We start from the raw sequence: 72089 nt of genomic DNA, 5'->3' as shown, positions 1-72089 counted from the left end.
AACTTGTGTATCCAAAAATGACAATCATGAAGCTCAATATAGAATTTGTCAAAGGATATGTTTAAATGGTTCCGTGCTTCCTTGTCTTCAACCACCTTTGTGTAGATACTTGGTGATGTAGAGATTGCTCAAGATATGAGTAGATTACAATCTCATGGAATTTGATTCAACCAAGTACCTACATGGGTTAGATAACATGCAAGATACAAATATATCCAAGACATAAGATTTTCACCATAAGAGAAATATCAAGGATTAGTCATAAGCTCATGTCTTGCATGTATCCAATGGAGTTTCTACTCCAAGTTTGAAGCATCAATGATGTTCAATTCTCCTCTCAACCTGCAAAACACTTTCTCATCAAGAGGTTTAGTGAATATATCCGCTAATTGTTTTCGGTGCGAACATGCTTAAGATCAATGTCACCCTTAGCAACATGATCTCGAATGAAATGATGATGAACTTCAATATGCTTAGTTCGAGAATGTTGCACGGGATTATGACCAAGCACTTTCATTGTCACAAAGCAATGGAACATGTTTCACATATATCCCATAATCTTTAAGAGTTTGAGTCATGCAAAGTAATTGAGCACAACATGAACCAGCGGCAATGTATTCCGCTTCGGCGGTGGATAAGGATATCGAGTTTTGTTTCTTGGAGGACCAAGACACAAGAGATCTACCAAGAAATTGACAAGTACCCGAAGTGGACTTTCTATCAACCTTGTCTCCAGCATAGTCCGAGTCGGAGTAGCCAACAAGGTCGAAAGAGGCCCTCTTAGGATACCAAATGCCAAAATTTGGTGTATGTATTAAGTATCACACTATCCTTTTCACAGCCTTAAGATGACATTCTTTAGGAGCAGCTTGATATCTTGCACACATGCACACACTTAGCATAATATCGGGACGTGAAGCACATAGATATAACAATGAACCAATCATAGAGCGATAAACCTTTTGATCAACCAGTTCACCATCTTTGGTCAAATCAAGATGTCCACTAGTAGGCATGGGTGTAGACATACCTTTGCATTCTTGCATATTGAACTTCTTGAATAAGTCCTTAGTGTACTTCATTTGAGAGACAAAAGTACCTTCCTTAGTTTGCTTCATTTGCAACCCAAGAAAGAATTTGAGTTCACTCATCATAGACATCTCAAACTTCTCCGACATTAGCTTCCCAAACTTTTCACTAAAATGAGGGTTAGTTGAACCAAATATAATATCATTAACATAGATTTGGCACACAAATAGTTCTCCATTAACCCTTTTAGTAAAGAGAGTAGAATCAATTTTCCCAATTTCAAAGCCTTTTTCAATAAGGAACTTGGTCAAGCATTTATACCAAGCTCTAGGAGCTTGTTTAAGACCATAAAGAGCTTTGTGAAGTTTGTAAACATGATTTGGTTTCTTAGGATTGACAAAGCCGGGAGGTTGTTTAACATAAACTTCCTCCTCTATTTCGCCATTTAGAAAAGCACTTTTAATGTCCATTTGGTACAACGTGATATCATGGTGATTAGCATAGGCAAGTAAGATGCGAATGGACTCAAGTCTAGCAACAGGGGCGTAAGTCTCACCATAGTCCATACCATCAACTTGTGTGTAGCCTTGGGCGACGAGACATGCTTTGTTGCGAACAACTTGTCTCTTCATCTTGCTTTTTACGAAACACCCATTTGGTACCGATGATGTTGTGGTTGTTGTCGGGCTTCTCAACCAATGTCCAAACTTGGTTCCTCACAAAGTTGTGTAGCTCTTCATGCATAGCGTTTATCCAATCCAGATCTTCCAATGCTTCTTCGACCTTCATAGGTTCAATGCTAGAGATGAAAGAATAGTTTTCACAAAAGTTAGCTAGACGAGTTTTAGAGCGAGTGATTCTCCCGGTTTGAATATCATTGTAGATTTGCTCGACGGGATGGTCTTTAGCAATTCTTGCTCGAACTCGTGAAAGCTTTTGCTTGGATCTTCGTTGAACATCTTCTTCATCTAGTTCTTCTTCTTGGCCTTCTTCGTTGTTGGCGTTGTCGTTCTCTTATCGTGGTGGAGAAGGAGGTCGTTGATGTTCATCTTGATGCACTTCCTCGTTTCCTTCATCTTGGTGTGTCCCACTTGTGGATGCTTTCGTATCAACTCTTGGTTCACCTTGTCGTGAAGTAGAAGCTTCCACTTGGACAGACGAGGTACTCTCCTTCACCTCCGTTGGACGGACCTTGCCAATAGACAAGTCTTAGCTTGCTTCCGAAGGATCTTTGTCTCCTACATCAATTGGCAATTGCTCTACTTGCGAGCCATTAGATTCATCAAACTTCACATCTACCGTCTCTTCAACCTTTCGGGTGAAATTGTTGTAGACACGGTATGTGTGAGAGTTTGAGCCATAACCTAGTAGGAAACCTTCATGAGACTTAGGAGCAAATTTAGAACGACTATGCTTATCAAGAATGTAGCACTTTGAACCGAACACTCGAAAGTATCCAACTTGGGGTTTGTTACCGGTGAGGAGCTCATATGTCGTCTTGCCGAGTAGCTTGTGAAGATACAAGCGATTTGTTGCATGACAAGCTGTCTCAACCGCTTCTGCCAAGAAGTGCTTCGGCGTCTTGTACTCATCAAACATTGTTCTCGCCATTTTGATGAGTGTCCGGTTCTTCGTCTCAACAACTCCATTTTGTTGAGGTGCTTACGTAGCCGAGAACTCGTGTGAAATCCCTTCTTCGTCAAGAAAGGTGTCCACATTTGTGTTCTTGAACTATGTTCCGTTGTCGCTGCGAACCTTCTTGATCTTCACTTCAAATTGATTTTGGGCCTTCCTAGCGAAGTTTTTGAAGATCTTCTGAACCTGCGATTTATCATCGAGAAAGAACACCCACGTAAATCTGGAAAAATCATCAACTATAACTAGACCAAAAGAATTTCCACCGAGACTCTTGTAAGAGTTGGGACCAAAGAGATCCATGTGAAGTAGCTCGAGTGGCCTCTTTGTGGTCATAATGTTCTTCACGGGATGCCTTCCTCCAACCTGTTTACCTGCTTGACAAGCACTGCAAAGTCTATCCTTATCAAATATGACATCATTAACTCCAAGGATATGATTTCCCTTAATAATCTTGTCAAAGTTTCGCATACCAACATGACCTAATCGTCTATGCCATAACCAACCTTTTGAGGATTTAGCAATGAAGCAGGTTTTAGGTTGAGCCTTTTTAGTGAAATCAACAATGTATAGATCACCTCTACGTATGCCAGTAAAGACCATTTTATGATTGTCTCGACGAAACACTTGGCAATCAATTGCAGTAAATAACACATTGAAACCAAAGTCAGCAAGTCTAGATACTAAAAGTAAGTTGTATCCAAGAGATTCAACGAGCATGACATTTTGTATGGAGCTATCATGTGAGATGGCCACCTTACCGAGGCCAACCACCTTACCCTTTGAGTTGTCACCGAAAGTGACATACTTTCGAGGACTATCATTATTAGTAAGCTCATGAAACATGTCTTTATCTCAGGTCATGTGATCGGTACATCCACTGTCAAGGACCCATTCCTTTCCTCCTGACATGTCTCCCCGAAGATTTGCCATAAGACCAAAATGTCTCATTACATCATCAAGATCGAAGTCACTATCATCATCCTCATCATAGTATCCATGTTCAACATCGTCATGTGGTGGATCAAATCTTAGAGAGGGTGATTCATTAGAGTGATTTTGACAATGATCTTGTCTATGAATTTTTATAGCTTCGGAAATAATATCACTAATAATACCAACATTTCCTTTGGCAGGCATAAGGTTTGTAAGCTCAAATAGACGATCACCAAACATAGAATTTCATCAATATTTTTCAAAGAATAATCAGGAAATCGTTCCGCAAGAAATTTCCATATGGTGTAGGCACACTCAAGAGTAGGCAGTTTTATAATCAAGTTTCTAGGCAAGCCTCTAGTGATAAGATTAACAGTTCTAACATTCCTAATCATGTCCATAGACTCATCAAGGGTAGGATGCATAGGATTAACACAAGGTGCACAAGGACTAGCGATGTACTTGTTCAAATGATATTGATTGAAAATTACAAGCATCTCATTTTTCCACACATGAAAGTACTCTCCATCAAGTATAGGCACTCTATGTCTAAGACTCCCCAAAGTAGACTCATCCATCTTCCTCCAATGGTGATTAAACCAAAGCAATGGAGACCAATGCTCTGATACCACTTGTAGGACCTTGAGAAGATGTGTCTAGAGGGGGGTGATTAGACACTAAGTACCAAAGTTGCAGTTTTTAAGCTTTTCTTAAAGTTTAAGTGGAGTTTAGGCACAAGTTTAACATTCACAACACATAGCGAGCAAGCATGCAGAGAGTATATGAGCAGTGGAAAGTAAAGCATGCAACTTGCAAGAATGTAAAGGGAAGGGTTTGGAGGATTCAAATGCAATTGGAGACACAGATGTTTTTGGTGTGGTTCCGATAGGTGGTGCTATCGTACATCCACGTTGATGGAGACTTCAACCCATGAAGGGTAACGGTTGCGCGAGTCCACGGAGGGCTCCACCCAAGAAGGGTCCACGAAGAAGCAACCTTGTCTATCCCACCATGGTCGTTGCCCACGAAGGACTTGCCTCACTAGCGGTAGATCTTCACGAAGTAGGCAATCTCCTTGCCCTTACAAACTCCTTGGTTCAACACTACAATCTTGTCGGAGGCTCCCAAGTGACACGTAGCCAATCTAGGAGACACCACTCTCCAAGAAGTAACAAATGGTGCGTTGATGATGAACTCCTTGCTCTTGTTCTTCAAATGATAGTCTCCCCAACACTCAACTCTCTCTCATAGGATTTGGATCTGGTGGAAAGAGAATTTGAGTGGAAAGCAACTTGGGGAAGGCTAGAGATCAAGATTCATATGGTAGGAATGGAATATCTTGGCCTCAACACATGAGTAGGTGGTTCTCTCTCAGAAATGGTAAGTTGGAAGTTTAGGTTTAGTCTGATGGCTCTCTCCACGAATGAAGAGGAGGTGGAGGGGTATATATAGCCTCCACACAAAATCTAACTGTTACATAGAATTTGCCAAACTCGGTGGGACCGAATTGAGAAACTCGGTCGGACTGATTTAGCAAATTTAGTGACCGTTAGGATTTTCGGTGGGACCGAAATGCAACTCGGTAGGACCGATTCGGTTAGGGTTAGGGCATAACGTAATCTCGGTGAGACCGATTACACAAACTCGGTAGGACCAATTTTGGTAATTAGCTAACCAGAGAGTTGGTCAGGCAAACTCAGTTGGACCAATTATCAAACTCGATGGGACCGATTTTGATAATAAGTCAACTAGAAAGTTTGCATTGTAATCTCGGTAGTACCGATTACTCAAACTCGGTGAGACCGATTTTGATAATGGACATACACAGAGAGATTACAATCCCGTCTCGGTGAGACCGATTTCCCTATCGGTAGGACCGATTTGCTTAGGGTTTGTGGCAGTGGCTAAGACATCAAAACTCGGTGGCGCCAGATAGAAAGAATCAGTGGGGCCGAGTTTGACTTTAGGTTTAGGACAAATGTGTGGAAGTGGGAAAGTAGTTGAGGGTATTTGGAGCATATCACTAAGACCTTGAAGCAAGAGGCTCATTAAGCAACACCTCATCCCTCCTTGATAGTATTGGCTTTTCCTATAGACTCAATGTGATCTTGGATCACTAAAATGTAAAATGAAGAGTCTTGAGCTTGAAGCTTGAGCCAATCCTTTGTCCTTAGCATCTTGAAGGTGTTCCCACATACTTTAGTCCATGCCACTCCATTGTTGTACTTATCTGAAATATACTGGATAAAAGTGTTAGTACAACAAGAGATATGTTGACATTAATTACCAAAACCACCTAGGGAGCACTTGTGCTTTTAGCCGGGCAAGCCATTTGTCTCGGATGTTGTGCCTGAAGGCTGCAAGGGCCTCGGCATCCGGACAGTCGACTATTTGATTTTTCTTGGTTAGGAACCGTGTCCAGAATTGTCTGGCTGATTCCTCTTGCTGCTGGATTATGTGGCTTAGGTCATCGGCGTCTGGTGGTCGCACATGAGTGCCCTGGAAGTTGTAAAGGAACGTGGATTCCATGTCCTCCCAGCAACTGATTGACTCTGCTGGCAGGCTATTAAGCCAATGCAGAGCTGGTCCTTTAAGCTTGAGTGGGAGGTATTTGATGGCGTGTAGATCATCACCACGGGCCATGTGGATATCAAGGAGATAACCCTCGATCCATACCGCGGGATTTGTTGTGCCATCGTATGATTCGATGTTTACGGGTTTAAAACCCTCGGCGATTTGATGATCCATTACTTCGTCTGTGAAGCATAGTGGGTGTGCGGCGCCCCTGTACTGGGCTATATCATGACGTAGCTCGGATGAGCTTTGTCTGTTGTGTTCGGCCTGGCCGTATTTATCATATCTGGCGTGACGGTTATCGTCACGTGATGTGGGGCGCCCATGCGATCCGTAGATCAATCTTGTTTGCCTTGCCTTATCCTCCAATATGTCTCGCAGATCTGTTGCGTTTCCCCGTGCTTTGGTATATTTGGAGCGGCGCCGGGGTGCGGCTTGAGTTGAGGGCCGAAAGGCCTCTTTGTCGCGGCCACGGGGTGGCCGATCGGATGCATCGTATGCTAGTGATGTAGGTTTAGTTGCTTCCTCCTCTAGTTTGGGTAGCAGCCTGCGCTTTGGGTAGCTCTTGGAGGGGCGTTCGAGTTTATACTCTTTGGCCGCCAAGACTTCAGTCCATCTGTCGCTAGCAAGTCTTGGTCAGCTCTAAGCTGTTGCTGTTTTTTCTTGAGGCTGCTTGTCGTGGCCATAATCCTGCATTTGAAACGCTCTTGTTCGACAGGATCATCTGGCACGATGAATTCGTCGTCGTCGAGGCTTGCCTCGTCTTCGGAGGGAGGCATATGATTGTCGTCCTCGACCTCCCTGTCTGCCTCTCTCTCATGATGGCTGGCTCCTCCGTCCTCCGGCGCTGAATCCTGCTGGAGGGGGTTGTCTTCGGCACTCTCCGGGGTATTGTTGTCTCCAGTGCCGGACTCGCCATTTTTGCTTTGGCGGGATTTAGAGCGGCGCCGCTGACGTCGGCTCTTGGGTTGCTTCTTGGAGGGGTCATCCTCCATTTTTTTCATCGCCATCCCCTGCTTTGGGGGTGTCCACCATGTATATGTCATATGATGAGGTGGCTTTCCAGTGCCCTATAGGTGCTGGTTCTTGGTCGTCTCCTTCATCGGCGTCCATACCGTCGATGTCTTCGGAGTCGAAGTCGAGCATGTCGGTTAGATCGTCGACAGTGGCTACAAAGTGGGTGGTGGGTGGGTTTCGAATTTCTTCGTCGTCCGCATCCCAACCATGCTGACAAAGAGAGAGACTTTAGTGAATTCAGGATATCGCCAAAGGGCGAGTGCTGAAAGACGTCCGCGGCGGTGAACTCCATGATCGGAGCCCAATCGGGTTCGATCGGAAGGGGTGCGGAAGATTAGGAGTCCGGAATGGAGTCTGGCACCTTGGAGTCACATGCCTCGCAAAGGACTAGGCTGGTATTCGGCTCTATCACCATAGAGATTGCGGCTCCTGGGGCGGTGTCCAACCGTCCGTCCCCGACTGGCGTAGTCGGCTCCGAGCTAATGGTTGGAGCGGACACCTGAGCGGTGCTCTAGGCACTGTCCGGCGGCAGAGCTAGATCATGCCCATCGTGACAGTGCGGCACGCTCGGGTGTGGCTTGAATCCGTCGAAGATCAAGTCCCCGTGGATGTCGGCCATGTAGTTTAAGCTTCCAAACCTGACCTGATGGCCAGGGGCGTAGCTTTCGATCTGCTCCAGATGGCCAAGCGAATTGGCCCGCAGTGCGAAGCCGCCGAATATGAAGATCTGTCCGGGGAGGAAAGTCTCACCCTGGACCGCATCATGGTTGATGATTGAAGAAGCCATCGGGCCTAAAGGTGACGACACAGAGGAACTCTCAATGAAAGCACCAATGTCGGTGTCAAAACCGGCGGATCTCGGGTAGGGGGTCCCGAACTGTGCGTCTAGGCGGATGGTAATAGGAGACAAGGGACACGATGTTTTTACCCAGGTTCGGGACCTCTCGATGGAGGTAAAACCCTACTCCTGCTTGATTAATATTGATGATATGGGTAGTACCAGAGTTGATCTACCACGAGATCAGAGAGGCTAAACCCTAGAAGCTAGCCTATGGTATGATTGTTGTTCGTCCTACGGACTAAAACTCTCCGGTTTATATAGACACCAGAGAGGGCTAGGGTTACACAGAGTCGGTTACAATGGGAGGAGATCTTCACATCATATCGCCAAGCTTGCCTTCCATGCCAAGGAAAGTCCTATCCGGACACGGGACAAAATCTTCAATCTTGTATCTTCATAGTCCGGGAGTCCGGCCAAAGGTCATAGTCCGGCCATCCGGACACCCCCTAATCCAGGACTCCCTCAATAGCCATCATGCATCTTTCAAAGGTAGCAGGTGCATTACATAAACCAAAAGGCATACGTCTATAAGCAAAAGTACCAAAAGGGCAAGTAAAGGTAGTTTTAGATTGATCCTTCGCTGACACAGCTATCTGAGAGAAACCATAATAACCATCTAGAAAACAGAAATGTGTGTGTTTGGATAGTGTTTCTAGCATTTGATCAATAAAAGGTAAAGGGTAATGATCTTCCTTAGTAGCTTTATTTAACTTACGGAAATCAATTACCATCCTATAACCTGTAATAATTCTTTGCGCGATCAATTCATCTTTATCATTAGGAACAACGGTAATACCTCCCTTTTAGGAACACAATGGACAGGGCTTACCCATTCACTATCATCAACTCGATAAATAATACCTGCCTCAAGGAGCTTTAATATCTCCTTTCTTACCACTTCCTTCATCTTGGGATTTAATCATCTTTGAGGATCTCTAACTGGTTTGGCATCATCCTCCAATGTAATTTTGTGTTGACATAACGTGGGACTAACGCCCTTAAGATCATCCAGAGTATATCCAATAGCTGCTCGGTGCTTCTTCGTAGTTTTCAGTAATCTTTCTTCTTCTTTCTCTGAAAGGTTAGCACTAATAATAATAGGATATATTTCCTTTTCATCAAGATAAGCATACTTAAGATTGTCAGGTAAAGGTTTGAGTTCAAACACGGGATCACCTTTGGGTGGAGGGCGATCCCAAAGAATTTCAATGGGAAGGTTATGTTTCAGCATAGGTTCCTGCTTGAGGAACACTTCATCTATTTCCTCTCTTTCCTTCATAAACATATCATTTTCATGGTCTGGCAAGTATTATTCTAACGGATCAGTTGGAGGAACAGCAATGGAAGCAAGACAAATAATTTCATCCTTACTAGGTGGTTCCCTTTCACGAGGTTGTCTACTAAACTTAGCAAAATTAAACTCATGAGACATACCATCTATGCCAACAGTGACAATATTGTTTTCACAGTTAATCTTAGCACCAGCTGTATTCAAGAAGGGTCTACCAAAAATAATGGGACAAAAATCATCTTATGGGGAACCAAGAACAAGAAAATCAGCAGGGTATTTAACCTTCCCACACAAAACTTCAACATCTCTAACAATCCCAACAGGTTTAATGGTATCCCTATTAGCAAGCTTAATAGTAACATCAATGTCTTCTAATTCAATGGGTGCAATGTCATGCATAATTTCTTTATATAAATCATAAGGTATAGCGCTAGCACTAGCACCCATATCACATAAGCCGTGATAACAATGATCTCCTATTTTAACAGAAATAACAGGCATGCCCACGACAGGTCTACGTGTCTTAGTATCTGGCCTAGCAATATTAGCAGTCTCACCATAGAAATAAATAACATGCCCATCTAAATCCTCATCCAAGAGATCTTTAACCATAGCAATACTAGGTTCAACATTAATTTGCTCAGGAGGTGTATAAGTCCTAGTATTACTCTTACAAACAACAGTCGAAGCTTTAGCATGATCCTTTATCCTAACAGGAAAAGGAGGTTTTTCAACATAAGTAGTAGGAACAATAGGATCACTATAGTTAATAGTCTTTTCTTCGACTGTAATAGGTGAAACTACTTTCACTTTAACATGAGGATTGTATTTAAACCACTTCTCTTTAGGGAGAGCAACGTGACACTACAGGAATCAGCTACTTTGCCGTCTGCCACGGCGGACGGAAAAGGCATGAATGGCGGACGGCAAAGGTCTTTGCCGTCCGCCACAAACGGCAAAAGTGGACGGAAAAGAAAGGTCCAGTAAAGAGCTACATTGCCGTCTGCTTTTGGTGGCTGACGGCAAAGGGGCCTTTGCCATCAGCAGTGGACGGCAAAGAACACAAACGGCAAAAAATTCGCTGTTAGTCGGTTAGGTGGCTAACGGGAGGCTTTGCCGTCAGCTTCCTACAATCACAGACGGCAAAGAAGTTTGTTTGTTTATTAAAATAAATAAACAATCTAAGTGCAGAGGCTATAAATAAACACGACATTATCCATCCACACTTTGTTCCAAGAATCGAAAACGAATGGACAAATTTCACAATACAAAATTACAATATTTACACAGAATACATCATCCATGAATGGACAAATTTCACAATACGAACACAGAATACATTATCCATCCACAGAATACATCATCCATAGAATACATTATCCATCATCCACAGAATACATCATCCACAGAATACATTATCCATCCAAGAACGAACGGACTCCTCTGTGCCCGTGGTCGCCGGAGCAACTAGCAATCGCGCCCTCTCACTTCTCCTCGAGGCCGGGGACGGCGTTCGAGGCTGGCGGAGGCCGGCGGGGCTGACAGAGCCGGGACCGATGGAGGCCGGCAGGGGAGACGGGGTGTAGAGGCCACCACGGTCGACGAGCGATGAGACGCGGAGGCAGGCGGGGGCGACGGGCGACGGGGCCGTGGCCGGCAGGCGCGATGGCGGCCAACGAGCTGGTGGCGGGCGCCGGCGGGCCGATGGAGGCCGGCGGGGGCGACAGGCAACGTGGCCGGGGCCGGCGGTAAAGGGGGGAGTGGACGCGGCCGGTGGAAGAGGTGGTGCCGGCGAGGTGTTGGCCAGCAAGAGGTGGCGGCCGGTGGGCGAGGTGTTGGCCGGCAAGGCTGGGGGTCAAGGCGGTGGCGGGGCAGGCCGGTGTGCCGATTTGGATCGAGGGGGAGAGAAAGGAGAGAGAGAGAGATGTGGTGGGGTGAGGTGGGGATAAGGGACAGAGAGAGAGACGTGGTGGGGTGAGGTGGGACGTGGTGGGGTGATGCTGCCCTTGGGGCGTGCGCATCGTGGGTGCGTGCGTGGGTGTGCGTCCGATGGGGTGTGGGTGGGGATGCCAAGTCATCGATCCGCATGATCGATCTGGGTGTTGTGCTTCTTCTTTGCCGTCCGCCCCGGATTTGCCGTCCGCTTTTTGTTTATCTTTGCCGTCTGCTGCGGACGGCAAAGAGGGGGCGTTAACTTTTTTCGTTAGTGGGTGCCACCTCCCTCTTTGTCGTCAGCCAGCGGACGGCAAATATTCTTTGCCGTCAGCGAGCGGACGGCAAAGAAAAGGTGGATGGCAAAGACCTTCTTTGTTGTCTGCCAGTTTTTTGTCGTCCGCTTCTTGGTAGCTGATGGCAAAGACCTTCTTTGCCGTCCGCTAGCTGACGGCAAAGAACTGGCAGACGGCAAATTCCCTGATTCCAGTAGTGTGAGTAGCAAAAGATTCACAGAAAGTAGCTACTATCTCAGAGTCAAGTCCATACTTAGCGCTAAATCCACGAAAAGCATCGGTACCAACAAAAGATTTAACACAATCGAACTTAGGTGTCATACCTGACTCCTTACCATCGTCGGAACCCCAATCTTCAGAGTTGCGGTTAATTCTTTCCAATAAATCCCATTTGAAAACAATAGTCTTCAGCATATAAGAACCAGCACAGGAAGTATCGAGCAGGTTGTGATTATTAGGAGAAAGCCAAGCATAAAAGTTCTGAATAATCATTTCCCGAGAGATCTCATGATTGGGGCATGAGTATAACATTGACTTAAGCCTCTCCCAAGCTTGAGTGATGCTTTCTCCTTCACGAGGCCAACAATTATATATGTAATTACGATCACGATGAACAAGATGCATATGATAGAACTTTTGGTGAAATTCGAACTTCAACCTCTTATAATTCCAAGATCTCGTATCATCACATAGCTTATACCATGTCAATGCATCTCCCTTCAAATATAAATGGAAGACCTTCCTTTTGACAACATCATCGGGAATACCTGCAAGCTTAAATAATCCACAAACTTCATCCACAAAGATAAGGTGTAAATTGGGATGCCCGATAAAGATCTCCTGCAAATGGATTAGCTAGCAGTTTCTCTATCATACCCAAAGGGATCTCAAAATAAATATTTTCATAAAGTTTAGTAGGTTGAGGAGCAACTCTTTGCTCTTCTGGTTGGGGTGAAGATACCCCAAACAAGCCCCTCAAAGGATTAGTTTCCATAGTGACAAGTAACAGAAAATTTCAGCACACTATATAAATGTTTCCTTACCAAGTTCCACTCACCAAAAGCACTACACTCCCCGGCAATGGCACCAGAAAAGAGTCTTGATGACCCACAAGTGTAGGGGATAAATCGTTCTTTCGATAAGTAAGAGTGTCGAACCCAACGAGGAGCAGAAGGAAATGATAAGCGGTTTTCAGTAAGGTTTTCTCTGCAAGCACTGAAATTGTAGGTGATAGATAGTTTTGTGATAAGATAAATAGTAATGAGTAATAAGTAAATAAAATAAGTAAAGTGCAGCAAGGTGGCCCAATCCTTTATGAAGAAAAGGATAAGCCTGGACAATTTCTAATAATGAGAAAGGAGCTCCCGAGGACACATGGGAATTATCATCAAGCTAGTTTTCATCACGTTTATATGATTCGTGTTCGGTACTTTGATAATTTGATATGTGGGTGGATCGGTACTTGGGTACTGCCCTTACTTGGACAAGCATCCCACTTATGATTAACCCCTATTGCAAGCATCCGCAACTACAAAAGAAGTATTAAGGTAAACCTAACCATAGCATGAAACATGTGGATCCAAATCAGCCCCTAACGAAGCAACACATAAACTAGGGTTTAAGCTTTTGTCACTCTAGCAACCCATCATCTACTTATTACTTCCCCATGCCTTCCTATAGGCCCAAGTAATGGTGAAGTGTCATGTAGTCGACGTTCACATAACACCACTAGAGGAAAAGACAACATACATCTCATCACGAACGAATACCAAATTCACATGACTACTAATAGCAAGACTTCACCCATGTCCTCGGGAACAAACGTAACTACTCACAAAGCATATTCATATTCATAATCATAGGAGTAATAATATGCATAAAGGATCTGAACATATGATCTTAATCAACACTAGTAGCAACCCACAGGTACCAATTTTGTGGTTTTGATACAAGAGATGAACTAGGGTTTTGATAGGAGATGGTGCCGGTGAAGATGTTGATGGAGATTGACCCTCTCCCTATGAGAGAATCGTTGGTGATGACGTTGGTGATGATTTTCCCCTCCCGGAGGGAAGTGTCCCCGGCAGAACAGCTCCGCCAGAGCCCTAGATTGGTTCCACCAAGGTTTCGCCTCGTGGCGGCGGAGTTTCATTCCGTAAGCTTGCCCACGATTTTTTCCAGGGTAAAAGCGATGATATATCAGAAGATGGACACCGGAGGCCCACCAGGGGCCCCAGGAGATAGGGGGCGCGCCCTATAGGGGGGCGCCCCCTGTCTCCTGGACAGGGTGTGGGCCCCTTGGAGTATTTCTTTCGCTCAGAAATTCTTATTAATTCCAAAAAGTTGTTTCGTGGAGTTTTAGGACTTTTGGGGTTGTGCAGAATATGTTTCCAATGTTTGCTCCTTTTCCAGCCAGAATTCCAGCTGCCGGTGTTCCCCCTCTTCATGGTAAACCTTGTAAAATAAGAGAGAATAGCCATAAGTAATGAGATATAGAGTGTAATAACAGCCCATAATGCAATAAATATTGATATAAAAGCATGATGCAAAATGGACATATCATTGCTCTTGTTGCACAACACTAGAGGGTCGCTAACACGATTACACAAAAGATGGATACGGAACTTGAGCACAACCTACTACGCAAAAATGCAACGACTTCTATCCCAAGTATGCTATATGTGGTATTCCGATGATATGATCCAAGATGATCGAGTATGACAATCTTAATGCAGTATGATGCTATGGTTCTTGCTTATAAGCTGTTTGCTTATCTTTCCCTTTTTGCTTAAAAGCTTGTTTGGCTCTTTCACTTTTGAGCTCTTTGCTCATGCAAAACTTCACGAACCAAGATAGCAATTGTGTATATGCGATGACAACTTTGTGACACAAAAGATGATACGAAGATATGCACCACTATGATATGGTATGTATGCTATGCGGAATATGATTACTAATGTGCACAAGTCACGTTGCCGACAATCCTCAAATGCTATTCTCGATGGGTAAGCAACGCAAAAGTAAGGCTATGGTGGTTATCAATGCAATGGCAAGGAATGTACCATGAAAGGGTACCACAATACCAAGATGATATTGAGGTTACCGTTCTTGCTCATGATCGAGGTGTCAAAAATGTGTAGCGGTCGATGTCGATGATGAATATGAGCTGCGGTGTTGTCATTGTCGAACCATCCCTAAGTAGCCGAAACACGTTAGGAAACTGAAACCGCAACTCAAAACTCAAAGACCAAAATGGGTCAAAATTGTCGGAGGTGGTAGCGGTGAAGCGATGGTTGTTCTTGCGGAAGGCGGTGTTGGTATCCAAGTGCGAATACGGAGGTGGATAGGGAGTAGGGTTGCGTATGCGAAAGTGGTGCAGGTAGCTAAAAATTTTCCGCAAAAAAAATTTAGTTTCGTCAGGGATCCTCGAACGTCTGATGGTGGTCAGACAACCGGAATTCGTCCGACGTCCGGAGACGGTCGGGCGTGCGGTTCCAGGGAGATTTCGTGCACGGGATGTACAGGTCGTGTTCGCGGTGGAGGAGGCGAAATTGGTCAAATCCGAGCGATTTTGTGGATGGAAAAGGTGGAGATAATGGGGGAAAGCTAGATCCACTCATGGAAAAGCAAATCCATGGATCAAATCCAACAAAACTTCATCGCAAAAAAATTTGGGGCTATTTTTGGTGGGAATTTTTGGATTAGGACGAAAAACAACAAAATCAAGCTAGAAAACAAAGGGTAGGGGCTCCAAATACGCGATCAACGTGGCTCATGGTACCAAGATGATGTAGGGTAGAACCCTAGATGCTCGATCTTTCACGATTGGAGGGGATCCTACGAAGAACACAAAGAATGCGAGGGGGAAAACAAGGGGAAACACAAGACAAATCACTCAACCAACAAGATATGGTCACACATATGCTAGATCCTCGAAACACAAAGAGTGATACCCGATTCAAAGTCAACAAAGGATGATACAAAGGGTCTTCTCTAGGAGGAGGTCTTGAAGGGTCTTCCCGTGATGCGGTCTTGAATCCGCTTGGGGGATCTTCTCCGAAGAGGTCGTGAGCTCCGAGGAGAAGTAACCAAGTAGATGAGCAAAGATCTATCTCAAATATGAGCTATCACATTGCTAACCCTAGAAAGATGGAGGAGGAGGTCTATTTAAAGTCTTAGTGGACGAAAGGGTAAGTGGGCTTCAGCCCAACACACGGGCAGACATACAAGCGTCGGACGTCCGACGGTCACCGGTCCTTCGAAGGCTCGTGAGGGTCCGGACGTCCGTTGTCAGTCGGGCGTCCGATGTTTTGGCACTGGTGAGGACTTGTCGATCGTCCGGTCGGGGTCGGTCGTCCATTCGGTCGGTCGTCCGAAGGTCTCCATTCTTCCAACGTTTTGGCTCGGGTGTGGTGGTGCCGGTCGTCCGCTGGGGCTTGGTCGTCCGGACACTGGGAGGTGTCGGACGTCCGGTCGACGTTGGTCGTCCGGCCGCTGGAGCGTGCGATGGCTGGGACTTGGCTAGTCAGTTGGAGCCTCCAGGCATCGGACGTCCGAGAGGCATTGGTTGTCCGATGACTGGGAGTTTTGAGCGAACCTTCTTCTTGTCCATTGAACTTGCTGTCCTCGCTGATACGTCTCCAACGTATCTACTTTTCCAAACACTTTTGCCCTTGTTCTGGACTCTAACTTGCATGATTTGAATGAAGCTAACCCGGACTGACGCTGTTTTCAGCAGAACTGCCATGATGTTGTTTTATGTGTAGAAAAGAAAAGTTCTCAGAATGTCCTGGAAATCCACGGAGGCACTTTTTGGAATTAATAAGAATTTTAGGCGAAATAATTAATGCCAGGGGGCCCACAGCCTGTCCAAGAGACAGAGGGGCGCCCCCTAGGGCGCGGCCTCCTATCTCGTGGGCCCCCTGGACCTCCTCCGACCTCAACTCCAACTCCATATATTCCGTCTCGGGGAGGAAAAATCACAGAGAAAGTTTCATCGCGTTTTACGACACGGAGCCGCCGCCAAGCCCTAATCTCTCTTGGGAGGGCTGATCTGGAGTCTGTTTGGGGCTCCAGAGAGGGGGATTCATCGCAGTCGTCATCATGAACCATCCTCCATCACCAATTTCATGATGCTCACCGCCGTGTGTGAGTAATTCCATCATAGGCTTGCTGGACGATGATGGGTTGGATGAGATTTACCATGTAATCAAGTTAGTTTTGTTAGGGTTTGATCCCTAGTATCCACTATGTTCTGAGATTGATGTTGCTATGACTTTGCAATGCTTAATGCTTGTCACTAGGGCCCGAGTGCCATGATTTCAGATCTGAACCTATTATGTTTTCATGAATACATGTGTGTTCTTGATCCTATCTTGCAAGTATATAGTCACCTATTATGTGCTATGATCTGACAACCCTGAAGTGACAATAATCGGGATACTTCTCGGTGATGACCGTAGTTTGAGGAGTTCATGTATTCACTATGTGCTAATGCTTTGTTCCGGTTCTCTATTAAAAGGAGGCCTTAATATCCCTTAGTTTCCGCTAAGACCCCGCTTCCACGGGAGGGTAGGACAAAAGATGTCATGCAAGTTCTTTTCCATAAGCACGTATGACTATTTACGGAATACATGCCTACATTACATTGATGAATTGGAGCTAGTTCTGTGTCACCCTATGTTATAGCTATTACATGAGGAATCGCATCCGACATAATTATCCATCACTGATCCATTGCCTACGAGCTTTTCATATATTGTTCTTCGCTTATTTACTTTTCCGTTGCTACTGTTACAACTACTACAAAAACCCAAAACATTTATCTTTACTTTGCTACCGTTACCTTTATTATCATACCACTTTTGCTACTAAACACTTTGCTGCAGATACTAAGTTATCCAGGTGTGGTTGAATTGACAACTCAACTGCTAATACTCAAGAATATTCTTTGGCTCCCCTTGTGTCGAATCAATAAATTTGGGTTGATACTTCACCCTCGAAAGCTGTTGCGATCCCCTACACTTGTGGGTTATCAAGACTAATTTCTGGCGCCGTTGCCGGGGAGCATAGCTCTATTCTCTGAGTCACTTGGGATTTATATCTGTTGATCACTATGAAGAACTTGAAAGATGCTAAAACCAAGATTTTGCCCTCAACTACGAGGGGAGGTAAGGAACTGCCATCTAGCTCTGCACTAGATTCTCCTTCCGTTATTAGTAGGCTTGCGACACCTAAACCTGCTACTGCTATGAATTCTGATATGTCGCATGTTATTGATGATGCCACTTCTGCTATGCATGATGAAACTACTTCTGTGCGTGATACTACTTTGCCATTAGGTGAATTTCTTGATGAACAACTTGCTAGAGTTAGGGGGAATGAAAATATTGAAGATCCTATTATTGATGATAGTGATGATGAAGGTTCCCCCAATGATTATGTATTACCTGTTGTTCCTAAGGGTTATGTTATGAATGAAGAAGCTGCTATGGAAATTCTTGCTTGCAATGATAGAAATGATCTTAAGAAATTATTAGCTAAATGGAAGCAGCAGTCTCTTAATGCTAGAATGAAACCCGATCCTGCTTTTGCTACTTCACCTATCTGTGTTACTGATAAGGATTATGAATTCTCTGTTGATCCTGATATTATTACTTTAGTTGAATCTGATCCTTTTTATGGCCTTGAATCTGAAACTGTTGTGGCACATCTTACCAAGTTGAATGATATAGCCACCCTATTTACTCATGATGAGAAGTCTCGCTATTTATATATCCTTAAGATATTTCCGTTCTCATTAAAGGGTGATGCTAAGACTTGGTATAATTCTCTTGCTCCTGGTTGTGTGCGTAGTCCCCAGGATATGATTTATTACTTCTCTGCTAAATATTTCCCTGCTCATAAGAAACAAGCTGCCTTGCGGGAAATATATAATTTTGTGCAAATCAAAGAAGAGAGTCTCCCACAAGCTTGGGGGAGGCTTCTCCGGTTACTTAATGCTTTGCCTGATCATCCTCTTAAGAAAAATGAAATACTTGATATCTTTTATAATGGACTAACCGATGCTTCCAAGGACTACTTGGATAGTTGTGCTGGTTGTGTTTTCAGGGAAAGAACAGTCGACGAAGCTGAAATATTATTGAATAATATGTTGACTAATGAAAATAATTGGACTCTTCCTGAGCCAGTTCCTGAGTAATTCCTGAACCAATTGAGCCAACTCCTGAGCCTATTCCTAAACCCACTCCGAAGAAGAGAGGTGTTTTATTTCTCAGTCCTGAAGATATGCAAGAGGCAAAGAAATCAATGAAAGAAAAAGGTATTAAAGCTGAAGATGTTAAGAATTTACCTCCTATTGAAGAAATACATGGTCTTAATTTACCGCCTGTAAGAACCACATTGTCTTGATAACCCGACACAGGTAGTAAAGGTAAATTCTCTCTATAGATATGATAAAGTTGAAATACCCTCTACTAAATTTCATAGCCCATGCTTAGATGAATTTGATGACTTTATGGCTAGACAAGAAAGTTTTAATGCTTATGTTGGTAGAGAGTTAAAGAATAATGCTTTCGAGATAGGACGCGTAGGTGATAATCTGGCTAGAGTTAAAGATGAACTTCACCGCGTTAGCAAATATGCTTCTATGGTTGCTACTCAAGCTGAGCAAGTACTTAAAGCTCAAAATGATTTGCTTGATGAATTAAATAATAAAAATGACTTTGCTGTTAGAGTGGCTACTAGAACTGGTAGAATGACTCAGGAACCTTTGTATCCTGAAGGCCACCCTAAGAGAATCGAGCAAGATTCTCAGAGAAATAATTTAGAGGCACCTAGTTCTTCTAAAAAGAAGAAAAAGAAAAACGATAGGACTTTGCATGCTTCTAGTGAACCTACTGTAGACACACCTGAGAATCCCAATGATATTTCTATTTCTGATGCTGAAACACAATCAGGTGATGAACATGAACCTAGTGATAATGTTAATGATAATGTTCATGTTGATGCTCAACCTAGCAAAAACAATGATGTAGAGATTGAACCTGCTGTTGATCTTGATAACCCACAATCAAAGAATCAACGTTATGAAAAGAGAGATTTTGTTGCTAGGAAGCACAGTAAAGAAAGAGAACCATGGGTTCAGAAACCCATGCCCTTTCCTCCTAAACCATCCAAGTCAAAGGATGATGAGGATTTTGAGCGCTTTGCTGAAATGATTAGACCTATTTTGTTACGTATGCGCTTAACTGATATGCTTAAAGTAAATCCTTATGCTAAGTATATGAAGGATATCATTACAAATAAAAAAAAGATACCGGAAGCTGAAATTTCCACCATGCTTGCTAATTACAATTTTAAGGGTGGAATACCAAAGAAACTTGGAGATCCCGGGGTACCAACTATACCATGCTCCATTAAAAGAAATTATGTTAGAACTGCTTTATGTGATCTTGGAGCCGGTGTTAGTGTTATGCCTCTCTCTTTATATCGTAGACTTGAATTGAATAAGTTGACACCTACTGAAATATCTTTGCAAATGGCTGATAAATCAACTGCTATACCTGTCGGTATTTGTGAGGATGTGCCTGTTGTGGTTGCAAATGTCACTATCTTAACGGACTTTGTTATTCTTGATATTCCCGAGGACGATAGTATGTCTATTATCCTTGGTAGACCTTTTCTTAATACTGCAGGGGCTGTTATTGATTGCAACAAAGGCAATGTCACTTTTCATGTTAATGGTAATGAGCATACGGTACACTTTCCGAGGAAACAATCTCAAGTTCATAGCATCAACTCTATTGAAAAAGTTCCAACTATCATTTTTGGAGGTTTTGAATTTCCTCTCCCTACTGTCAAGAAAAAGTATGATATTCTTATTGTTGGGGATTTTCATATCCCCTTTGAGGTAACTTAGTGTTATTCAAAATTTCTCCGGTTCCGTGTTATTCGGAATGAGTTTGTTAACAAGACTTGATCAACCTTGTTAGCGGGTTCATTTTGATGATCACGAGATGGATGAAACTAGAAGGCACAACCTTCTGTACCCTCCTTTTACATTCTGTTATTTAGATTAAATAAAGCAAAAATAGTATTATCCGTCTGTTTTCTGAATTATCCGTGCATTAAAATAATAGTCCGAAAATAAAAGTGCTCCAAATGCCCTGCAAATTTAGTATGATTTTTTTGGAATATTTGAGGATTTTAGGCACTGAAAATATTGCAGGAGGGGCAAGCACCAGGCCACGAGAGAGGAGCCCCCCCCCCCCCGTAGGGTGCGCCCCCCTGTCTCGTGGGCCCCTGGTGGCTCCCCCCACTTATGCCAGCACCCAAACACTTCATCTTCTACCCAAAAAATCCCCGTCCAGCTCAAGCACGAGTACTAGCTCGTTTTGCTGCGATTTTCGATATCTTAGCTCAAAGCTCCATTCACAAAACTGCGTTGGGAGATTGTTGCTTGGTATGTGACTCCTCTATTGGTCCAATTAGTTTTTGTTTTAGTGCTTTATTCATTGTAAATTTTTGCTGCTTAGGTGACCATGTTCTTGAGCTTGCATGTTAAATTTTTTAGGTCCCAAGCAATTCCAATGCATGATATAGGCTCTAGGCACTTGTAGGAGTAGTTGCTATCAATCTTGTTTAGTTTTATCCACTTTTATTTTCAAGTTACTAAAATTTCAGAAATTTTCAGAAAAAGAAATATGCTTAGAAGAATGTACCAAGGAGGTTCCTCAGCAAAGAAAGGGCCAATAATTGCTATACGTGAACAAGATGTTAATTTGCCAAGGGACGCAATTGTACCGGCTTGTGAGTGGCCATCCGATGATTTTATGGTCGAAGCAGGCTTTAAGGAAGAATTTGACGCGTATGTGCGTAATGCCGAGCTGGAGGACTTCTTACAAGATAAGTGTCCTCAATATTATCAATTGACCGATTTCTTTGTGCGGAGGTTCGAATATATTTCTACGTGTAATTCTCCTAGTGTCATGTTCGATATTTATGATACATCTTATACCATGGATTTAGAGGATTTCACAACTGCTTGCAAACTCCCTCAGTGGGGTAATATCAATGATCCTCGCTGTCGGTGTACTAGAGTAGGGGTACCCTAGTATCCCGAACTTGTGCACGGGCAGTTGCAGCGCCCCGCGGCAAGGCTTGCCGGTTGACCGCCAAGGTCCTCCGTGGTTCCTTTGGAGCCATTCAAGAACAAAGTATTTAAGCCAAGGAGACAAGACCCCGACAAGAGGAGCTTGCCGGGAAGGCCAACCAAGGCATCGCGAGGAACTTGCCGCGATGCGCCGCGCGTCCCGGCAAGGCCCGGTGAGCGACAAGCTTCCGGGCGCGGCAACACAACGACCGCGGCAAGGCGCTTGCCGCGGCAAGCGGCCACTCTATACCTACACTCCAGCACATCCACCAACGTGTCGCCCTGGGGGCCTTTCCAGGCGCGAGTGGCGAGAGGCTGTGCAGCCAGCGGTGCGCAGTGGCATGCGACGCTGACAAGATCGCCATCGTGGCGAGCGGTGGCGTCCCTGACGGTCCCTTTTTGCACTATTTGGGCGACGCAGACGGGCATTTAATGCCTTTGTCCCCTGCCGTCAGGGTTAGGTAGGATACACTGTACAAGTAGTTGTACCAACCCCAACTTCTTTTCCATTTTTGCCCTTGTCTACTTTGCCACTTGTCGGTGACCCCTTGAGCATATAAAAGGAGGCCCGTGCGCAGCGTAGAAAGGGGGTTGGAAGCCAGAAAACACTCACGCTCGGTCTCGTGTGTACTGTAGCACTCATCGCACCCGAGCAAGAACTCAATACAATCAGACAAGCAACAGTAGGAGTGTTATCTCTCCGGAGAGCTCCGAAGCTGGGTAAACTGCTTGTGTGCTTCACCTCAATCTGCTCTTTGTGCGATCTCCGCCCCCCGCCGAACCGAAAGGGACTCGGTCCGCCGGTCCCACAGGTGTTTGTGGATCAGTTTCCCCGACATCTTTGGCGCGCCAGGTAGGGGGCATCGAGGTTGTGTGAACCTGATCTGGCGATTCACACGAGCTAGATCTTCATCTTCTTCATCGACATGCCACCGAAGAAGAAGACTTCGGCGGCAGCTGTTCCGTCCACGTCGATCCCACCACCACCGGAGCAAACGAGTGGTGGGGTAGACGCTGACGGGAGAACGGACATCGATGAGGGAGCTCACGGCGCTACCAGGCCCAAGGACAAGGCTGCGCAGACCTCGGCGTCCGTACATGTTCCGCGCCCGTCTCAGGAGGCGCAGGACCGACAGCGTCATGGTACTCGCAGTACCATATGTTTGTTGGGCCAAGATCGAGCTGGTGGATCTCGGGGTGCTCAAGACCAGGATGCACGCCAACATGCTGGCACGAGCGAGGGACGGTCGCCTGGACGGGATACTGCTCCTTCTAACATAGTTAGAAGTTCGAGCATATCCCGCTCCTCGCACCGTTCGCCACTGCCTCCCACCACTCCAGCAGAAGCTTTGGCGCGAGCTCAACTGCTCCTGGATTACCCTCTGACGGAAGACAAGATCGACGGATGGAGGGCCACTATTCAAAGTCTCATCGGCTTTGCCAACGGCGACACTCCGCGGCAGCCGAGTACATCGCGGCCGCGGCAGGACTGCCAGGCACGAGCTGGTGGCGACGAAACCGGTGGAGGTGCAGCCACCATGCACTCTCCACCCCGAAGGCCAAGGTCGCCGACTCGCCGGATCCACCTCGACAGTGACTCCACCGCATCATCGGATCCACGAGCTCGTCGCGATCAGCGCCAAGTTCTTCACGAACGACAGCAAGAAGACGCTCGTACTTGCATCGAGCACCGAAGAGAAGCGCGACGTCAATCAGACCAGCGTGCTGGGCCCTCTGTCGACATGCATGCGCCAGGGGAACCAGGCGACTTGCCGTACGCGATAGGTTGCCCTGCGTTCACTCGTGAGCTACGGCAAGTCCAGTGGCCCAACACAAAGAATTTCAAGCCAGACGTGCCAGAGAAGTACGACGACAAGTCGCATCCGTCGGAGTTCCTCAGCATCTACACCATCGCAGTGCAAGCTGCCAGGGGACGAGACGACAAGATCCTTGCCAACTACTTCCCGCTGGTGCTCAAGCCCAATGTCAGATCCTGGCTCATGCACTTGCCGGACAACTCCATATCCTCCTGGGCAGATCTATGCCATCAGTTTGTCGGCGCCTTTACAGGCGGCCACAAGCCTCATGGCCAAGAGAGCGACCTTCATCTGCTCGCCCAGAAGGAAGGAGAGCCCCTGCGCAAGTACATTCAGAGATTCAGCCGCGTGCAGCACAACATCCCAGATGTCCACCCTGCCGCGGTAATCAGCGCGTTCCATCGGAACGTGCGAAACCGCAGGATGCGGGAGGAGATGGCAATGTGCAAGATCAGAGACGTCGGTGAGCTATATGCCCTGGCCGACAAGTGTGCACGTGCTGAGGAAGGGAGGAAACTCCCCGGAGAGAATATAGGAGCAGGAGGATCCGATAGTGAGGAGACTGCCCCGGCAAGGAAAAACCGGCGGCGGAACAACAGAAAGAAGAAAGGAAAAGAGGTGCTAGTCGTTGAGCAGTCCGGCAAGAAAGCCAAAGCTGGTAGCTCCGGCAAGGAGATTGCCGCGGGCACCAACCACCAGGCTGTGGCGGTTGCCGACAAGTAGGACAACACCAACAAGCAGTACTGCAAGATCCACCGCACCAAGGGCCATGACCTCCAGAGCTGCAAGAAGGTCGAGCAGCTTGTTGAGCAGCAAAAGGCTGAATACGAGCGACGCCACAAGGAGAAAGCCCAGGAAGGTGCTGGAGGAGCTGGCAAGAAACGTCCCGGCCGAGGAGGACGCCGCGGCAAGGCCAAGCAGCGGCAAGGAGACAGACCTCCCCGCGGCCACGACAAGGATGAAGATGACGACGATGATGAAGATATGGATGATGACGAGACCGATGAGCAGGAGTTCCAGAAAGCCACAGAGGTCCTGTGCGTTGACGGCGGTGCTTCTCTGCATACTTCACACCGCCAGCTCAAGCAGTGGGTGCGGGAAGTCAATGCGGCAGAACCACCCGTCGAGTCACGCAAGCCTCTGAAATGGTCCAGCACGCCTATCATCTTTGATATTGAGGACCACCCTGATCGCATAACTGCGGTCGGGTGCTTGCCGATGTTGGTTTCACCAACTATCCGCAACCTCAAGGTCACTAAGATGCTAGTTGACGGCGGGGCCGGCTTGAACCTGATCTCCTCCGCGGTACTCCAGAAACTCCAGATCCCTGATGGCGAGCTCGAAGAGACCGGCACATTCCAAGGAATCAATCCGGGAAGGAGCAAGCCGAAGGGAAAGATCACGTTGCCGGTGACATTTGGCAGCGAGTTGAACTTCAGGACTGAGAGGGTCACTTTTGACGTTGCTGACTTTCCATTGCCTTACAATGGGATACTCGGCCGTCCAGCACTCGCCAAATTCATGGCAGCCTCTCACTATGCATACAACATACTGAAGATGCCAGGCCCGATAAGTGTCATCTCTGTCCCTGGCGACAAGAAGGATGCTCTTATCTGCGCCGACAAGATCTACCGGGAAGCAGCAGCCGCAACAGATCGCAAGTCACTTGCCGTTGAAGCTCCCGGGGCGAAGAAGAAGACCAAGTCCGGCAAGAGTTCTGATGCCCACTCCGGCAAGCGCACCTCTTCGGAGTGCTGCGCTACCGTCGAGGACGCACCATCGAGCTCCACCGGCAAGTGTAAGAAGACAATGGCAGCTCCACCAGAGACCAAGAAGGTGTCCGCCAAGGAGGACGGCACTGGTGGTACCTTCACCATCAGTGCCACTCTCGACCCTAAATAGGAAAGCGCGCTCGTTGCTTTCCTGCGGGCGAACGTCGACGTGTTTGCATGGCAACCGTCTGACATCCCCGGTGTTCCCAGGAAAGTAATCGAGCACCATCTTGCCGTCTGTCCTCATGCGCGGCCCGTCAAGCAGAAAGTCAGGAAACAGGCAGTGGAGCGCCAAGAATTCATCGCAGAAGAAATCAAGAAGTTGGAAGCAGCAGGCCTTGTCAGAGGAGTGCTCCATCCTACGTGGTTGGCCAATCCTGTAGTCGTGCGCAAGGCAAACGGGAAATGGAGGCTTTGTATCGACTTTACCGATGTCAATAAAGCTTGTCCCAAAGACCCATTTCCCTTGCCGCGCATCGACCAGATTGTTGACTCCACGGCCGGATGTGACTTGCTTTCATTTCTTGATGCATACTCAGGATACCATCAGATCTTCATGGCAGAAGAGGATGAGGAGAAGACCGCATTCATCACCCCATGTGGCACATACTGTTTCGTACGGATGCCTTTCGGTTTAAAGAATGCTGGTTCAACATTTGCAAGGGTAGTCCATGACGCTTTTGAGCCGCAAATGCACAGAAATGTGGAAGCCTACATGGATGACATAGTGGTCAAGAGCAAGGACAAGGCAACTCTGATTCAAGATTTAGACGAAACCTTTGCAAATCTGCGCAAGATCAACCTCAAGCTTAACCCCGAGAAGTGTGTGTTTGGAGTCCCTTCCGGCAAGCTTCTCGGGTTCTTCGTGTCTCAGCGGGGAATTGAAGCCAATCCCGACAAGATCAAGGCCATTGAGCAGATTGAAGCACCAAAGCGCGTCAAGGATGTACGAAGACTTGCCGGTTGCGTAGCTGCTCTCAGCAGGTTTATCTCTAGGTCTGCTGAGCGCGCCCTGCCGTTTTTCAAAATATTGAAAAAGGCAGGTCCAATGAAATGGACTCCGGAAGCGGAGGCTGCGCTGCAGGACTTAAAGAGATACCTGTCCTCCACTCCAACACTTGTCGCACCTAAGCCACAAGAGAAGTTGCTGCTAGATATAGCGGCAACCAATCAAGTGGTTAGTGCTACGTTAGTAGCGGAGAGGGAGGCGGATGATGAGCCAGCAACCACGGCAGATGCATCCAGCGACAAGCAAGGGACTTCACCGGCAAGCTCTGGTCCCGACAAAGATGGATCTGCGCAGGCGCGTGACAAGATGCAGAAAAGGGTGGTGCAGCACCCAGTTTACTTTGTCAGTTCCCTTCTGCAGTGGCTAGGTCAAGGTGCTCTGGTGTGCAGAAATTGCTTTTCGGCCTTCTCATGGCCTCGAGAAAGCTGCGCCATTACTTCCAAGCACATGAGATCACAGTCGTCACTCGTTTTCCGCTGAAGAGGATACTGCAAAATCCAGAAGCAACAGGCAGGATTGTCGAGTGGGCACTGGAACTGTCAAGCTTTGGCCTCAAGTTTGAGAGCACTTCAACTATCCAAAGCAAAGCATTGGCAGAGTTCATAGCAAAATGGACTCCAACACAAGATGAAGAAATTCCAGAAACGAGCATCCCCATCAAGGAGGCAAGCAAAGAGTGGCTGATGTACTTTGATGGTGCCTTCTCGCTGCAAGGCACTGGTGCGGGCGTGCTACTTGTTGCACCCACCGGAGAGCACCTCAAGTACGTAGTCCAGATGCACTTTCCCAAGGAGCAAGCAACGAACAATACTGCAGAGTATGAAGGTTTGCTTGCCGGTCTCAGGATCGCAGCAGACCTTGGGATCAAGAAGCTCATTGTCAGGGGTGACTCACAGCTTGTCGTCCGCCAAGTGAACAAGAATTATCAGAGTCCGTTGATGGAAGCTTACGTTGATGAAGTGAGAAAGCTAGAAGAGCACTTTGACGGCCTACAGATGGAACATGTTCCAAGAGCTCAGAACGACATTGCCGATGGCCTGTCAAAGTGCGCCGCACTTAAGTTACCTGTGGAACCAGGGATCTTTGTGCTCAAGCTGACTCAACCATCTGTAACACCATCAACTGGACAGAGCAAGAAGAGGAAGTTGATTTCTGGTGACTATTTTTCGGCAGAGCTTCCCGAAGCCGCCGCCAAGAAAGTCCTCAAGATCAACACCAGGAGTGATGAGGAGCAGTCCGCTCCGACAAGCCCTAGGATTTGTTTCGTTGAAGCAGACGCTCCCGACAAGTTTTGCTCTGGCAAGCTTGCCGGGGAACATCAAGCTCCGGCTGAGCCGCAGGTTCTTGCCGTAGAAGCAGATGTTCCCGCAGCAGCAGATGTGCCTTTAGTCCTTGTTGTCGAGCCGCAAGCTCCAACATGGGCACAACAAATTGTCCGTTTTCTTCAGACAGGAGAACTTCCCGAAGAGCAAGAAGAAGCGGAAAGAGTAGCCCGGCAGTCAAGTATGTACCAGTTTGTCGAAAACACACTGTACAGAAGAAGACTCAACGGTGTGAAATTGAAGTGTATTCGCCGGGAAGACGGACAAAAGCTGTTGGCAGAGATACATGGAGGCATATGTGGTCACCACATTGGCACGAGAGCACTTGCCGTCAAAGCGTTCCGGCAAGGTTTCTTTTGGCCGACAGCCCTCCAGGATGCAACTGCACAAGTAACCAAGTGTGAAGCGTGCCAGTTCCATTCCAAGCAGATACACCAGCCAGCTCAAACTCTCCAGACGATCCCTTTATCCTGGCCATTTTCGGTCTGGGGGCTCGACATACTCGGCCCCTTTCCCCGAGCTGTCGGGGGCTTTGAGTACTAGTACGTTGCAATCGACAAGTTCACAAAGTGGCCGGAAGTGGAACCAGTGAGGAAGGTGACAGCACAGTCAGCAGTCAAGTTCTTCAGGTCGATTGTTTGCCGTTTCAGGATCCCTAACAGGATCATCACCGACAACGGCACGCAATTCACGAGCCGCACCTTCATGCAGTACGTCCAAGATCTTGGCGCCAAGGTCTGCTTCGCTTCTGTTGCTCATCCGAGAAGCAACGGTCAAGCGGAGAGGGCAATGCTGAAGTGCTGCGCGGGCTCAAGACCAGGACTTTCGACAGGCTGCGCAAGTGCGGAAAGAACTGGATTGAGGAGCTGCCGGTGGTTCTTTGGTCGATCAGGACGACGCCAAATCGAGCCACTGGCCAGACACCTTTCGCTCTAGTCTATGGAGCAGAGGCAGTTCTCCCCACGGAACTCGTATACGGGTCACCTCGAGTGCTCGCTTATGATGAGCTTGAGCAAGAGCAGCTGCGACAAGATGACGCGCTGCTCCTTGAGGAGGACCGTCTTCAGGCTGCTGTACGAGCTGCTCGATACCAGCAAGCTTTGCGCCGCTACCATAGCCGCAAAGTTATGGCCAGAAGTTTCGAGGAAGGCGACCTTGTTCTTCGGCGTGTTCAGTCCGGCAAGAATTCCAACAAGTTGACGCCGAAGTGGGAAGGCCCTTACCGGGTGAAACGAGTCACTAGGCCTGGCGCTGTCCGCCTTGAGACCGAAGATGGCATTCCGGTGAGCAACTCCTGGAACATTGAGCATCTTCGTAAGTTTTACCCCTAGGGCGCGGTTGCCAGAACCCATTCCGGCAACCACCTTTTGTACAAGTCTTGCCGATGTTGCGTATAATCCTTTGTACAAAGCCGGGTGCAGATCCCGTGCATAAGTAAAGCTCATGTGCTCCGCACATCTTGTCAATTTCATGCTTTCTACTATCTTTGCATGCGTTATCTGACACTTTGTGCAGCGCCTACCCCGGTAAGCAATAACAAGACGTAAGTCTCCATACCTTTATTTTCCCTTCTTTATTTTTCTCAAAAAGGAAAGGAAGGTTCCCTCGCACACAAGTTTGCCGGGGGGAAAGGAGAAGATAATGGTGTGGACCATGGTGTGGACCAGGCATCGTTCAAGGAAGTTTCGCCTTACCGGAAAGCAAACGACAGAAAAGCTAAGTTGCCAAAGTTTGAGCAATCAGTTTTAAATTTTTAAGTTATCTTCCTCGAACAACCGTACTTTGTATGGAAAACCTGTGCGCGGAGGAACCAACTCGTAGCTAGTTGCGCCCTTACTTTGTTTCGAGTCCGCTCAACAACTTAAGTGAGCTGCGACTAGTTGCGACAAGGTTTCTTGTCGGAAGCGGCACCGCCAGCAGGCTGCTAATGTCCCGCACTCAGCGCTCGCGGCTCAGGTGCCTGCGCCGACAAGTTCCCTAAAAGCGTAGGGCAAAGACATACAAAGGAATGAATCAAGTAAAGGAAATAACACAGCAATCTCTACCCAAAATAGAGTTATATTACAAGATAGCTTGTCGCAGCTCTAATAGATTGTTCTCATGATATGACCAGCAGCGACAAAGAGAAAGAGAAAATGGGCGGCCTAATCTATGCGATCGCCCTCAACCCTCTAGATCCCGCTCACCTTGTCCACAATGGGTGCGACAAGGGTCTTGAGCGCTTCCAGATCAGCATCCGGCGGCAAGGACTTGAGGACGTTGGTGAAGTTGAGGCCTGGGTTGCGGAAGGCCACCTTCATCAACACCTTCTGGAGGGCTCCTGCGCAGATCTTGCGCGACTCATCGGCCAGCTGCTTTGGGATCTTCTCCCGGAGTCGCTGGAGGGCCGTCGCCACGCCTTTGAAGAACAACCTGAGCTTGGCGCTGGGTTGGAGGTGCTCGTCGGAGGAATACCCGAGATCCTCCATCCCCAGCTACGCCAGCTCCCTGTCGATGGCGGCAGCAAGATCCACAAGACCCTCGGTCCAATGCTCCACAGTCTCCCTGAAAGCATCGTGGGCAGCAGCAGCACTCGCCAGCAGCGCCTCGTCGGCCTTGATCTTCTCCGACAAGGCCACCTCCCGCTCCCTGGCGCCGTCCAGCGTCTGAGTCAAAGTAGCCAGCTTCAACTCGAGATCTGCATTGGAATCCTTGGCGGCGCTGAGCTCCTTGCTCCTCTCAGCGAGAAGGCCCTGCAGCTCACCATGAGCGGCAGCGTCCTTCTCGCGCTCACGCTTGAGCGCGGAAAGCTCCTCGCCGCTCGCCCTGAGATCAGCCTCCAGCTGCGCTACCTTCATCTCCAGCTCCTTCTTGGCGGCCTCGGCAGCTGCGGCAGCATCCCTTGCCTCCTTGAGAGCCCCGCCAATTGCTTGCTCGCGCGCAGCAAGCTCCTCCTCGTGGCTGTCAAGATTGACCTTGCGCTGCGCCAACTCTCCTTCCTGCGCAAATAGATTTTCGGCGACAAGCCGTTGCTTCTCTTCAACTTCAGCCTTCGCGAGGAGGAAGGCTTTCCGCTCCTCAAGAAGTTGCTCCCGCTCCTCCGCGAGGGACCGGAGGGCTTCCTGCCTGAGACCCCGGAGCTCGTTCGCGCGCTTCTCAATATCCACTCCCGCCTTCGCGACAAGTGCTTCTCGGGATGCCAGCTTGGCTTGTCGGGAGCGGTAGAGCGACAGCAGCTTCCGTAGCAGCCGCTCCTCCTCAGGCTCGTCGCTGCTGCTGCTTGGCGCATCGACCAGCGTCAGCCCAGCGGAGGCGAGAACCTCTCCGTCCAAGATTTCTCCTTCGACCGGCACCCTGGAGCTTGACGCCCAGGGGAGCTTGATGAAGAGGCCATCGCCGGCCTTCAAATAGGCGCCAGGCTGGGGCTCTTCAGAGCCTGGCGCTGCAGCAGCGGCAGAGGGATCGGCAGTCCGTGCAGCGCCTGGTGCTCCTGCGGCCTCGGGGCCGTCAGTGCGATCACTGGATTCCTAGCCAGCCTCTGCGGCGGCAGCCTTGGCGGCCTCTTCGCCGGCGGGATCATCAGCACCGGCCTCTTCTTCCGTGGCGGCGGCGTCGTTGTTGTTGCCGCGCGCGTTCTCCTCGCCGACGGCCTCGGTTTCCATCGTCTCCATGGCAGGTGGATCTGACGACCGAAGAGGGGAGAAAGGTCAAGCGAATATTCAAAAAGAAAATCAGAAGAAGAAGAATCCAAGGGAAGTTTTCAAGCAAGAGGATTACCTGTATCCGCAGTCGTGGTCTCAACCACCGGAGGATCGCTGGTGCTGTCCCTTGCCGGAGAGCTGTCCCTTGCCAGAGAATTCTCCCTTGCCGGAGAACGCTCCCTTGCCGGGGAATCCTCCCTTGGCGGTGTAGTCGAAGCAGATGGCACTTCGGGAGCGGCTTCCGGGCTCTCCTGGTGAGGCTGCTCTGGATAAAGAAACCACCCACGTTCTCTCCCACGACGCCGCATTCTATGCGTGCCGTTGGGGGAGGGCGCAGTGGATACGGAGTAAGATATGGCGTGGCCCAGGCCGCGTGTGCCCGTGCCCTGTTTTGGGCCTGGCCCAACAGCGCTCGGCACCGTGTGTGGCCCAGGCCCGGGGGCTCCTGTCGGTGTACTAGAGTAGGGATACCCTAGTATCCCGAACTTGTGCACGGGCAGTTGCAGCGCCCCGCGGCAAGGCTTGCCGGGTGACCGCCAAGGTCCTCCGTGGTTCTTTTGGAGCCATTCAAGAACAAAGTATTTAAGCCAAGGAGACAAGACCCCGGCAAGAGGAGCTTGCCGGGAAGGCCAACCAAGGCATCGCGAGGAACTTGCCGCGACGCGCCGCACGTCCCGGCAAGGCCCGGTGAGCGACAAGCTTCCGGGCGCGGCAAGACAACAACCGCGGCAAGGCGCTTGCCGCGGCAAGCGGCCACTCTGTACCTACGCTCCATCACATCCACCAACGTGTCGCCCTGGGGACCTTTGTAGGCGCGCGTGGCGAGAGGCTGTGCAGCCAGCGGTGCGCAGTGGCATGCGACACTGACAAGATCGCCATCGTGGCGAGCGGTGGCATCCCTGATGGTCCCTTTTTGCACTATTTGGGCGACGCAGATGGGCATTTAATGCCTTTGTCCCCTGCCGTCAGGGTTAGGTAGGATACACTGTACAGGTAGTTGTACCAACCGCAACTTCTTTTCCATTTTTGCCCTTGTCTACTTTGCCACCTGTCGGTGACCCCTTGAGCATATAAAAGGAGGCCCGTGCGTAGCGTAGAAAGGGGGTTGGAAGCCAGAAAACACTCACGCTCGGTCTCGTGTGTACTGTAGCACTCATCGCACCCGAGCAAGAACTCAATACAATCAGACAAGCAGCAGTAGGAGTGTTATCTCTCCAGAGAGCTCCGAAGCTGGGTAAACTGCTCGTGTGCTTCGCCTCGATCTGCTCTTCGTGCGATCTTCGCCCCCCGCCGAACCGAAAGGGACTCGGTCCGCCGGTCCAATAGGTGTTCGTGGATCAGTTTCCCTGACACTCGCAAATCTGAATTTAGAGATTTTCTTGCTTGTATTACCGTGGGAGAATCTAGGGACGTAGCACAAGCTACCATAGGGAGCATTCATTTTCCTGCTTTACATTACTTTGCTCTCTTTATTGGTAGATGCATTAATGGTAAGGACCCCGCTGCCACGAGAGGGGGATATGATTGTACGTCTTGTTTATTTGGATATAGAGGCTATGTTTGATCATCATTTTCTTGAGAGGAATGAATAATTCCTCCATTATCGACTAATCTATGACAGACGCAACGTCGTCCCTGTTACTCTTCCTGCTCCTACCTTTTTGATTATCAGGCAAAAGGAAGATATGTTATCACTAGGGAAGAAGCAGCTGATTACGAGAGGGGAATGGAGGCAGCCCGCCAACACGCTGCTGCTCAGGAGGCGGTCGCCTCTGCATCTCAGTACTATCCCAGTTTCACTTATGGATATCAGCCAGGCGGTCCGTGGTATTAAACCAACTTAGGTCAAAAGCCTAAGCTTGGGAGAGTACGTATTTCTCACCGACTTTACATTCATGTTCACACACTAGTCGTCAGTGCTCACACTCTTTCATTGTATTATCCATGCTAGTTTAAAATTTATTTTTCTAGTTTTCTTCTTGTGTGTTTGAAAAACCTTGAGAAAAACCAAAAAAAATAGTTAGTTTAATTTCCTTGCCTGTAGTAGAATATAAAATGAAAACCTAAAAAGATTTCTCGTTCTTCTTTTTCTTGTTGGGAGCTTTCCCGTGTAAATAGTTTTATTTTATTTTCTTTGCTTTGGGGGTCGAGAAGACCATATTGAAAATGCTTAGTGGCTCTTATATGCATGATTTTTTATTTAATTTAGAGCCCATATTACTTGTCTTCTCTCTTGAGTTGAATGCTTGCGGATTCCAGCTTAGTCCAATGCACGTGCACTCTTATTATTATACACATCGTTTGGTCGTGCAAGTGAAAGGCAATAATGATGATATAGGATGGGCTTATTGGGATGAGAAAAGCTGGTATGAACTCGACCTCTCTTGTTTATGTAAATATGATGATTCATCATGTAACGCCCCGGATTCGATGCGCCAGGTGTCTGCCAGTTATTTGCCGTTGTTGCCATGTCATTTGTTTGCATGTTGCATTTTATCATGTCATCATGGGCATCTCATTTTGCATACGTGTTCGTCTCATGCGTCCGAGCCTTTTCCCCGTTGTCCGTTTTGCAATCCGGCGCTCCTATGTCCTCCGGCGTTCCCCTTTTGTCTCTTGTTGTGAGTGGGTGTTAAACTTTCTCGTAATGGACCGAGTCTTGCCAAGCGGCCTTGATATAGCACCGGTAGACCGCCTGTCAAGTTTCGTGCCATTTGGAGGTCGTTTGATACTCCAACGGTTAACCGCGTAGCCCAAAACCCCCCTTTCTCTTTGCAGCCCAACACCATTCCAAAGTTGCCCAAAACCCATCTAACTCCCCTCCATTCTCTCGGTCGTTCGATCACAATCGCGTGGCCGAAAACCGCTCCTCATTTGGACTCTCCTAGCTCCCTCTACCTACAAATAGGTGCACCTCCCCCGAATTTCCCACAGTCCAAACCCTAGCCAAACTCCTCCCCGCGCCGCCGGACGTGTCCGCGTCGCGCCGGACATGTCCACCCGCCGCCAGCCACCTCATCCCGGCCAATAGGGCGCCGCCACGTCATCATCGCCGCCGTCCCGGCCAACCCGCAGCCGCCACGTCAGCCCGCCTCTCTCTCCTCCGCCGCCGCGGCCCGCCAGGACCATCGCGGGCCCGCGCGAGCCCGCTGCCGCCCAGCGCCTCCGCCTCCGGGCCCGAGCGTCCGCCCCACGCGCCGCCCCGGCTCCTCCCGCCGGTGACCGGAGCAGCTGCGCCCCGCCTCCGGCTGGCTGGTCGCCGAGCCTCGCCGGCGCTACCCCGCCGGCCGCCACCGCGCCCATCGCTGGCCTCCGCCGCCGACCTCCAGCGCCGCCGCACGCGCGCCCACCAGAGGGGCCACGCCGCCGCCCTGCCGCCCCGTCCCGGCGCCCCTCCGCGCCCGGCCGCGCCTCCCCGACCGTCGCCTCCGCGCCCCCCCCGCCGTGGCCCGCCTCCGCATCGTCTCCGGCCGCGGAGCTCGCCGGAGGAGCTCCGTGCTGCGCCCCGCGTCGTCCCTCGTCGGGGTCCGGCCGGATCCGGCAATATCCGGCCCGGATCCGCCCGTCTCCGGCGACCCCACCATCTCCGGCGTGTTTTCCGGCGAGATCCGCCTCGCCTCGAAGTCCGTGCAAGCTAGAGGTTGACCCCCGAAATTCCTAAGTCCTGAAATATTTTGACATTATCATGCTATGTTCATCGCTTCATATCTCTGCATCCGTAGCTCCGTTTTGTGCGTGTAATATGTCAAATTGTTCGCCTCAACGACTACTTCATTTAATTCCATTGCATCATGTTCATTTGAGCTCATCTTGATGCCTGGATCATTGTTGCAAGAGTGCTTCACAATGTTAGTTCCTGTTTCTTAACAGAACATGCTCATTTGTCATTTTTGCCATGATTGATGTGTGCATCCTATGAGGTTGATGTCTACATGTGTTTTGATCTATGCCATGTCTTCCTTACAGAGGTGCTTACCATGTATTTTTGTGATCAATGTGGTGACTGGCACAAGCATGCAAACTAGGCATCGTGATGTTGCTGATTTTAGTCCATGTTCTGCTGTTATTTTGATGCCATGTAAACTCAATGCTACAGAGAGATCCATGCATATTTTGAGATACTTTAGTAAGGATGTTTTGAACATATGGTTTTTATCTAGCCATTTATGCCCCTGGTTGCAATTATATAGTAGTCTAGCATGTCATTTTTGTGCTCTACTTTTGCTACAAAATGTTTCCTGGCAGATTGTTTACATGTGATTCAATTTTGCCAAGGTTGTTGTAGTTGATCCTTACATGCTATGAACTTTTTCTTGCCTTGGTTTGTTTCATAAACATGTCTTCTTACTAATGCTCTGGTTATCTTGTCATGCAATGACTTGTGGTGAGTGAATCGAGCTTGTTAAGTAGTGTACTTGCTGCTACTGTTTTGCTAGGCTGAATCTGTTATTCCGTGATGCTATGTAAACCTGCTTCTACAAGTCATTCTATGCATAATCTGGAGATGATCACTAAATATGTTTTGTTCTACATGTCATCCTCTAACCATCCATGCCCCTGGTTGCATTTATAGCTTGTTGTAGCTTGTTGTAATCTTGCTCCAAAGTTGCTAAATAATGTTGCTGTCAGCCTGTTAACATTAAGTTCAGTTGTTACCATGATTGTTGCTAGTGATCCATGCACCCTATGACCTTGCTGTTGCCATGCTTAGCTTCACAAACATGTCTTATTACTGTTGGTTGCCTTGCGATGCCATGTATTGCTCTGTAGTGAGTTGCACAAGCTCACCAACATGCCTTCATAATTCTGTTTCTGCCATGTTTGAATCTGTAATATAACTTGCTATGTTTACATGGGTGCCACCATATTTTCTAATCCTTTTTGGCTCATGGTCAGTAAGGGTCTTTTGTTCTATGCATTTATTAGATTCATGCCATGCCTTTGTTTGCCATGACAAGTTCCTATAACATGTTGTTTGATAGCTCTAAACATTGCAACCTGATGTTATTTTCTGCAAAGTCTGAACTGTTATTATTTGCAATCTTGCCATGTGTGTTTGAGCATGTTCTAGTGATTTATGGAGATAGCTCAGTGTTCATGTTTTGTTATGCTTTACCTGTAAATCATTCCCATGCCTTTTGTTTCATATTGTGGTACTGTAGCATGTTGTTTTGATGCTTTCAATATGCCTAGTTGCTGTTTTGGACAGCTTGTCCTTTAAACTTGTTTCATGTGTGCGTGTTGAACCATTGCTCCGTTTTGAGTGTGCTCTATATGAAACTTGCTTGGAATTGCACGTAGTGTCATATTATCATGTTGCATCCTTGTTTTGAGGTGTTTGCTTGATGTTTGGGTGCATTTTGCATCAATGCCATGTTTGACTTGTTTTGCTCATATCTTCTATGCCGTAGCCCCGAACTAAATGAACTTTATATGTAACTTGACTAGAATCTCATGTAGATCATCTTTGTGCATCTTAACTTGGTGTTTAACAACTTGAACATAAAATTTATTCAGATCTGGACCAACTTCGAAATATGCATATGAGGACTTACCGGAATTGTTATATGTCGTTTCCGGCCTCATATAAACTTGTCTTGATGTGTTGCTCTTGTTTGCATCATCTCTTGCCATGAGTAGCTTCATGTAGCCTTTCCATGCATCATACGTGTTTGTGCATCATGTCATGCTCATGTGTGGTGTGTTTACCATGTTGTGTGCTTCTTCTTGTTAGTTCCTGTTTCGTTGCGATCGTGAGGATTCGTTCATCTACGCTTGGTTCGGCTTCATCCGTCCATCTTCTTCATGGACTCGTTCTTCTTCCTAGCGGGACTACAGGCAAGATGACCGCTACCCTGGATCTCACTACTATCATTGCTATGCTAGTTGCTTTGTTCTATCGCTATGCCGCGTTACCTAACTTTTGCTCCTCAAGCCTCCCAAATTGCCATGAACCTCTAACCTTTGACACCCTTCCTAGCAAACCGTTGCTTGGCTATGTTACCGCTTTGCTCAGCCCTCTTATAGCGTTGCTAGTTGCAGGTGAAGTTGAAGATTGCTCCATGGTGGACAGGATTATGTTGGGATATCACAATATCTCTTATATTATTATTAATGCATCTATATACTTGGTAAAGGGTGGAAGACTCGGCCTTTTGCCTGGTGTTTTGTTCCACTCTTGCCGCCCTAGTTTCTGTCATACCGGTGTTATGTTCCCGGATTTTGCGTTCCTTACGCGGTTGGGTGATTTATGGGACCCCCTTGACAGTTCGCTTTGAATAAAACTCCTCCAGCAAGGCCCAACATTGGTTTTACCATTTTCCTCACCACCACCAACCTTTCCCTTGGGTCGGCCAACCCGAGGGCTTCTTGCCGTCCTTAGAATTGCAATTGAGTTTGGAATAAAGAAGCTAGTTATCCTGGAGATTCACAGCTCATTGTGAAACAAGTAAATAAAGATTACCAGAGCCCATTGATGGAGGCCTATGTGGAATAAGCGAAGAAGAGGGAAGAGCACTTTGATAAGGGTCATTTTATTTTAGCCCCCCCCCCCGGTCCAATGCTTGTCTAAGTGTTGGTCCAAACCGAGCGATGTCCGGCGCCCCATGGGCAACCAGGGTCTATGCCAACCCGACGTCTGGCTCATCTGGTGTGCCCTGAGAACGAGATATGTGCAGCTCCTATCGGGATTTGTCGGCACAGCGGGAGGCTTTGATGGTCTTGTTTTACCATTGTCGAAATGTCTTGTAAACCGGGATTCCGAGTCTGATCGGGTCTTCCTGGGAGAAGGTATATCCTTCGTTGATCGCGAGAGCTTATCATGGGCTAAGTTGGGACACCCCTGCAGGGTATAATCTTTCGAAAGTCGTGCCTGCGGTTATAGGCAGATGGGAATTTGTTAATGTCCGGTTGTAGATAAGTTGACACCAGATCCGAAATAAAATGCGTCAACCGCGTGTGTAGCCGTGATGGTCTCTTTTCGGCGGAGTCCGTGAAGTGAACACGGTTTCTGGGTTATGTTTGACATAAGTAGGAGTTCAGGATCACTTCTTGATCATTACTAGTTGACGACCGTTCCATTTGCTCTCTTCTCGCTCTTATTTACGTCTGTTAGCCACCATATATGCTTAGTCGCTGCTGCAGCCTCACCACTTTACCCCTTCCTTTCCCTTTAAGCTTTGCTAGTCTTGATACCCATGGTAATGGGATTGCTGAGTCCTCGTGGCTCACAGATTACTATAACAACAGTTGCAGGTACAGGTTATGCGATGTTCATGACGCGAGAGCGATGCTTTCTTGTTTGGAGTTCTTCTTCTGCTTCTTCTTCGATCAGGGGATAGGTTCCAGGTCGGCAGCCTGGGCTAGCAGGGTGGATGTCATTTGAGTTTCTGTTTGTGTTTCATCCGTAGTTGGATGATGCTCTTATGTATTGTGATGTTGTATTCGTGTGGCATTGTATGCCTTATGTATGTATCCCCATCTATTATGTAATGTTGATGTAATGAATCCACCTTGCAAAAGCGTTTCAATATGCGGGTCTATCCTTGGTGGGACCTTCGAGTTCCTTTTGGATAGGGTCGCATATTGGGCGTGACACATCGTTCCTAAGTCAGCTATTATGAAGTAAACATATTTGCAATGACATTTAGAGATTATAGTTACTTGTTCCATGCTTGATTAGCTATGAGTTATAATGGTTTACCTTGCGTGCCAACATGCTATTAGAATGATTATGATGTGGTATGATGGGATGGTATCCTCCTTTGAATGTATTAAGTGACTCGACTTGGCACATGTTCACGCATGTAGTTGAATAAAATCAACATAGCCTTCACGATATTTATGTTCATGGTGGATTATATCCTACTCATGCTTGTACTCGATGTGAATTAATTTTAATGAATGCTTACGACTGTTGTCGCTCTCTCAGTTGGTCGCTCCCCAGTCTTTTGCTAGCCTTCACCTGTACTAAGCAGGAATACTGCTTGTGCATCCAAACTCCTTAAACCCCAAAGTTCTTCCATATGAGTCCACTATACCTTCCTATATGCGGTATCTACCTGCCGTTCCAAGTAAATTTGTATGTGCCAAGATCCGCCTTCAAATGAAATTATGTTTTGTATGCTCGAGCAGCTCATGTTACAACTAGGGCTGCCTATACCTTCCATGCTAGGTGGGTTATTGTAACGCCCCTGATACAACTTTCCATATTCGTAACTCCGACTCTTGCAATTTCTGGCTATGTGATTTGTTATTTCCTTCATGGTTGGGTTTTTGTTTTTTTTGTTTTTCCTTTTGTTCAGGTCTTGCATTTCATCTCATGTCATCATTTGCATTCCATCGGCACTCGTTGCCGCCATTGTTTTCATAAAGCTTGCACCCGTTCATAGTTGCTGCGTTCCCCCCTTAATTTCGTTGACCGTTCCGAGACCAACCATGTTTGCTTTTCCCTCTTGTTAGACCACCTAACCTCTCTGCACGCCATCGACCCCCCTCTTGCGCGTGTCCAAAAATTGTCCTGAACCCGACCCGAGTAGTCGTCACCGTTGGATCCGGATCATCCCCAAACATCGATAAAATATCTGCGTTTATTTGTTGGACTCCCCTAAGCCATTTATCTCAACCATTCAATTTTAATCGGATGATACAAAAACCTCTTCTTTTCCCTATATTAAGACCCCTAGTCCAAATATGGGCAAACCCTAACTTCTAGGGAGATGTCCCATCCTGCCGCCACTCCACAAAATCCTCTTGGGATCCCCCTCCCTCGATCCCACAACCTCCTCCCACCTCGGGATCCATCTCCACCCAATCGAACCCCCGCCTCCATTTCCGTGCCCGACCAACCTCCTCTGGCCGCAGCCCCGCGTCTCCACGCTCGTGCCCGAGCAGGAGCTCCTCGAGACGGAGCTCATCCAGCAGGCCCCTTGCCTCCCTCGATCCACCTCGCCCCCGCTCCCGGATCCACGCCAGCGCAACCCTGCATTCCTCGATCCAGTCCGCCACCCCCAAGCAGCTCCGCCCCTGCCGTCTTCTTCTCCTTCACCGGACCTTCCTTCCGCCAAGTGCCACCGGCGACCAAACTAGGCCAGTGTAGCCACTCCCTTGACCGTCTCTTTTTTCTCTCTGTCTTAATCTCTCTGCTCCCTCTCTGCCGCCATGGACAGGGCTTCGACGCCGCCGCTGCCATGTCTGCCTCCCTCCGACTCGCCAAGTCCTCGAACCGCCAGGTCCGCAGGAGCCAAGCTCGCCGACGGCTTCCTCCGGGCCCGGCCCTTACTGACCGGATCCCGTGTTGTTGCCGCCCCATCCTCGTTTGCCAGCGCCATTGCAGTCCCGCTCCTCTGTGTCCCCTGGCATCGCGCGCCCATGCCTTCCTCCCCACGCCCGGATCTGCTGCCGCCCCGTCTTCACCTTGCCAGAGTTTCCCCGCCGTTGCCAAATTCCACGCCGCCGCTGCTCTGCTTCGAGCCACATCCTGCATCAGGCGAACGCTCGAGCATTGACCGCGCCTCGCTCAACCGCGCGCCTGGGCTGCCTCCCCTCCAGCGCCAAGGCCCATCGCCCTTCCAGCCTCCCTCTCCACTGAACCGGGCCAACGCCCATGGTGAGCTCCCCACACAGCCCCTCCTTTCTGTTCAGCCCAACAGTGCTCCAGATTCAGCCCATGTGTATTTTTTTCCTCTGCTGCGAATTTAGCATTATCCCAGGATTTACCAGTTTGGCATAAAAGTCCCTAGTCTTCATACATTTAATAACTCATCAACCGTGCATCGGATTAAAATGTTGTTAACATGTAAGATGCTTAGTTTTTCATCTAGTTTCATAATATGCTGCTTGCACCCATGTTTAAAATGTTTAAAATGCGGTTTGTTTAAATTTGCTCAAAATGCCATGTTAAAATGATTTATTTTATAACTAAATAACCGTAGCTCCGTTTTAAATAAACTTTATATGTAAATGGGGTGGAAAAATGCATAGTTTAACATGGTGCACTTTATTTTCCTGTTTAACAACAATAAAATATGTTTTAGGGCAGAACAGTACTAATTTCGATATATGGACATGAGGATTTTCCGGAATTGTTGTTTGATGTTTCCGGCCTCATTTAAATTGCCTAAAAAGTGTAGTTTAATTATGCTTCACCTCTTGCCATGTTTAACAACATTTAATATTGCTTGGTAGCTTAAACGAGATTAAACTAAGTATGTCCATGTGGTGTTTTTTCAATATGCAACTCGTTGCATATTGAGCTCCACTTAACTTGTAGTAATGTTTGTTGCACTTTGCCATGCCATGCTCTTTAAACCGGACATGCATCATACTTGTTTGTGCATCATGCCATGTTTATGCTTGTGTGTTTACCATGTTGTATGCTTCTTTCCGGTTTGCTTCTCTCATTAGCTTCGGTTTCGTTCCGGAGTTGTGAGGATTCGTTCGACTTCATCCGTTCGTCTTCTTCATGGACTTGTTCTCCTTCCTAGCGGGATTTCAGGCAAGATGACCGATACCCTGGATCTCACTACTATCATTGCTATGCTAGTTGCTTCGTTCTACCGCTTTGCTGCGCTACCTATCACTTGTTATCAAGCCTCCCAAATTGCCATGTCAGCCTGTAACCTTTTTCACACTTCCTAGCAAACCATTGCTTGGCTATGTTACCGCTTTTGCTCAGCCTCTCTTATAGCATTGTTAGTTGCAGGTGAAGTTGAAGATTGCTCCATGATGGATAGGATTATGTTGGGATATCATAATATCTCTTATTTTAATTAATGCATCTATATACTTGGTAAAGGGTGGAAGACTCGGCCTTATGCCTGGTGTTTTGTTCCACTCTTGCCGCCCTAGTTTCTGTCATACCGGTGTTATGCTCCCGGATTTTGCATTCCTTACGCGGTTGGGTGATTTATGGGACCCCCTTGACAGTTCACTTTGAATAAAACTCTTCCAGCAAGGCCCAACCTTGGTTTTACCATTTGCCTCACCTACCCCTTTTTTCCCTTGGGTTTCCGGAGCCCGAGGGTCATCTTTATTTTAGCCCCCCCCCCCCGGGCTAGTGCTTATCTAAGTGTTGGTCCGAACCAGAGCCCTTTGCAGCGCCCCCTCAGGGAAACTTGAGGTTTGGTTTTAGTTGTACGGACTGCTCATCCGGTGTTGCCCTGAGAACGAGATATGTGTAGCTCCTATCGGGATTGTCGGCGCATCGGGCAGCTTTGCTGGTCTTGTTTTACCATTGTCGAAATGTCTTGTAAACCGGGATTCCGAGTCTGATCGGGTCTTCCTGGGAGAAGGTATATCCTCCGTTGATCGCGAGAGCTTATCATGGGCTAAGTTGGGACACCCGTGCAGGGTTTAAACTTTCGAAAGCCGTGTCTGCGGTTATAGGTAAATGAGAATATGTTAATGTCTGGTTGTAGATAACTTGACACCAGATCCGAATTAAAACGCATCAACCGTGTGTGTAGCCGTGATGGTCTCTTTTCGGCGGAGTCCGGGGAAGTGAACACGGTTTTGGGTTATGTTTAACGTAAGTAGGAGTTCAGGATCACTTCTTGATCATTGCTAGTTTCACGACCATTCTGCTTGCTCTCTTCTCGCTCTTATTAGCATATGTTAGCCACCATATATGCTTAGCCGCTGCTGCAACCTCACCACTTTACCCCTTCCTTTCCCTTTAAGCTTTGCTAGTCTTGATACCCATGGTAATGGGATTGTTGAGTCCTCGTGGCTCACAGATTACTACAACAACAGTTGCAGGTACAAGTTATGCGATGATCTTGACGCGAGAGCGATGTTACTTGTTTGGAGTTCTTCTTCTGCTTCTTCTTTGATCAGGGGATAGGTTCCAGGTCGGCAGCCTGGGCTAGCAGGGTGGATGTCGTTTGAGTTTTTGTTTGTGATTCATCCGTAGACGGATGTTGATCTTATGTATGATGATGTTGTATTTGTGTGGCATTGTATGCCTCTTGTATGTATCCCCATCTATTATGTAATGTTGATGTAATGATATCCACCTTGCAAAAGCGTTTCAATATGCGGTTCTATCCTTGGTGGGACCTTCGAGTCTCTTTAGGATAGTATCGCATATTGGGCGTGACAAGTTGGTAATCAGATCCTCGACCGACCATAGGAGCCCCCTTGATTGTTGGCCATTGTTGAGTCTAGAAGAAAACTATTTTGAGTCTTAGGATTATATATATCGGAGAGTAGGATTCTTTTTACTCCTTAACCCCTTCGTCGCTCTGGTGAGGTCTCCTGACGTAGATGTTTTGTCTTTCCTCTCCTCAAATTTCACTAAATTTTTTTTAGGATCACGCGGGTATCTTGGAATCGTTCCGATGGTTTTGTGACGAGAACATTGTTCTTGGTGCCTCCTGTCTTTTATGTGGCAGTGACCCGGGGAGTTGAGCTCCGAGGTGTTGTCGTCATAATTTTATCGTTGCAATTTTGGAATACCTGAGTTTTGCCGACATCGAAAATCTCTTTTATGCAGTTGTTGGTGAGATAACCTCGACGCCACCCAGTACTAGGGAGTTCGGGAGTATTGCCATAACTTGTATAACGGATGCTTTTTCGAAGGTTGAGGTACACGATTTCCGGAGTTTTCTTGGTTATGTGTTGACGGATGGATACAGCTGGATGTAGGGATTGTTAGTTTGGGTGAGATATATTGCTTCCCCTATATCCCCAACACCAGATTGCATAACCAGAAAGTTTCGGGAGTTTATAGGTGGGAATTCAAGTAGCTCCTAGAATATCTTTCCGACAGATGCATGATATGGGATTGGGTAAATCTCTATCATATGTATTTGTTCCGGCTTATTCTGCAAGCCAAATCCTTTGTTTTTTTTATTTGTGGTATTCGAGTTGCTTCAATGTCAAGTGTTGATTCCATACCTTTCAAGCGGTGTTCTCATATTTCTATGGGAGTACTAATCCTTCTTGATCATTGAGGTTGTCATGTCAACTCTTTTCCAACCGGTGTGCTTCTCTTCAAGTGGACCCGATCATTTCAACATTTGGGAGATCAATTCTAAGTTTTCTCAATGGTATCCGTTTCATCCGTCCCCAAGTTACCCTTGTTTTTCCCGCCCTCCCACCCTTTTTCCTGAAGGACTCAGATATCTTAATCAAGTATCCATCTTATGGATGTGAAGGTTCTCCATTCTTTTCCCGTCAATGTTCTTATCCGGTGATTTCCCATGAAGATGCTCAACAGTTTCAAGTTCATCATTCTTCATTCTCGTATTCTTTTCCGGTGGATCCAATTCAAGCTTTCGATATTCATCATATTCCTTTCCTCGTTTCTAATGCTTTCTCATGCCGGTGCACCTCTCAATCACTCACCTCTTGCTATTCATTTGTTCCAGAGTGTTGAAGATATCTCATAAGATTTGTGTTTCCATTCTTAATCCATTCAAGCTATTTGGTGATTTATTATCTCATTCAAGCTATTTAATTCAACCAGTGCAATCTCTCTTTAAAATCATTTCCAACGGTGTTTTCTTTTAGTGGGCCCTAACCCACAAGTCTTTTCCCAGGATCTTACCTGACTCTTCTAATTTTCCTCGAGCCATTCCCAAATTCTTTTCCAAGTTTGACGTAAGAATGAATTCTCATTAGTCATATTCCTTCTCCAAGATCGCTTTCAAATCATTTTCATTGTTGGCTCAACCTCTTTGTTTTTCATTCTCCCGGAGTATCTCAGTAATTTTGGTGGTGTTTCTTGTCGTCTGTTCAAGATTGAAGAAGAGTTTTTCCTCTAAATCTTGCTCCTTCTCTCGAAGATTCATAGTTCTAGCTTATGTCATCCTCTCATAATTGTTTTCGATTGTGAGAATTCTTTTCAACCATCCGATGCATTTCAGGAGTTGCTTCCTTTCTTGATAATCTGAATGCCATCATTTCTGAATATTACTCATTCTCAACCTTCAACTCTTGTTCTCCAAATCTAACTGGTGCATCATTCAAGTATTCTCTAATAAGCCCATGATCTCTTCGTTCACTTGTATCTAAATCCCCTCAAGTATCTTCATTCGTTTTCCAATTCTTCCCGGTGAATTGTGCCTTTGCTACTTTGATTCTCCATTCTTCCAGTGGTTCGTTCAAGATTTCACTTCCTTCATTATCATATCAAATATTCGTTGTTTCCAAACCCCACCGGTGGTTCCATCAATACATTCTGAAGTTTGCGCTATATCTCTTTTAATCCTTTCTACGGGAATAAGTAGTGTGCCAAATCCATTGCTTGTCATCAATTGAATTTGATGAAGGATAAGCATACAATAAATATTATTCTTATTTCCTCGAGGCGATTCAATTCTTTTCTTCCGGAGATTGTTCATGATGAAGTAATTCTCGGTTCTAGTGTTTCATCTATTTTTTTCTGGAGTTCCAAGTTTTCCACTTTATCTCACCGGAAGCTCCATCTAAATCATCGCAAGGCTTCACCTTGTGTTTTCAACTTCTCTTTCTTTCTATCATCCTTTCATTACCGGAGTTCTTCATGGAGGCTCTACATGGTGGTTCGTCTAGGATTCTTTTCATTCTTCATTTGTTCTTCAAGATTTCCATTGAAGTTATGATCTTCTAAGCTATACTCTAAAATAAACATGGTGCTAAACACATGTTTTGTTTTGGGGAGTTCAAGTATTCTTCATCTTGCATTTCGAAGTGCAATTCGTTCTACCTTATCTTTTGAGGTGGTGTTATATCACTCTTGACAATTAACCTTGGTGATTCAAGTTGTCAAGATTGAGGTATTTTAAATCCATTAATCTCTGTGTTAGAGTTATCTTGTGTCATATTTCACCTAAAGCCTTCCCCAAGGAATGTTGCTATTTGTGGTGCTTATCAATGATCCAAGTTTTCTCCTATCCTCTCGGCGAAAGCAGTTTTCATCTCTTCGTTGATATCAAGCAAGAAATTGTTTCAGTTAGTGGCCGGTTGTCACCTCATAGTCTTAAGATGTTTCCATAAGCCCAGTACAAGCTTATTCTTTTCGTTGTTGGTTTTCCAACAACTCTTTTATAACCTTCTTGGAAGGGTGCTTTCCAAGCTCATTTGTGGCAGAAGTTGGCATTTTCTACTCCATTCTGTTATTCCAATGATCTATCTTCTATTCTTTCCCCGGAGACATTGTGATGTTGCTCTTTTCACTCATCATCTTGTTTTTTCAAGATCATGTTGTTCTCCTTGCTTCTCCGTTTAGCCGGAGTGTCGTGTTTTCATTCGAGTTCTCTCATCTTATCTAGTTTTGCCTCCTTCCTCAACCGGAGAGCTGTCTGAAATCTTTCTTACCCCTTGTGCCATTCTTTCAATAGTTCCGGAGGTAGTGTGTTGTTGATCTCATCAAGTATCCTCTCATCTTGTTAAGTTCATGCTCAATTCCTTCCATTTACAGTCGGAGTGTTGTCCAAATTATATCATTATTATTCATTCTTATCTCGTTTCAACCAGAGTGGTTTCAATTCCTTCTTGTCCATTAAACTCTTGATTCATGTCTTTGCAACCTTCAAGTTCTCGTGATATTCCTTGTTTCTCTTTTCTATCGGAGTGCTACCAATTTCGTTCAACTCTGTTGTGTTCTTCTTTCAACTTTTCAACCTCTCAAGGTTCATTGGTTTCACTCCTTTGTCAAAGAAGCAACTTAGTTTTACCTCTTCTCTTCCTCTTCCGTTTCTCTCTGGTGTCATCCTAGATCTCGGGACAAGATCCTCTCGTAGTGGTGGAGTGCTGTAACGCCCCAGATACAACTTTCCATATTCGTAACTCCGACTCTTGCCATTTCCGCCTATGTGATTTGTTATTTCCTTCATGGTTGGGTTTTTGTTTTTTTTGTTTTGCTTTTTGTTCAGGTCTTCCATTTCATCTCATGTCATCATTTGCATTGCATCGGCACTCGTTGCCGTCATTGTTTTCATAAAGCTTGCACCCGTTCGTAGTTGCTGCGTTCCCCCTTAATTTCATTGACCGTTCCGAGACCAACCATGTTTGCTTTTCCCTCTTGTCGGACCACCTAACCTCTCTGCACGCCATCGACCCCCCCTCTTGCGCGCGTCCGAAAATTGTCCTGAACCCGACCCGAGTAGTCGTCACCGTTGGATCCGGATCATCCCCAAACATCTATAAAATATCTGTGTTTATTTGTTGGACTCCCCTAAGCCATTTATCTCGACCGTTCGATTTTAATCGGATGATCCAAAAACCTCTTCTTTTCCCTATATTAAGACCCCTAGTCCAAATATGGGCAAACCCTAACTTCTAGGGAGATGTCCCATCCCGCCGCCACTCCACAAAATCCTCTCGGGATCCGCCTCCCTCGATCCCTCAACCTCCTCCCACCTCGGGATCCATCTCACCCAATCGAACCCCCGCCTCCATTTCCGTGCCCGACCAACCTCCTCTGCCCGTAGCCCCGTGTCTCCACGCTCGTGCCTGAGCAGGAGCTCCTTGAGGCGGAGCTCATCCAGCAGGCCCCTTGCCTCCCTCGATCCACCTCGCCCCCGCTCCCGGATCCACGCTAGCGCACCCCCTGCATTCCTCGATCTAGCCCGCCACCCCCAAGCAGCTCCGCCCTTGCCGTATTATTCTCCTTCACCGGACCTTCCTTCCGCCGAGTGCCACCGGCGAACAAACTAGGCCAATGTAGCCACTCCCTTGACCGTCTCTTTTTCCTCTCTGTCTCTAATCTCTCTACTCCCTCTCTGCCACCATGGACAGGGCTTCGACGCCGCCGTTGCCGTGTCTGCCTCCCTCCACCTCGCCAAGTCCTCGAACCGCCAGGTCCGAAGGAGCCAAGCTCGCCGACGGCTTCCTCCGAGTCCGGCCGGACTCCTCCAGCCACGACCCTTCCCGACCGGATCCCGTGATGTTACCGCCCCATCCTCGTTTGCCAGCCCCATCGCAGTCCCGCTCCTCTGCGTCCCCTAGCGCCGCGCGCCCATGCCTTCCTCCCCACGCCCGGATCTGCTGCCGCCCCATCTTCACCTTGCCGGAGTTGCCCCGGCGTCGCCAAATTCCACGCCGCCGCTGCTCTGCTTCGAGCGTTGACCGCGCCTCGCTCAACCGCGTGCCTGGGCTACCTCCCCTCCAGCGCCAAGGCCCATCGCCCTTCCAGCCTCCCTCTCCACTGAACCGGGCCAAAGCCCATGGTGAGCTCCCCACACAGCCCCTCCTCTCTGTTCAGCCCAACAGTGCTCCAGATTCAGCCCATGTGTTTTTTTTCCTGCGCTGCGAATTTAGCATTATCCCAGGATTTACCAGTTTGGCAGAAAAGTCCCTAGTCTTCATACATTTAATAACTCATCAACCGTGCATCGGATTAAAATGTTGTTAACATGTAAGATGCTTAGTTTTTCATCTAGTTTCAAAATATGCTGCTTGCACCCATGTTTAAAAGGTTTGTTTAAATTTGCTCAAAATGCCATGTTAAAATGATTTATTTTATAACTAAACAACCGTAGCTCCGTTTTAAATAAACTTTATATGTAAATAGGGTGGAAAAATGCATAGTTTAACATGGTGCACTTTATTTTCCTGTTTAACAACAATAAAATATGTTTTAGGGCAGAACAGTACCAATTTCGATATATGGACATGAGGATTTTCTGGAATTGTTGTTTGATGTTTCCGGCCTCATTTAAATTGCCTAAAAAGTGTAGTTTAATTATGCTTCACCTCTTGCCATGTTTAACAACATTTAATATTGCTTGGTAGCTTAAACGAGATTAAACTAAGTATGTCAATGTGGTGTTTTGTCAATATGCAACTCGTTGCATATTGAGCTCCACTTAACTTGTAGTAATGTTTGTTGCACTTTGCCATGCCATGCTCTTTAAACCGGACATGCATCATACTTGTTTGTGCATCATGCCATGTTTATGCTTGTGTGTTTACCATGTTGTATGCTTCTTTCCGGTTTGCTTCTCTCGTTAGCTTCGGTTTCGTTCCAGAGTTGTGAGGATTCGTTCGACTTCATCCGTTCATCTTCTTCATGGACTCGCTCTTCTTCCTTGCGGGATTTCAGGCAAGATGACCGCTACCCTGGATCTCACTATGATCATTGCTATGCTAGTTGCTTCGTTCTACCGCTTTGCTGCGCTACCTATCACTTGTTATCAAGCCTCCCAAATTGCCATGTCAGCCTCTAACCTTTTTCACCCTTCCTAGCAAACCATTGCTTGGCTATGTTACCGCTTTTGCTCGGCCTCTCTTATAGCGTTGTTAGTTGCAGGTGAAGTTGAAGATTGCTCCACGATGGACAGGATTATGTTGGGATATCATAATATCTCTTATTTTAATTAATGCATCTATATACTTGGTAAAGGGTGGAAGACTCGGCCTTATGCCGGTGTTTTGTTCCACTCTTGCTGCCCTAGTTTTCGTCATATCGGTGTTATGTTCCCGGATTTTGCGTTCCTTACGCGGTTGGGTGATTTATGGGACCCCCTTGACAGTTCGCTTTGAATAAATCTCCCCCAGCAAGGCCCAACCTTGGTTTTTACCATTTGCCTCACCTACCCCTTTTTTCCCTTGGGTTTCCGGAGCCCGAGGGTCATCTTTATTTTAGCCCCCCCGGGCCAGTGCTTGTCTAAGTGTTGGTCCGAACCAGAGCCCTTTGCAGCGCCCCCTTAGGGAAACTTGAGGTCTGGTTTTAGTTGTACGGACTGCTCATCCGGTGTTGCCCTGAGAACGAGATATGTGCAGCTCCTATCGGGATTGTCGGCGCATCGGGCGGCTTTGCTGGTCTTGTTTTACCATTGTCGAAATGTCTCGTAAACCGGGATTCCGAGTCTGATCGGGTCTTCCTAGGAGAAGGTATATCCTTCGTTGATCGCGAGAGCTTATCATGGGCTAAGTTGGGACACCCCTGCAGGGTTTAAACTTTCGAAAGCCGTGCCTGCTTGTGTGTTTACCATGTTGTATGCCTTCTTTGATCAGGGGTTAGGTTCCAGGTCGGTAGCCTGGGCTAGCAGGGTGGATGTCGTTTGACTTTCTATTTGTGATTCATCCATAGACGGATGTTTATCTTATGTATGATGATGTTGTATTCGTGTGGCATTGTATGCCTCTTGTATGTATCCCCATCTATTATGTAATGTTGATGTAATGATATCCACCTTGCAAAAGCGTTTCAATATGCGGTTCTATCCTTGGTGGGACCTTCGAGTCTCTTTAGGATAGTATCGCATATTGGGCGTGACAGTTATTCTTAAGAGGAGTGGACTCCGCTCCTCATTCACGAGAAGGGGCCGGTAACTGGGATGCCCAGTCCCATGATCCAAAAAGATCAAAGCAAATCAAAATAATTAAACAAAACTCCCCCAGGGCTGTTGTATGTTGGAGGCACTCGTTGTTTCGAGCAAGCCATGGATTGATGCTTGTTGGTGGTTGGGGGAGTATAAACCATAACCATTCCGTTTGGGAACTGCCTATAATGCATGTAGTATGGAAGATACAACCATCTCATAGATGTTGCGTTGACAGCAAAAGTATGCCGCTCAAAATGTTAGTCAATCTCTATTTTAAAATCGAGCTCTGGCACCTCTACAAATCCCTCCTTCCCTCTGCGAAGGGCCTATCTATTTACTTTTATGTTGAGTCATCACCCTTCTTATTAAAAGCACCCGCTAGAGAGCACACTGTCATTTGCATTCATTATTATTGGTTTATATTGGGTATGACTTGACTGGATCTCTTTTACCATGAATTACAATGTTTAGTCAGTCCTTAATCTTTAAAGGTGCTCTGCATTTATGTTTTGCGGTCTCAGAAAGGGCTAGCGAGATACCATTTTGTTATATCATGTTATAATTATTTTGAGAAAGTGTTGTCATCCGAGTTTTATTATTATGGCTCGCTAGCTGATTATGCTATTGATATGAGTGACTGTGAGAGCTAATTATTATTGTGAGTATGGTTAGTTCATAATATTTGCTGAAGCTTGAATGCTGGCTTTTCATGTTTACAACAACAAGAGCAAACAGACTTTGTAAAAGTTTTTCTTTATCACTTTCAGTTTATCAACTGAATTGCTTGAGGACAAGCAAAGGTTTAAGCTTGGGTAGTTGATACGTATCCAACGTATCTACTTTTCCAAACACTTTTGCCCTTGTTTTGGACTCTAACTTGCATGATTTGAATGAAACTAACCCGGACTGATGCTGTTTTCAGCACAACTGCCATGATGTTGTTTTATGTGTAGAAAAGAAAATTTCTCGGAATGTCCTGGAAATCCACGGAGGCACTTTTTGGAATTAATAAGAATTTTTGGCGAAAGAATTATTGCCAGGGGGCCCACAGCCTATCCACGAGACAGGGGGGCGCCCCCCCCTAGGGCGCAGCCTCCTATCTCATGGCCCCCCTGGACCTCCTCCGACCTCAACTCCAACTCCATATATTCCGTCTCGGGAGAAAAAAATCACAGAGAAAGTTTCATCGCGTTTTACGACACGGAGCTGCCGCCAAGCCCTAATCTCTCTCAGGAGGGCTGATCTGGAGTCCGTTCGGGGCTCCGGAGAGGGGGATTCGTCGCCGTCATCATCATCAACCATCCTCTATCACCAATTTCATAATGCTCACCGCTGTGTGTGTGTAATTCCATCGTAGGCTTGCTGGACGGTGATGAGTTGGATGAGATTTACCATGTAATCAAGTTAGTTTTGTTAGGGTTTGATCCCTAGTATCCACTATGTTCTGAGATTGATGTTGCTATGACTTTGCTATGCTTAATGCTTGTCACTAGGGCCCGAGTGCCATGATTTTAGATCTGAACCTGTTATGTTTTCATGAATATATGTGTGTTCTTGATCCTATCTTGCAAGTCTATAGTCACCTATTATGTGTTATGATCTGACAACCCTGAAGTGATAATAATTGGGATACTTCTCGGTGATGACCGTAGTTTGAGGAGTTCATGTATTCACTATGTGTTAATTCTTTGGTCTGGTTCTCTATTAAAAGGAGGCCATAATATTCCTTAGTTTCCGCTAGGACCCTGCTGCCACGGGAGGGTAGGACAAAAGACGTCATACAAGTTCTTTTCCATAAGCATGTATGACTATTTACGGAATACATGCCTACATTACATTGATGAATTGGAGCTAGTTCTATGTCACCCTATGTTATAACTATTACATGAGGAATCGCATCCAGCATAATTATCCATAATTGATCCATTGCCTACGAGCTTTTCATATATTGTTCTTCGCTTATTTACTTTTCCATTGCTACTGTTACAACTGCTAAAAGAAACCAAAAACATTTATATTTACTGTTGCTACCGTTACCTTTATTATCATACCACTTTTGCTACTAAACACTTTGCTGCAGATACTAAGTTATCCAGGTGTGGTTGAATTTGACAACTCAACTGCTAATACTCAACAATATCCTTTGGCTCCCCTTATGTCGAATCAATAAATTTGGGTTGTACTTCACCCTCGAAAGCTGTTGCGATCCCCTACACTTGTGGGTTATCACTCGCCTCTTGTCCGTTGGGTGCAGCTGATCCGCGACTTGCCTCCAAATACCTGATCACACATAGGGTCTCTGCATGAGGTAGTAGTCATGTTTCATAAGTAGAAAGTGGAAGTTCGGAGAGGAACGAGTTCACCTTATCTTTGATAGCCTTTGCTTGAGCTCTTGTCATTGGTCCAAGTGGTGTCGTGGGAGATGTAGATACATCCATGGGGATGATCATGGATGCTTCACATCAAAAGGCCTATTGGGTCTATGAAGGCGAGTTGTACAAGAAGTGTTACACGCGTCCTCCAGAGGAGCATACACTACAAAAAATACACTTCCGTGATGATACGGGAACGCCGTTAAGCTATCGGGTCCGGTTTTGGATCTGATAACCCGTTAACAGCCCGGGCCAATGGGGATTTTCCACGTGTAAAAGCATCATTGGCCACAGGAAACACGTGTTGCCTCACCATTGGGACAGATGTCATCCACTCATTGGATAGGAGGCGCCTATGATAGGTCGACATGTGGCACGGACCAACAGTGGCCCATTCCGGTGAAAAAGGCCGGCCCAGTAAAAATTAGCAGGCTGGCCCATATAAGGCCTACTTGTGTCAGGTCCATTTAAGCCCATGACCCATACGAGATGTGCCAATTCGGCCCATCAACAGCCCGTTAAAGATTTGACACCATTGCATCCCATCGTCAGGTCGATCCCGTTAATAGCCCGCTATATATTTGGGCTCAATATCGGCCCGATGAGATTTCGGCCTGTTAACGACCCATTTAATGGATGGGCCAATTTTCAGGATATACATCTTTCGGCATTTTAGCGACCCATTTAAATGTTGGGATAATTTATGGCCCTGTGTGTCTTTCAGCCTGTTGACGGCCCATAAATCTGATGGTCCATTTGTAGTCGGACCTGTGTTTCGGCCTTTTAGCGGCCCATTTAAGTGTTGGGCCAATTTCTGGCCCGGTGTCACTTTCAGCTTGTTGACGACCCATAAATCAGTTGGGCCATTTGTAGTCGGACCTTAGTTTTGGCCTTTTAGCGACCCATTTAAGTGTTGGGCCAATTCCTGTCATGTGTGCCTTTCGGCCTATTAACGGACCATAAATGAGTTGGCCATTTGTAGTCGGACCTTAGTTTTGGCCTTTTAACGGCACATTCCCGTCATGGTCCAATACCAGCCCTGTTTCTCTTTTGACCTGCTAAAGGCCCACAACACAGTTAGGCCATTTACAATACGACCTGACTTTCGGCCTCTTAGCGGCCCATGCTCTTCATGGTCCAGTACAAGCCCGCTGTCTCTTTCGGCCTGCTAAAGGCCTACAGTATAGTTGGGCCATATGTAGTCCACACTTAGTAACAGCCTGTTAACGGCCCGTGAAATAAATTGGGGCCACCTGTTGCCCGCTTCAATGTCGGCCTGTTAACGACCCAGGAGGTAAGAGGGCCGACCATAAACTTTCGGCCTAGTAACGGCCCATTAACTTAATGGTCCCAGTAAAGTTCGTACATGTCTTTAGGCCAAATTAGATAATATGAGCCCATTACGACGAGCAATTATGCACAGGACCAAAACCGATCAAGCAAAGGTACAGCATACAAGGAATAACGTTGCACATCCAGCATATATTACAGGAAATTACATCCACTGGGCAATCAAAGATTGATGCCAGTGCAAATAAATGAGCTGAACCTAACCATCTACAACGTCACAATCTGCAACCTCAGCATAGATGACGCCCATAAGCATGTGGGCAAGTTCTTGCTGCTTTGCTACACTATCTCTGAAAACATTGACCAGTTGTTGTGTCGCACGACTCTGCACCTCTGATTGATCCACCATTCCCATCATTGCTTCAGCCATTAATTGGTTCACAAACATAGATTTATTCCATTGCATTTGAGACAGAGGATACTGAACAGATTCAGATGGCGATTTTGGCAGGCTTGCATTATTAATAGTGGAGAGTGTCTCGACCACTACATCATAACATAAATTAGGACGGGAACCAAACAGATTAATCATGAGTTATTGCCATATTACCTGGCCTAGATCTACTGGAAAGAAACAATGGGGTTGCCTTGCTGTTTTTAGAGTTTGTCTTCTTATCTTTAGCAGCCTGCACAAAATTAACATACTAGCATTGCTATCATTGGCCAAGTCAGATAATAGGAAAGCAACATTGACACAACGAATGTTTGAGCAACTAGCCTACACCAAACTAACACAATATGGCACAACTATCATCAGCCAGGTAAGGTAGTACGAAAGCAACATTGACACAATGAATGAATGGGCAACCAGAGAAGCACTACAATTCAGTAATGTGCGTGATATGAGATAGTACATTCATGCAGCTCAGTATGCAAAACTACCAGGCAGTTTTCCTTACAAATTCAACATTGGCGCCTTTAACATTTTGCTACAACTAATTTTAGATCAGATAAAGGTTAGATTCACGCCGATTAACAAAATACATGTTGATGTAAAAATATAGTGATATACAAGAGGTACTTACATCAGCATTGGAGCACAAAGAATTCCCGCAAGATATTTTCCTTGAATACGATCCCAATGGAGGAAGTCTTCTATCGTTTAACCTTATTTTCTAAAAGAGAGATGGGTAAGAAACATGTAGAAAATATGATCAGAATGCTATAAAATTTCATGATGCGAGGATACACACACGCTTCTTAGAATGGAGTTGACATTCTTTTGCTGGACTGGAGCGGACTAGTTCTTTGGCCACTGGAATTAGCTTATTATTAGTGGGAGTTGGGTTTCTCTGTGCTGGAGCAGTATCTATGAAAAATGGAGTTGGTTTATTATCTCCTGGCGTTTGGATCTTTTGCAAAGACCTGGTTTGTAACCCTTCAGATTCTAACATAGCCGTCTTCCCCTTGCATGCCTTATATAGAAGAATGGTGATTCAGTTATAAAACAAGCTACAGCAGAGCTGGAATAGGTACTGAAGAATAGAAAGGCATGACATATTGACATGTATTCCCTCCATCCGGAAATAAATGGATGGGTCTAGGCGTATTTCAGTTCTAGATTCATCCAGTTTTATCCATTTCTGCGACATTTAATCCGGACGGAGGGAGTATGATGTAAGAGCTAGGGATACGATAGGACAACACAGTAAAAAACACTGTAAAACCCACTGCAGAACCAAAGTATTCAAACCCACTGATATGAGATGGTACACTCATGCAACTCAGGATGCAAAACTACCAGGCAATTTTCCTGACAAAAATCAACATTGTGGCCTTTAATCATACATTTTGCTACAACTAAATTTAGATCAGATAAAGGTTGGATTCATGTCGATTAACAAAATACATGATGATGTAAAAATATAGTGATATACAACAGGTACTTACATCTACATTGGAGCACAGAGAATTCCTGCAAGAATCTTTCCTCATAAACGATACCATTGCAGAAATTCTTCTATCTGTTAAGCTTATTTTCTAAAAGACAGATGGGTAAGAAACCTGTAGAAAATATGATCAGCATGCTATAAAATTTCATGATGCAAGGATACGCACACGCTTCTTAGACTTGAGTTGACATATTTTTGCTGGACTGGAGCGGACTAGTTCTTTGGCCATTGGAATCTGCTTACTATCAGTAGGAGTTGGGTTTCTCTGTGCTGGAGCAGTATCTATAAAAACTGGAGTTGGTTTATTATCTCCTGACATTTGGATCTTTTGCAAAGGCCTTGTTTGTAACGCTTCAAATTCTAACATAGTCGTCTTCCCCTTGCATGCCTTGTATAGAAGAATGGTGCTTTAATTATAAAACATGCGATAACAGAGATATGGAATAGGTACTGAAGAATAGAAAGGCATGACATATTGACATGTATTCCCTCCATCCGGAAAAAAATGGATGGGTCTAGGCGTATTTCAGTTCTAGATACATCCTTTTTTATCCATTTCGGCAACATGTAATCCGGACGGAGGGAGTATGGTGTAAGAGCTAGGGATACGATAGGATAACACAACAAAAAACACTAGTTGAATGTAAAACTATATGCTAGCGGAATACGTACACAAATAACTAAGGACACATACACGTGTATGTTTGGGAAAATAAGATGGCATTACAACAGAGCACTAGAACAACACTTCAATGTAAAAAAACATGGTATGGAAGACAGATGAAGTACATACTGATGAATAACAATGCATAAGATATTCAGAAGCATGATGTCCAAATTAAGCAGATGGCATTGCGATAGAGTAGAATGACAGTACTTGAATTTGATAACATGTTATCATGAATGGAATAGGTACTGAAAAACAGGAAGGCATGACATATTTACATGCATGATCAGCATGCTAAGCACATGGCATTGCAATAGAGTAGATACACTCCAGGACATTATATGCATGTTGTACCCATATCACAGGCCAAGTTAGAGCAAGGACCTTGTGGGGTGAAGAGGATTCATCATCTTTCTGCAAGTCTTCTGAAGAACTGCCGTTACATGTTCCATCATATTGGGTATCATTGACATCAAGTTTATTGGCCTTTACATTGCTCCGTGAGGTTCTTGTGGATATATCAGTGTGTGCAATTATATCTGACATGCATGGAAGACAACTAGTAGTTAGATTTATGTAATGAGTGCCTGTAGGAGACGACATAAATAGTAGGACTGGGGTTAACTAGCAGCAACAGGTCTCATAAACTAAAGGGAGAACACAGATGAAAGCTACAGAATATGTATCTTTTGTACTCGAGATTAACTAGATGGCACACAAAAGTATTAAAGAACAACATAGGTAATACTAGAAGTGGTATAATACTATAATCACCAGCCTGTGGGATAGCATTGGCTGATGGATGATAACTATGGAACAACGTTACCTAAAGAACAAGTATCTTAGCTAAACTATGGAACAGCATGAACTCCTGAACAAGACCCGTAAGAGATCAGCATGAATATACAGTGAAATGTGATGATCTATTTACCATGCTTAGATGAATAACAACGCCATAAATGTTGCACACAAGTAAGATGAGGGTACAACCTATCTGGCTGCCATCCATAGGAGTGAGCATCATGTGCTGACTTGTCGATGGCCCTGCACTTGTTGTGGATGTCCATGTCAGGCACGCGCATTCGATGCAGGGAACTATTGAGTGGGGACTATAGCTCCCTTCTGGTGTATGCTTCCCTTGTTGGAGCAGCTGCGGTGAGTCGGAAGACGGTGTGTCTGAAGATGCAGATAACGCATAATGTTAAGAATGACATATCTCTTTGATCTGAAGAAATACACTAAGAGATCAACAGCAAGTTACGAGACTGGTCACACATCTGTTGACTGAAGACTAAATTGGGGTCACACGATTTTATTTTATTTTGCTACTGTCCGATCTACGCCAGATGGCTTGATGGCCGTCTTGTGCCTCCCGGCTGACACTATTCGGAATCTTCCCCGAAGAGCCAGCGACCAATGGCAGAGCAGCCTGCCTCCGCTGTCCGTGGCCCCGGCCAAAACCCCGCTCCCTGCCCCACCGCACTGTCGTGGTTGCTCCGCCCCCGGGCCAATCCACAAAGACTCCCCGTCATCCAGATCCGGCGGTGGCAGTACCTTCAACCCACGCAACTCTAAAAGATAGCCATCTAAGCACTACTTCCGCGATGAACTTGCGGCCCCGCACCCCTACGTTAGACACCAGCCAACCGGCAGCCTAGGAGCTCCGCCGCCTCGAGGGGTGCTGCTTCCCATTGGGAATCGATTGGCCCAGAATAAAAATTCAGACAACTGACGCCTAAATAAAGTGATTTGAGATGAGGGTGAGACCTATCTAGCGCCATGGTGAAGTAGGCAGGTCCAACTGCCGAGTTAGTGAGGCCAGTGCGGTTGTAGTGGCGACCGGTGGCAGGGAAAGAGCGATGTCACGACGGTCGACGGCTACACGGAAGCAGTGCCAGGACTCTGGACGGATCCGAAGTTGGAGCCGCTTCGGCACTGTGAACAACGGCGGGGGTGAATCGGCTCCGGTACAGTTCACGCGGCCATCGTCGAGGCAGCACCAGTAGCACGGAGTAAGAGGCACACGGCCCAGTGCACGACAGCAAATGGACAGCGTCTCCGGCATTAGGGAGGAGGGCGGCTGTGAAATTGGTGCGGTGGGGGCGCCATGGAGGTGGGGCTCAGGTTTCGCGGCTCGGGAGAAGGGAGCTTCCGGGGAGAAGGTGATTTGGCGCCCACGAGGTATGAATGGGGGCGGGCAGGGCGAGGGGGGGGGAATTGGGAGGGGAGTGGAACCATGTCGTACGGACGCATTTGTCTGAAATGTGAGGGGGAGTTACAGTTCTAACCTTGCCTATAGGATTCTCGGCTTGGGTCTGTGTACTGAGGGTCGGGGATAGTAGAGTAACTTTGCGTCTCCCCAAATAGTGGGCGGGAGCGATTTCGGGCGAGGAGGGCGTGTTTTGAACTATAGTGGGGGCGAGCGATTTCGGGCGAGGAGAGCGTGTTTTGAAATAGTGGGCGCGAGCTATTTCAGGCGAGGAGAGCGTGTTTTGCCGACCATGGTTTATGAATTATTCGGCACATGTCATTTCGGCCAAGGAGAAGGCGTGATTGGATGAAGTTACGAACCTACCCTCGATGTACAATGGGACAATTGATGCGTGTCCCACATAGGACGTTAATTTCGCGTCTCCCATTTATTTACTCGGGCGAATTACACCAAGCAGAGAGGATGTTTAACGGTTCGTTCAAATTTTGGGAGAACGAGCATCCACGTCTACCTTACCAAGTCGATTCGAATCAAATTTTGAAATATTAGCTTGCCACTTCTTTTTTAGATGGAGAGATGATGCTCGGGAGTAATGTGTTTTTACATGCTCATTGCTAGCGATTTACTATATGAAAAATAGTTGACCCACTCAAAAACGCGAATCAAACCCAAAATGAAATATCTCGATTCAATGAAATAGCTCATTCAATAGGTCAAAATAGTACACTAAATCCAAAATGGAACACCTCAATCGAGTAGCATGTTGTACAGTATTATAGTACTCCATGAACATGTTGAAAATCAAATTAATGAACTTGTTTGATATACGCATATATCCGTTCATGTGTGGATTGCAGACAACATGTTCTCCAATTTAAATATTTGAATGCAAGTTTATATCGAAACATGGTTTATATCAGTCTTTTATGCATAAAACGCGACCTCCCCCTCTCCCGGACTCCTGTTCTCTCTCTCTCTCTCTCTCTCTCTCTCTCTCTCACCGAGAATCTTCAATTCCGTCGCACGCATCCGACACAAAAACCATGTTGCTCCCTCTCCCTTTCTCTCCATCTCTCTCTCTCTCTCTCTCTCTCTCTTTGTGTGTGTGCGTGTGTGGGGGGGAGGGGGTCTTTCTAGTTCGCATGCATATATACACCATCTATAGGTCTCTCTCGCACACTATGTATGATACTCTAGCTAGTCCAAGATAGATATCTTGGGTGCACTCATCGTACGCACACAAATTCCTTGGCTCTTTGCCCATAACTCTCTCACGCACCACTATGTCGTCTCGGAGCTCTCCCCCCTCTCTTACACTCTCCATCCACCTGGGTCACACATACACATGCATATCTCACTCGCACTCGATAGGCCCATCTAAAACTCTATCTCTCTCCCTCGTTCTCTCTCCATCTCACACACACTCACACACAATCTCATGCCCAGCTAGCCAAGTATGATGGTCTCTCACTCAATTGTAGGCACACGCAGTCCCCCCTATATGTATATGAGTAGCTAATCTTAGTCTCCATCACAAACATGTGCATGGTCTATCTCGATTTCTCTCGGGGCATCTTTCTATCGCGCACGCACTCCCTCGATCTCCCACCCATATAGTCCCCTCATGATCTCGAGGGGATCTCTCTATCACAAACACACCCTCTCTCCCTCCCCATGTGCCCATGCCATCCATGTGTCCCTCTCTACCTTTTTTCCTTGTTGGCCAGAACTTTATTGGACATGTGCTACAGGGGTGTCTCTCTCTGTTGCAAACAATCACACACTAGCTATCTTCGTGTATCTCTCGCCTTGCTTTTCCATCTCGGAGATGCATGCATGATATGTTCGCATAAGAAACAAAAAAACACACACTCTCTCTAATTTATCGTTTGTTGTCACTTTCTCTTTCACACACACATACTCTTTTTGCACACTTACTCATTCTCCTTCACACGCACTTGATCTGTCTCGACTGAGGCACTCTCCTCGGTCCATAGCATATAGATTTATTGAAAAGTCAAACATCACAAAGTTTGACCATGTACGTGGAGAAAAAGAATTACATCTAGTACGGCAAACATATACCATTAGATTCACCATGAGATGTCGTTTTGTATGATGTATCTTTGGTATTGTAGATATAAATAACATTTGCGTAAACCTGATCAAAGTTTCCAAAGTTTGACTTCTAAAAAATTTACCACTCAGCTATCTGACGCACCACTCAGCCTTATCGGGGCTCCTCAATCTCTCTCAAACTTTTTTGGTCAGTTTGGACCTGACCCTCATGCCTTGATGGCCGGTACTGCCTGGTGTGGACGTGAGATGTAAAATATTTCTGCCTGGCCAGGCTTGTGTGGTGCTGAAGCGTTTGGTTCATGCCTGGGCCAGGCAAAGCATCAACGTCCCATCAATCAATCCATGCATCAATTATTTAATGCTAATATCCATCCATGTTGCTATTAGCCTCGTGGCGCACGACCAGGCACGGCCAGGCGTTCGAAATCGGTTGCCTGGGCCAGGCTACTTGAAGTGTCTGGAGTTCAGCCAGGCTAATTAAAGTGCAAGGGAACCCAGGCCGGGCGGGATTTCTTTTTCATAGGGTAGCAACCAAACAAGCGTGCATGATATCCAGCCACAACCCCAGGCCAGGCAAAAAATGCTCAGGATGCAAGCCAAACTAGCCTTGTATCTCCATGATTCACACATACACATGTCTCGCTCGCGCTATACATATAGACCCATCCAACACTCTTCGCCCTTGTTCTCTATCCATGTGACACGCACCCCCCTAAGTACCATAATCCCTCACTCCATCATAGGCGCAAGCACTCCCCCACCCCCTCCTAAGTATGACTATCTCTTACTAGCCATCAGGAACACACGTATTGTCTCCTTCCATCCATACGTCTATCTCGATATCTCTCGGGGCATCTTCTATTGCACACACACCTTGTCACTCGATCTCCCACCCATGTAGTCCCATCACGATCTCCAGGGGATCTCTCTATGACAAACATACACTCTCTCCTCCCCATGTCTGCATTTTCTCCGTAACGTCTCTCTCGCCCTCTCTCCCTTGTTTGTCATACCCCTCTTGGCCATGTGCTAGGGGTCTTGCTCTCTCGGTTCCAAACAACCACACACTATCTCCTCACCTTGCCTCCATTGTCGAGGATGCATGTGTGATAAGTTTGCATAAGACACGCACGCTTTTTCTCTACTTTTATCGTGTGTTGTCCATGTCTCTTTCACACACGCACACGCACTTTTTTCACTCTCTCTCTATCTCTCTCTCTCTATCTATCTATCTATCTATCTCTCTAGTTAGGGACTCTGTCACATCCATAAGCATATGGATGTTTTGAAAAGTGAAACCTCAGAAAAGTTTGACCAGGTATATGTGGAGAAAAACATTTACATCTGGAACGATCATTAGATTCATCACAACATGTACTTACTTCATACTATCATTTGTCTTTGGTATTGTAGATGTAAGTAACTTCTTTATAAACTTGGTCAAAGTTTCAAAAGTTTGACTTAAAAAAATGTTGGAACTACATTATTGAACGGAGGGAGTAGCTCTTTCTCTCTCTGCTATCTCTCACGGGCCTCCCCTCTCACTCGAACTCTCTATAACGACAGATTATACGCTCACTGTGTCAGCGTATAGCTCCGTATATTGTTTAGTTGACCGGCCAACCAATCCACATGCTGCCTTGTCAGCTCGTGTTCTGTATCTTCGTGTGCTGGCTCATGTGGTAGTGGGTGAAAATAAGTAAACTAGAGGCCCATCTGACACGCGGTGAAGTAAACAAAGTTGAAACCACTCGGGGTACCACCCCACACGCTAGTAAATTGAGGGCGCATTGAGACAAACTTCTTGCGCGCGAAGGACGCACTCGCGCATAGTTCACCACTGTGCGGCGGCATGCACAGAAGGGCGCACTTGCGCACACCCAGCACACAACACACACCAGCACACGTGTACATCGGCGTCGCTGCCGGTTGAGATGGACGGCAAGGCAGCCAGAGGCGACTCGAGCCAAAACCGCATCCGGCGAGCCTAGACTTCATCAGCAGCCTCCCCGATGACATGCTGCTCGTCATCATCGGCCTCCTCCCCACCCAATCTGTCGTGCTGACCGCCCTGCTCTCCCGGAGGTGGCGCCCCATCTGGCGCTGCGTCGCCCTCAACCTCACCGTCGACAGCTGCCTCTGCGACGGGGATTGCATACGCATTGCCGTAGTCTCCAAGATCCTTTCATCGCACCCTGGGCCACCCAGACGCCTTGACATCCGCATGTTCAGTACCAACTGCAAGGTCCAATCCAAATTCGATGAGTGATTCTTATCCCCCGCCCTAGATCAGCTCGAGGAGCTCAGCTTTGAAGCTAGACGATGTCGCTCTCTGTCGCCGTCCGCGCTCCGCCTCACGCCAACGCTGCGTCGTGCCAGCTTTAGCTCCAGCTATCTTCCCCAGATTAATGCCGCGCCCGCCCTTCTTCTCCCTCAACTCAAGCAGCTCGACCTCTTCGACATTGTCATCTCGAAGAAGGCTATGGAGCACCTGCTCTGCAGCTGTACTGCGCTCGAGTACCTTCGTCTTGAGCAGATCCACGGGTTCATTAGCCTCCACATCGCCTCGACGAATCTCCGAATGATTTATGTGTCTTGCTGGCCCCGCAGCAAGACATCAATTGGGAAGAGATCACTCCAGTTGTTCCACGTTATGGTCATTGAGAATGCGCCTTTCCTTGAGAGATTGCTTGTATCGGATCTAGAAGGTCCAACAAAAATCAAGGTCATTGACGCGCCGAAATTGACAGCGTTGGTATACTCGTCTGCCAAATTCTCCGAACTCTGTATTGCAACCATATTCGTTTAGGTACAGCACTCATCTTCTTCTCCGTCCTCTTGAAATTCACATTTTTAAATTTCTTCTTGATGTATTTATGACTGTCTTCCAGAAAATGATTCCCACAAGCTTGACCCAGTCCATGCGCACAGTGAAGATCTTAGCACTAAAATCTATCGGCCCCAATCTAGATCAAGTTGTTGGATTCCTTACATGCTTTCCGTGCACGGAGAAGCTACTCATCGAGGTGAAACTTCTTTACTATAAGTAAACGGTAATCACAACGTAGCTCAATTTTTTCGTAATTTTCCCAAATTATGATGACAAGTGTAGTGTTCAAAACTGCATCTACGCACTGCACCGAAAGAAATGTTTTTAGTATTTTTTCTCACGTGATCACCTGCATCGTTTTTATGTTGTACTACTATAGTAGCCTAGGCTAGTCATAGTGGAAAGTAACTTAGACTACTCCAGTAACTATATGGTTACCCTAAGAGCAAGTACTACCTCCGTCCTGGGTTACTCTTCCAATTTTGTAGTATCAAAATTTGACCATAGATTTAACTGACAAAATGTTAATGCATGTCACTAAGAACTATATCGTTGGATTCATATTTGAACATGATTTCAAGTGGTGTAATTTTTAGTGACATGCATTGGCATTTTCTTAGGTAAATCTATGGTCAAAATTTTATACTAAATACGAGGTAGTATTCCCTCTGTCCCAAAATTCTTGTCTTACGTTTGTTTAGATACGGATGTATCTAACACTAAAATGTAACTAGATACATCCATATTTAGACAGATTTAAGACAAGAATTTTGGGACGGGGGGAGTACAAAAGTGGGCTATGTAGGCCAAAACATGTGCCAAATTCACTTGTGATGCATTTGGCATCGATGCCCCTCCATTTCTCTCCTGGTGCCCCAATCTGAATCACCTACTTTGCTCCGGTGCCAAATGAACTCACGCAATGAAAAAACACTGCATGGGAGAGAGAGAGGACTGAGGCAATAAAAAACACTTGTTTGGGAGAGTGAGAGGCTGGTGTAGTTGGTTTATTGATTTGTTTATACATGGGGGTCTGTGTGCATAGCGGTGCCAACTCTCTCACATCGCGAGAGCGGTGCCAAAATCTTTTGATTTGACATCGATGCATATTATGTGGCATACTTTTGCGAAATATGGCATCGGCCACATAGTGGAAGGCAACAAATGCCCAAGCTCTTCACGTGCTCCTAGTTAAATGAGAGGAAACAGAAAGAGAGAGAGAGAGAGAGAGAGAGAGAGAGAGAGAGAGAGTGAAAAAATATCACTAGCCAGCCAACCCTATCGTATGAGCGAATGATATTGGTACCTCTTGATGACACGACAATCTTATGCAGCCAGCTGCTCTAATATGTTCTCTTCTTTTGCAGATAAAAAAAGACCTAAAAGTGAAAAATGTGCTGCACTATACCAATCTCATCGAATGCCTTGATCTCCATCTTACAGAAATTGATTTGATCGACTACCGAGGCAGCACATCTGAGATTAAATTGGATAGGTTCTTTGTTCTGGAGGCAAGTGTGATCAAGGTAATGAGGTTTGGCGTTCTCTGGTGCAACAATGAATGGCGTGCTGATCACCGCAAGCGTCTAAGCCTAAATGACAAAGTCTTCACAGAAGCTGAATTTGTTTTTGAAACATCAAGTGGCCAGAGGCTCGAAAACTTATTTGCCCATTAGTGACTTGTCGGGGCGGTGGATTTTAGTTTGTACGATAATGTTGCATCCACCTAAAGTAACGAAAGTTCTTACGTAAACTTCCTAGTAATTCCCTCTTCGTAGGTGCAGCATTACTCCTAACATTTGTAATATCAGTTTGAAATTTGTAATATTGTCGTGTCCTATTACTGCTTTTTCAAAATCCTGCGAATCAAACAGCTCCTGAGTTGGTGATGATGTTGTGCCTCCCATCTTTCACCAATAGCCGTCGGATCTAGATCTGAAGCATACAAACCAAGCTTCTCCATTTTTGCAAAAAGATGCCTTCACTTGTTCCCTATTTACAAACAACTCCTTGTCTCTCACAATCAGCCTTATCTCCTCCCCACCACATCTAGAAGGCCATGGAAAAATCTGGCACGATGGCCGCTGCTGGAGCCGTCCACCCCCACTCTTGGTGTTCCGTGCAATGCACGGGCATCTACGCATGGGAAATTATGTCGAACAGGGCTAGTTGTAAGCAGGCTAGCTCTACAGCCATGATGATAGTGACTGCAAACGGTGAGGCTGATATGGTATGTCGAACACGGCACCTATACTCAGGTGTCATCTCTGGCGCATGGTCTTGTCACTTCACTGTGAGGAGCAGCACGTAATAATTTGACCAACGGGTAGTACAGTGCTAGTACTCCTACTACTACATTGGTAGTACTACTACTAGTACTAGTAGCACCACCGTCTGGATTTAGGAGTACTACCACGTCCATCTGGATTTTTGTATTTGACTAGCCATATCCAGTAATGCATGTCACAAAAAATGTACTACTCCCTATGTAAATTAATACATGGTGTTTTATTCCTATCGGCGAGAGAACTTAATGTTTTTTTGCTAAGTAGAGTACTAATAGGATTACATGCAATGAACTAAACACTGCATGTCATGTTTGGTAGTCTCAAGTCATTGAAAGCATGCACGGCCCACATCTCTCATTGGTTGATATGTCACGAAATAAGAAACAAGGAGGGAGTTAATGCACCGTGCCTAAGTGTTTTGGGATTATTTGGTTTTCGTAAGGTGACTTACACAACATTTTTGTTTACATGCATTAACATTTTTTTAGTAAAATCAAAGGTCAAAACTTGGCGCAAAATGCAAAGGGGACCAATAAACCAGTAAACATCAAACTTCTCTGGTTTGGCCCCAATTAGAGGTCCGGTGAGATGACTATACTGCACCGGCACGGAGGGGGACACAACTTCATTGACTTACGGCAACTGCCTTTGGGTGAATGATACGTGGGCCCAGGGGGTGGCTAGCCCACCTAACATATAGCCAAAGGCAGGTGCAGTAGAGGGTCGAGGAGTAGTACGAAATCCTACACACCTATGCACGCTAACCAAGGGCAAGAGTGATCACTCGAATCGCAAGATCAGTTGACTAGAAGCTAAGCTGGACCCATGGAGGCTGTGCCAGATGGTCCACGACGCCGACCTGCGGCCCGGCACCAAGGAATGTCTCCAGGTAGTATTGCTTGAGGCTGCCAAGGCGAGGGGCCGCTTGGGCGACATCTTCGTCTCCTTGTTCGACGAGGTCCTCGTCGGTTTCCTCGAAAAGTTCACCGTTGTCAAGAAGCTCGCAGACGACTTTGACGTAAGCCTCCAGCCGACGCGCCCAGGCTCTGCGATGCCCGCCACCCTCAACGACCACTATGGTGACAACCTCTTTGATGCATTGGTGGCCCTGCAACTGCCCACCGTCGCGCCGGAGAATGTCCAGCTCGAGGTTGCGCTCGCCGCGCAGCGCCTGGCGCAGCAAGACACCATCGACATAATCACCCACATCTACGTGCAAATCGTCCACAAGGACTACTACATGCAAGAGGAGGACGATAGGACGCTGGCCTTCTTGGACCGCAGGGCAACCTTGGACGACACTGTTCAAAAGCACGTTGAGCTCGCCGCCAACGCCGCTACTCCTCACACGTCGGTTGGTGACCCGACGCACTAGGGCGTGAGGATGTCATTGATGGATCTGTATGTATTTTTATCTTTCCGTCAAATCCATGTAGTAGTATATGTTACTATAGTAATTATCTTACCTTTCGCATCAACTTCATAATTTTCGTACATACTCCATGCATGAACAGTGCCAGAACCAAACTTCTCATTACTCTAGGCAAAATCTTTATTTTCTATCTATCGGTCGTGCCATGGAGCAAAACCAAATTTTACAAGTTACGAGTTCAAAAGGAAAAGTCTGCCGTGTTCGCGTCGCACCCCCACACGGTTGGTCCGGCACGCCGCTCAAGCGGGAATGTGTGCGGTGTTGCATTCTCACTTACAAGTGGGACCGCAGTTGAGCAAATCAACTATCGGCAAACCCCCACCCCGCCCACCGCGTGATCGCTGAGAAAATAGGAGGGAGAAGAGATAGCTGTAGCAAGGACTCCAAGAAAATTGGTGTCGGATGGGACTCGTGTGGGTGGCGTGTGCCGTACTGCTAGACGTGAATGCTAGTTATGGCCCATGCCACCCCACTATATCGAGCCTATATCGAGGTACGTAGAACAAATTTCCTGCAGTCCGTGCTCAACCCTCCTCTATCTCTCTTCTCAGCCACCCAGCAGACGCGCGGAGCCCATCGTCTGTTTACTCACATGCGGTCCCACATGTCAGTGAAAACGCAAGCGGACCCACTGAACCTGCACATCTTTCACCTCGACGTGCTGGTGATTAAAAACAAATCCAATAAAGATCTTCAGTGGCCGCTTTTGGAGTTACTCAAGAGTAGTAAGATTCTATTTACAGTTTAACCCAAGATGCACATCTCGTGGCTTCAACTACCACTCTATTTTCTTTCATGACACGACCTGGATGTTGGATGTCCCACGTGTCGGCAAAAGGAGGAATAACCCGACCAAATCTTTGGTTGTGCTTTCGGATTAGACTAGTTGTGCTAACTTAGAAAATTTATTATGTACTCCCTCCGTTCCAAAATACTTCACTTCCATTTTTCCAAAAATGGATGTACCTATATACTAAAACATGTGTAGATACATATATATTTTGACAAATAGAAGGCATGTATTGCGTAACGGAGGGAGTGGAATGGATGCAAGTTTTTGTATTGGGAAGAACAGTACATCCATATATTGATAGAGCGCAATTTAGTAGATGTTCTATCACTTTTAGCTAGCACAGAGGCTAGAGATGAGATTAGTGCACTTGTTGATACTCCTACTAGAATAGAGGCTAGACATGAGACTAGATGCGAGGAAGCAACGTCTACTTATTTACACTCGAAGAAGAAAGAAGCACGCAAGATCGAGCCTTCGTAGATCAACAATGAATGCACCGAGAAGGCACTAATCCAACTTACAGGAGTAGTAAAATGTATTCTTGTGGTTCTTATTTTCTTTGGTCTTGATTTTCTAGTCAAAATTATCATTGGAGTTCATGCAAAACGGAGGTCCGTTTGGGGTCGTGCGTTGGAGTTGGCCTTACAAGTGGGACCGCAGTTAAGGAAATCGACTATCGGCAAACCCCCACCTCGCCCGCCGCCCGATGGATGTAGTTAGAGAAATGACGAGGTTGAAGAGATTGCTCTAGCACGGACTCCAAGAAATAATATGGTGTCAGATGGATGTCGTGGTGGTGGTGTGTGCCGTACTCCTGGGCGTGAATGCTTGTTCTGGACCATGCCACCCTACTACTCCTACTACTTACTCCTACTATATAGTACTAGTATCGAGGATTCGAGGTGTTGGTTACGTACAGCGAACACATTAACATATGGCTACAGTAAAAACACCCGCCCGACGCGCGAAGCATGTGAAGCTAGGACAAATAGTGTACTAGTACTACTATTGTTGATTGTCCTCATCCGATAACCTGTTGCAATGCACGTACAATTATGTATTCAGAAAATATATTTTTTCCTCGTCGCACCACTCACTCAGAGAAGCGACTCGAAAGCCATTCATAAATTTAGTAAGTTTATCATAGGCATATCATTTTATTACATACAACAGGCCATCAACCCACATCGACAACGAGGATACATTATAAATACTAAATTTTTCACCACACAACAAATAACAAGCAATGAAATGAACTTAACTCAACGATTCCTCGGTGTTGGAAACACTTGCTTTGAACCACAAGTGATTCTCTGGGACGGGCCATCCATTGTTGATCTGGAGACCAACGCAGGACTGATCATCCAGGCTGAAGCGGCCTACTATATCAGTACCAGGGTAGGGAACCACCGAAATGTCCAAGGTATAGACACAGTTGCTTCTCATAAATTGTAGTAACGTTGTGTCAACAGCAGTTGGATTGCCTTTCGCCATCATTGGATAGTTTTGTCCAAGGAAGAGCGAGTTTTGTCCAAGACTATCAATTCTGTACCAGGGAGAAGGAGTTGGCGCTAGCACACTAGTATCCATCTCGAATAACATGCAACGGGTGTTGGAATAGGTCCGGAGAGTGCGACCATGGGAGACTACACCTACTTCCTTAACAGTAACATCATCAGTGGGATGTATACACACAAGAAGAGGTGATCCATCGGAATTAGTTGCCAGGCGCCACAAAGTATATGGGCGCTGCTCGTCCTCATGCTCGTGATCATCACCATCGTCATCTCCCCCTTGGTTATAAAAATTTTCAAGTATGGGTGGTGGAATGTTCACAGGACCTTGGAAACACAAGAAGAAGGTTAATTAGTAAAGGGAAACTTGCTAACCCGCATGCATGTGGATGAAAGAATTATAATTATGGTGGAAGACAAACGTACCGAAACTACGAGGATTCCATGCAAAAACAGTGCCACGAGTGGTGGCAACAAACACAAGGCCCTCGTATTGAATTGCATCACAGTACTCATCCGTGTACAGAAACTGATTTTTGAGCAATATCCATTGAGTCAAACCACCAAGGACGGCAACAAGCTTGTCGAAGATAGCAACAACTTCATAGTTGTTGTAATCCCAAGAGCGTTTGGGAACTCGACAAATTGCTATCTTCCGTAGAAGACAGTCACCATGATCGTATTTGAACGTGCGTACAATACCGGTGTGCCTAATCTCTGGGCAGTCTGCTGAGATTTTTGGAAGTGGAACCAGGTCACGAGTGTACACATTCACAAGTTCCCACTCACAGTTGGACCCAATGTAAACAACCCAATCTCCATTTGCGCCTGCCCAAGCCTTGCCCTCAAGCGATGGCATCTTAACATCATACGTATCATTATCAAGCGGCATCAACTTGCATAGGGCGAGGCCTCCGTCGTGCCGGTGCCAGTCATCAGGGTCACGGTGAAGAAGATAGGGGAGATCAAACCACTCCTTGACTCTTGGGTTCCTTGTAATGATGTTACTAGTTGAGTCGAGAATGGGCTTGAACGAACCTGCCATGCTAGCCGAGGTGATGATGTCGCACCGGTCAATGAGTTCCTCCACCATGTCATCTTTCAGATGGGGCAAGAATAACGGGGTCGTTTCCGGCCTGTTCCCTCCATGGATAAGACGATCGAACAATGGCAGAAGAAAGGGTGAAGGGCTAAAGGAAAATGGAGGAGGGAGAGGAAGAGTGTGCGACAGCAGTTCCAAATCGAGAGGGAAAGGCGAAGAGTCGGTGGATGGTTGCCAGTTTGCCACGGTTCACGAAGAGGCGCCCCGGCCTACACGTCCGTTCGGAAATACTCCTACTACTCTCCGTCGTATCATTGATATGTTGGAACGGGACCACATGTCAACGAAACATGGTGTGTAATTTCTCGTGCAAAATGCGATCTGGCCGCGTTGGCCCGAGGTGCCTCATTAGTTATCGACCTTTATTTTTTTAATGGTGTGTAGTTCAGTTTTGAAGCATGACTAACTGGTACTGTACGCAGAGAAATATAAACTACTCTACCACTACTCCACCTCCAGTACTAGTAGTATAAACAAGATATATAGGCTGGAGCTTCAGCGCTTTCTTGCCAAGGGCTGCCCACTTGCTTCTCACACTACCACCCACTCTCCAGATCTAAAAAATACGGCCCCTCTCTCCCTCCTCACTGGTGGTCATAGATCTACCGGGGAAGAAAAGGACGTGCAGCATTGACGCACTCGTCATTGGGGAGCGAGGTCACGCACTGATGACAAGGCCGTCCTGTCAGACCTAGCGCCCGCACGGGATGGCCTCCGTCCCCAAGCTTGTTGCCGTAGTTTGTGCGGAGGACGACGACCACGAGCGAAGCCACTTCGCGCCGACCCTCAGGTATGCTACCTCTTTTCAAACCATACCCTTGTTCTATTGCCCCATCTGCCACGTCGTTGCATGTGGATCTTTTTCCACTCCACCATCTTCCCAATTTGCTATCCTCTGCTCTGCTTGCCACGCAGATGAAAACCATAATTTGCACTATTAAGGGAAACCCTACTTCATGCAGACTAATCCATGTCTGGGTTGAATAAGGAAAGGAAGGGAG

The sequence above is a fragment of the Triticum aestivum genome, chromosome 5B (genome assembly GCF_018294505.1).
Source record: "Triticum aestivum cultivar Chinese Spring chromosome 5B, IWGSC CS RefSeq v2.1, whole genome shotgun sequence".
Taxonomy (NCBI): Eukaryota; Viridiplantae; Streptophyta; class Magnoliopsida; order Poales; family Poaceae; genus Triticum; species Triticum aestivum.
This window is presented reverse-complemented; position numbering follows the sequence as displayed.